The 60,948-nt window shown below is 48.4% G+C and overlaps 1 pseudogene; it reads left to right on the top strand.

Moving 5' to 3' along the window:
* The first annotated feature begins 7,657 nt into the window (after positions 1-7,657).
* Positions 7,658-56,380, top strand: LOC136503518 (uncharacterized; annotated as a pseudogene).
* Positions 56,381-60,948: the final 4,568 nt, after the last annotated feature.

The following is a 60,948-nucleotide window of genomic DNA, read 5'->3' as shown; positions in this document are numbered from 1 at the left end:
TTATAGATATAAGGATCTATATCCCTATGGATCCTTTGAATTGATGGTGCTGTTTTTTGAACCGACGACGGTATATGGCTGATGTGCCAAAATTGATCACCTGGTTCTGACTTTACCCCACCAGCTATTGCACATGCTGTACTGATGGTCCAGGATGGTACTGTGTTTGATTTGCAGTAGTTCCTTGAGTTTGTTCAGATGAACCCTAAACTGTCTAGACATCACCACTACCAGCCGGTGCTGCTTCTTGATGGCTGGTACTAACTTGATTGGTCCCCTGGGTCGACGGATCTAAAATGTTGTAATAAGCCAGTCCGCCTTGACCAGCTGGAAATCCATGAATTACCTCTTTCATGGCATTGTGGAATACATCCACGAAAGCTTCGTTATGGCTTGATATGGCATCACGAATAAATTTATCCACAACTTCTTTAAAGAAACGCCTGTCTTCAGCTTTAGTTGTGTCCGTATGCCTGTGTAACAGAACTCTTGGTAGTGGAAATTTCTGAACAATTGTGTTGTCATGTGTTTTGGTGTAGGACAACAAACATTTGTTCTAAAACTCTTCTGTAGCTTTGCTAATGATACCCTTATCCCCATTAGGTAGATCTTCATAATGCAGCATAAGGATATCGTTGTTGTTGTGAACCGCCATGATGATTGTGGGGTCCCACCAGGCGTGCCAGAAATGTGAGTCGACACAGAATTTTCGTCCCATGCCGAGGACACATGTAGCAAGCCAGAAGGGACCGCTCGATGGAGCAGATCCGCCTAGCTTTAGCACAGGGATGGTCGATCCTGTGCAATCCTCCCAAGACATGCTAGTCAATTTGATCCTACAATTGACAAGGAGATGAAAGCTTATCAGTAATTAAGGGCGAAACTTGCCGGTGTTGCCAGACAGTCCTGAATGTGCGGCTATGAGAGCGATATGAAAGGAGATCGACTAAATAGTCAATTCTAGAATATTCATGACAATAAATCGATTAAAGCTCATGGGATTGTGTAAGAAGAATCGGTTATCATTCAGGATAAATATTGTTATTTGAGCAAATATTAATCAATGGCAATAAGATATCAATGATGATTGGTTTATGCCAAACCAATGATTACAAGTAACCGAACCCCTTTTATATAAAGAAACAATTCAACACCATTTAACCATTTAATAAAGATAAATCTAATGAACATGTTAGATCTCATCTATCACTATGACCAGTGGGGCATGTGGCAGAATTATGCAGGCCGTAGAAATAACGATAAACTCAACGACCCTAACTCATTACTAGTATCAGTGGGGCATGAGGTAGAATCATGCAGGCCGTAATACAATAATAAGATCATGGGGCTAACATATCTTTCAATATATCTTTACTTCAATGGTCTCGTGACGCGAACTATCCGTGAAAGCACTCGATATCGACTAAAACAACAGATTTAGGCATAGCGCACAGTTAAAGTCATGCCTTACCAGGAATAGGTCTACTAAATAAACGCCTGTCTTTAGCTTTAGTTGTGTTCGTATGCCTGTGTAACAGAACTCTTGGTAGTGGAAATTTTTGAACAATTGTGTTGTCATGTGTTTTGGTGTAGGACAACAAACATTTGTTCTAAAACTCTGCTGTAGCTTTGCTGATGATACCCTTATCCTCATCAGGTAGATCTTCATAATGGAGCATAAGGATGTCGTTGTTGTTGTGAACCGCCATGATGATTGTGGGGTCGCACCGGGCATGCCAGAAATGTGAGTCGACATAGAATTTTCGTCTCATGCCGAGGACACATGTAGCAAGCCAGAAGGGTCCGCTCGATGGAGCAGATCCGCCTAGCTTCAGCACAGGGATGGTCGATCCTATGCAATCCTCCCGAGACATGCTAGTCAATTTGATCCTGCAATTGACAAGGAGATGAAAGCTTATCAGTAATTAAGGGCGAAACTTGTCGGTGTTGCCAGACAGTCCTGAATGTGCGGCTATGAGAGCCGATATGAAAGGAGATCGACTAAATAGTCAATTCTAGAATATTCATGACAATAAATCGATTAAAGCTCATGGGGTTGTGTAAGAAGAATCGGTTATCATTCAGGATAAATATTGTTATTTGAGCAAATATTAGTCAATGGCAATAAGATATCAATGATGATTGGTTTATGCCAAACCAATGATTATAAGTAACTGAACCCCTTTTATATAAAGAAACAATTCAACACCATTTAACCATTTAATAAAGATAAATCTAATGAATATGTTAGATCTCATCTATCACTATGACTAGTGGGGCATGAGGCAGAATCATGCAGGCCGTAGAAATAACGATAAACTCGACGACCCTAACTCATTACTAATATCAGTGGGGCATGAGGCAGAATCATGCAGGCAGTAATACAATAATAAGATCATAGGGCTAACATATCTTTCAACCTATCTTTACTTCAACGGTCTCGTGACATGAACTATTCGTGAAAGCACTCGATATCGGCTAAAACAGCAGATTCAGGCATAGCGCATAGTTAAAGTCATGCCTTACTAGGAATACATCTACTAAATAATGATCCCCACTCCATGGTGCTAATAGTGGGGTGTGAGGCAGAATCACACAGGCTGTGATAATGGGCCGTGGAACAGTTTTCGCTAGCCAATAGATCTACTCGAGATGCAACATGCCTTAACCGCACGTTATGCACGATTAAGATTGATATAAAATAGCCGATAAAACATAACTCATCATTTAAGGTGTAGATTAGATCAGTTTTAGTTTAGCAAACGATGGGTTAAATAAGATATAAGGCCGATCTAAATCAATCTCAATCGGGCAGAGTGATATTGCTGTAATTAGATAAATAATGAAAGCAATAAGCAATATCGGAAACTTAATGAATCTACCAAAGACTGTCATTCTAAGGTAGAGCCGATAACTTGACCTTGATCTAATTCAAGCAGTGGGGTGTGAGGCAGAATCACACAGGCCAGACTTGAATTAAATAAGAGTCGATAACTAGCTTATACCAGAGCCACAGTGGGGGTCGACTAGATCGATACAGCCATACGAACAGAGGTATAAACCATGACGGTACTTATAGACAAGCAGTGGAGGTCGACCAGATCGATGCAGCCGTACTCGCTGAAGAACTCGCCGAGATCTACTCTACTCCTACTCCTAAGGGGTGGCCAAAGCCGAAAAAGTAATTGACTTGTATTTGGATTGATTGATGTCTTTTTACAATAGCCAGGGCGTGATATTTATACTCGGGACCTGCGCATGACTCCTGTCTAAGCATGACTCATCACAATTTTTGACCCTAAAGAAAACTTTCCTAATTTAAGATAACTTGGACTCTAATCTTTCCCTTTTTGTAGAGTCCAACATGTTTCGTCCTAGCGCTGAATCATAGCCTTTGTCGTTATCCGCTGGCGCTATCTAAAGAAAGTCGATTCTAGTTTTTTGCATCCGAATCAGCTGGTTTCGATCTGCACGCAATTGATTCTTTGATGATATGATCTTGGGAGCTTTCGAGTCCCTGTGACTCTTTTTCCAAATTTTGGTGTAAACAGCTTCGTGCTCCGCGTTCGCCTATGGTTCACGCCTATCGTGACCCACGTCTCCCCGTACTCTTTTCTGCGCTCTTGTGGGACATTTGCCTTGTAGTCATACTAGTCATTAATGGTCTCGGACATCGCTCGCCTCGAACACGCAAAATTTTTGATCAATTCATTCATAGTGATCCCACATAGGAACCTTGGTGCACTATGCCAGGACCACTGACCGCTCCGCCTTTATAAGCAGGGTCTGGCTTAGCCATTGGTACCACCACTCGGTGCACTTTAGCTCACCTAGCTTTTTTTAGCAAGTTTTTTGCTCAGTCCTTCCTTGCAACCACCGCTAGGGAATGGCAGGAGCCTAGGTTAGTAGTTACTGCCTGAACGTTGAGGGTTTTCCTAGAATCCTGCAAGCCACCCTGCAAAAGCTCGAAGTCAAAGATCATCCCGAGTATGAGGGCCGTGAGTATGAAAAGCATGGCACTGAGCGGTGTGAGATTACCATCTACATTGGGAAGAGTGAAGAGGTCCCTGACATCACTGAAGCCTGGAATGTGACCGCAACTGGGTTTTGCTTCATCAACACCTATCAGGTTGTGGTCCGCAAAGCCTTGCGGTATCTTTGCCAGATCTTTGAAGAGCCCATTGCTCGTACCCCCATGAGGTTCTTTCCACCTTTGGAAAAGAATCGATGGGCATGGAGGCTTTGCAAGGGCAGGATGCACAAGAAGATAGTCCTACCGTGGTGCACTTGACCACGTACCTGCTTGCTTTGGATGAGCAGTATGATCGACAAGCCTCGGAGCTGAGGAAGTGCCTCCGTCAAGCCGAGGAATCCGAGATCTTCTCCAGGATGCTCTAGGTGCAGCTTGCCAAAGCACATGCCAGTGCGGCAGCCGCAGAGAGTCGGGAGACTGCCATGTCGGAAGCTCTAAAGGAGGCTGAAGATCGGCATGTCCATCAGTTGGGGGAGGCCTGCCTTGTCACTAGGGCTAAATGTAGGACGCTGACTGTGGAACGGTAGGATCCCTTGATCATAGAGGGAATCCCTACCCACCCGCCAGAAAGAAGGAGAACCAGTGTTGTAGTATCGCTAGCACCTCCACCCTTGGAAGTGTAAGAAGTAGAACCCTTGATTCCTCTGACTCAACCATTGCCAATAGAGGAGGCAGATCCATAGCCAGGGCGGTAGAAGAATCCACCGAGCCAGGAATGAAGATGTGTGGTCCTGAGAAGATTAGTTGCCTTGGGATGATGTACCCATAGTAGAAGTGCCTTTCATCGCTATCCACCGGTATTGTAATCTTTCCGTTGTATTTTGTCCATAGTGTTGAGGTAGTCCGACCATAGGGAATGATGTGTCAAAAATGGGAGAGTGAGTGTCTGTATGTTGCACCAGCCTAATGGTGTTTGGAATATGCATTTTATTTATTTTGCTGTGTTTATTGCGTCCATCTACCCCTAGGTCTCCGTAGATGTGCTTACGGTTTTCAAGGATGATGTTAAGTGGGTTACCAAAGAAGTTACCATTCAGATGCCAGCAGACCAGCCGTGATTCGAGAACCTAGGACACTGTATCGACAAATTGTGGATATTCTAGCAGAACACTTGAATCTCATTACATCAAATCCGTCCTTGGATTTGAATTCCTTGTCCCTTGTTGCAAAAGGAACCCTTGTTGTTTGAATCTTCCCTTGCAATACTCCTCTGATTCTGTGGTCTATGACCTTACCGCCTTCATTGTGTGTAAGTTGGTAGTGGTTGCCTGGTTAATAGCTTATGGTGCCGCAACGAAATCGAGGGCCCCTGTGGAACAGCTGACACATGGTGACGCTGCTCAGCACGCGCTAGTATCGAGGTTGTTGACCAAGTTACACTACCGTACCATTTTTGCTACAAAATATTCCTCTTGGAAATATTCGGGAGTTCAAACGGGAAATCCACAACGGGTTGATGCAATAGTGTCCCCTCGAGTACACAAGAGAATGTGGTTTTGGAGGAAGAATGTAGGACATGGTCTTAGTCTACATGAAAGACGAATGTGGTCAAGGAAGGGAAAGAAAAAGAAGAGTAGCAAGGAAGTTAGCCTCGAGTAGTAGGGAGTGATTGGAAAAGCCTGAGTGGATATCGTGTCCCAAGCCCTGTGTCTAGCTTGACCGTGCTATGCACACTAGTCACTATTGTCGCATGCCCTGCGAACGCCGTTTGTGTCGGGCCCATTAGCACCTCATTCGCACATGGCCATGACATCGTGCCACACTCGCTGTCCTCGTGCACTGTGCGCTGCTCCTTTTCCTAGCATCCGGTCGACTCTCGACCTCCACGCCCTTGTCCCCGTACCAGACCCCCCTTTTCCCTCCCTTCTTTCTTCTTTTGGGGACACGGCCGCCAGCACGCCTCCCTCATCGAGTGAATCCCCTTCCCTCTTCCTTATCCTCCCACCGTTCGCTCACGCCGGGAGCGCACCATGGCCGACTTTATCCCCACAGCATGAACCGTCGGTGCACCCCGTCCATGTCGTCTCCACTGCTGGTGCACTGCGCCCACCTCTGTTCACCAGTATAAGATACCCTTGGTCCTTGCTCTTCTTCTTCATCCCCATTCCCCTCGCATTCGAAGCAGCGCTACGAGATCTAGTCATCATCCGTGGAACTAGGTTCGTCAGTCAAAGGTGAGGGTGTAATATGAGAAGAAGACGGATTTGCTTCGAAGAAGTTCAAGTCTACCGTTGGTTAGTTGGTCTTTGGGTTCACGATGTTTGAGTTCTCAGTCTCCTGTTTCTGGATCTATTGGATCTACACCATGTTTTGGATAATTATTTTCTTGTTATTTCTCCATTGTACTCATCTATCTTGACTTCTAGATTAAGCTTTGGTTGTATTAGGTTGCTCTTAACCATGTATCCCTAAATTCCATGTGGTTTGGTGTTCGACGTTGTGTAATCTTTCGTGTAATTTTAGATTTACGAAAGGTAATCGCGTTTTCCCCTCTTCTGATTTTTACTTTGAATCTCGGGACGAGATTCTTTTTAAGGGGGTTGGTTGTAACACCTCTGGTGTTACGAGCTTGCTTAGCACCTAGGTTAATGCCAAAGAGAAATTAGCAAAATGAGTTTTTGGGTTTAAAAATTTAAAGCGCACATGGAATTATAAACGAATCTTGTGTGACTCGCTTTCGTGAATAAAACAAACAAATAAGTGTCGCTAGTCAACTTGTCTCGGTGCTTAACAACTTTTAAATAATCTAGTGGACAAAAGTTGTTTAGGGCTTGTTTTGGAAAAGTATGAAGAAAGTGCTTAAAATGCCTGATAGCAAATAAATAGCGAATGGCTTGTTTATTTGATTAAGCATGAAAAATAATTTTTATAGAGCAAAAATAATATAGAACATGTGTTGAGGTTTAAATAAAAATTGAAGTACAAGTTTTGTAGATGAAAATGCAACTGTTGTTTTGGTGAATAAAAGTTGTTCAATAGTATAAATGATAATTCAGAAATCGAATCCGACATTTAAATTAGCCCTTTTCATTGAATCGGCGAAAATTGAGGTTGTGTTGAAGTACACTTTTGGCGATTTATAAAATGTAAAATAGTTAAATAACGCCCTGATGTTTTGGTTCTATTGTTTGGTATAAAGTGTGTGCTATGCCATGAAATGGTTGTGGGTGAAATTTGGTAAAGTTTTGACCATTTAAAAATTCAACCAAAAGTGCATAGGAACATTAGTTCTAACTAAAACCTTGAATTCTTTTAAGTATGAAACGATAGTAGACAATGCCATTTTGGCGTTTGATTTCCCAACGAAAATGGTTAAGCGCTACATCTATGTTTTCGCACAATCGGTTGCATTTAGGTGTATACTAGGACGTGGTGCTGGTCGTGGTTACATTAGAGTTAAAATGCAAAAATTGACCGAACTTCGTTAGAACGCATTGAATCGTGTCGTTGGCGCTCTGTTCGTGAACCGGCACCTGTAGCGAGCGATCTCAGCCGCTCACTTCAACTACCTCGCCCCGCTAGCTCTCGGCCGTTCATCCCACCTACTCACCGAGCTGCTGCTGCCCACGTCCTTGCCATGTTGTCTGTCTGCCACTGCTGCACTGAACGAGCGCAGTATTTCTCGGAGAGTGCCTTAATGAAAGATGGCCGAGCCCTCGCACTGCTTCCTCTCCCTTTTCTTTTTCTCCGTAATCTTGATTGGTTGCACGATTTACAAAGCGGCATGAGTGGTTGCGGATAACAGCGCCAACTTTGGTATGTTCCTCATCGACAACATGGTTAATTGGACGATTTAAGGTAGAATAGGCAGTACCTCCCCTGGCTTCCTACTGCATGCTTCGTTCGTCGTCACCTCTGGCTTCCTACTGCATGCGGCCGCTGTCTTCCTCGCCCGCTCGACTACTAATTGCTGTTGCTCGGTGAGTCAACACGACGTGTATTCTACCTCGCTCGTAGTATTTCGCACGTATCTCCCTCAGCTTTGCAGTCCACGCTGGGCCACTACCGGGTCGGAAGCCAATCGAACTCGCATTCTTGCCGCCTCCACCTCGCCCGACTGACCAGCAAAATTCCTGCATCTTGCTGAAAGTATCTGACTGCCCATCTTGCTGCACATCCTGATTTTGAACAGGGAACCCTCGATCGTTATCTCTCTGTATGCAATTCCTGCAGGTTAGTGAATCAGCGCTTTCATTCTCACTTCAGGGGTTTTCTATTTTTTTTTCCTTTTTTTTTGCAAAATTGGTACAAATTTAATTGCCATGCATTATGCATGCATCATAGTCGTCTGTGTATCATTTGTTTAGAATAGCCTATTACGTTGCAAGCAGGCCATGCATATAGAGTTTAGGCATCCCTCCGATAACTTGTTGGATGAAATAATGACCAATGAGACAGGAACCCAAAAGTCAATAATTGAGTTTAACATAACAATAGTATGGGTTTTTTTTTATCGCTTTTCATCTACTATCTTTTTGTTTCATATTCTCTCTCTTTTTAATTTATATTTATATACTGTAAAACGGAGTTTTACTACCATCTTGAAACTAACAGCTCATATGGGTCATTTGTTTAAGAGGGATGGAAAAATAAGAGACATTTAAGAGACCCTCTTCTTATTAAGTCTTCTAAGTCGTTTTGCATATTTTTCATTTGACCAACAGAGACTCCAATCCTCAAGAGAAGAATAATGGCCCGTCAAAAAAATTCCATCAATGACAAGAGTTGGCCTGAGGTTAAGAAAATCAACAGCTATGCAATATTCATGGGATACAAGTCGATGGGCGTGAGGGGGCTTGGTTTGCTGGTGCTTACATGGACCACGGTTGTCCTCCTCGGTGGCTTCGTCTCCATGCTGCAGAAGAAGGATTTTTGGTGTCTCACAGCTATCACACTAGTTCAAACTGCCGGGTTAGTTTCCTTACTTCCTTAGTAATTAAGTCGTTCATCTTTGTACATTAGATTTATCAGTCCATATTTGATATCAAATCAATCTGAACTATTTAGTGTGATAACATTTGCATGCATGGCTAGAGTGTACTCTACTTTTATTAAAGTGTAGAAACTCGGAAAACATCCGGTACCCATTGGGTCGTATGACCTTTCATGTGTATATAGGCTGGAAACAAAGCATGTGTTACAATACAATACAATTACATCTAATACCCACCCGACTTCTAAGTAGGAGGATCATGGACACAAAGACAAAACCTAAACTCAGTCAACAATTCTATAGGCAAAGACGGAAACTTGGACCCGTGATGTGAGGTCGGGTGCTTCGTTCCCCACCGCTACTCTTGTTTCCTCTCTAGCTGCTTCCATCATAGTACCTATTGCCACCATCATGTTGTCTTCACTGACGCCATCAACTGCCTCCCCTATGGACATGAGATTATGAAAGTAATGCCAAGGATCTATAGTGCAAAGGATGACAACACATATTTTGTTAGCCCCCAATGGAGCCTTCACGATAATCCTCACGAGACGTGTGAGAAATAGATTAATCTTAGGAATTCTTCACAAGAATAACAAAGATCTAGCCACCAATTTTCAAGACTCTAATCACCACGGATAATGATAATCATTAGATCTATATTGTGTTGCCTAAATAATTATCCACCTCTGCCACCATGAAAAACAATATAGAGTAACCTCTTAATCTGCATATAAATTACCTTTATGCCATTATAAAATATACATTAAAGTAACCCCTAAATTTCCATCTAATTATCCACCTACCATTATGATGGACAATCTAAGTTACCCCTTAGATTTGCGTCTAATTACCATTTATGTCAATGCTAAACAAAAACTAAAATTTGCCATCATCTTACCAAGATCTGCTATCATGAAAAATGCTCATAAATTATCCACTTGGGTTTCAGTAATAATGAATTAAAAACTGACAATATCAAATACAGGTTACGCCATCACATAGATCAAGTACACATATGAGTGATAAATATATATGTTATGGTTGAGGTATCATAAAAAACTCTGTTTAATGGCTTACATACGAATGATATTAATATCCATGATATATATAATTGTAGGCACTATTTTTTATAATAAAGCAATAGGTCAATACTACTACATTTTTTTCATGAACATGTGCCGTAGGGCAAGTTTTTCATCAAGAGAAAAGGAATGAGACAAGTTCATACAACGGGAAAGAAGGCATAAACATGGTAGTACAAGACGCAGACCTTGTTTAGCCAAACTCGAACACCACACACAACGTGGGTCACGGTGGGGTTCCGCATTCTTGGAACTTTTGTTCCAGAACGCAGATCGGGGACGGCGCGGTACGGACTCAGGATCGTGGTCGGGACACGATCCAAAGCACACTGGATCAGCAGCATGGGTGCTGGCACAGATCAGCAGCACTGGACGTCCCAATGCAAAGCGAAGCTGCGGAAATCGATGATGCGGCACTGGACGCTGGTGGCGACGCTACTCTTGAACTGGGCAGCTGCGTGGTCCTGGAGCCAGGTGCTGGCGGTGGAGTGGCGCGCCGCGACGCATGTGCCAGGTGCTAGTGGCGGGGAGGCGCTGGTTTTATCCAAGTCCGTCGGACGAGAGCCTGCTGATTGTAGTCGGATGGGAGAAGCTAACTGGTTTCATCCTAACGCTACGGTCAATGTAAATATTCACTATACCACAGCCAATCTGATAAATAAATACATATAGAATCTTAATAGACAAGAATTATTGCTACTTAATACCTCTAACTAAAAAAATTATATTAAGTTGTAATGTTTTCTCTTTGTTCATTTTATAACATATAATAGATACTACTACTCTATAGTGTCTATCTAGTTGCTATAAATAAACTTGCCCAACTCATCACCGATTCGCATTGTCCTCAATAAATCAGTTTGGTAGCTTTCATGCATTGGCACACGGCTTCGCCTTTCTTCCCATAACTAATAATCTCGCTTGCAACACTTTATTAACAGGGTCTTTGATTTCCTTTTAAAGGAAAAGGCAAGTGACGTTGGCAGTTCTTTGAAGGGCTTGATGTATGCTGTAGTTGCCGCGGTCCTGAGACCATTCAAAAAACACACAAACACTTCTATGAATTCATCACATATTATTGAAGAAGACAAAGAACCATCAGTTGCACGCGTCGTGCTAGCATATGTTTTAGTGGTTGTCCAAATGCTGGTGCTTGGTATAGTCTTGTGTCCTCTGGCGGTTCTGTATATGCTTGGGATGTATCTCTCTTCTGGAATTTCTTTATGGCGTCTCATACAACATGACTATGGTAATCCCAATGGAGGCGCCAACCTAAAGCCAGCGCTCAATGTCTTATACTCCTTAGCCGTGGCCCAAGGATGAAACTGTGGCAGGATGTATGAAGGATCCATCATTTGCGAGAGGAAGGAATCTCGTCACATATGCAGTGGAGTTGTTGATGGAATCTAAGTCAAGGTACGACTACGTTTCTGGGATCCTGATTCTTAGCACAGCAACTGATATCTGGAGCAAACGGTCAGGTCCTCTAAAACAACTACTGACTGGATCAGCATCAGGTCTTCTAAAACAACTACTGACTGGATCAGCATCCTTCAGCCATGTGGTTGTAGTCTTCGGCTCGCTGGGGCCCGCCGCCGGAGGCGAGGAAGACGACCCTGAATCGATGAAACGGTTACTGGAACACACGCGAACTCAGTGGATCAACACAGAGGGTTTTGGTGCTGGAACTACGCAGCGTTTTCTGACTCTATGCATTGCAATTTATACAAGAAACGAATGGCTCTCGGCCACCCGGACACAGCGCCATGCGCGCCACTCCTCCCGACTTGATCGCGCCATCCCACGACCAGACAAGTGGAGCGCTAAGCTTCAGCTACGACTCGAGACAAACCCGGAGAGAACACCTACGTGACTGCCTCACCGCGAATGATGCGCGATTCAGGCGTACAAGACGCACCCATGAACCGGGTTCAGTTATTTGCTAAGACTGACAGACTCGCTAACTGAAAACTCTAAAACCACGGACTGAAATGACTGAATGATACTAACAATCTCCCCCTGAATGAAGTCGTTTCAGCCCAGGTTTACAATACCAATCTTCTCACGAAGCTCGCAGAACCTTGATCGCCCAAGCGCCTTCGTCATCAGATCGGCCAGCTGCTCCTGAGAGCTCGCAAACTCCAGCGAGATGCTTCCCTTGTCGTTGCATTCACGAATGAAATGAAATTTAGTATCGATATGCTTACTTCGATCATGCAGCACCGGGTTCTTGCTGAGTGCGATTGCAGACATGTTGTCCATCTTCAGTTTAGGCGTCTGAGGATCATCGCCCATGATATCCTTCAGCAACCTTGTGAGCCACACCGCCTGACACGCTGCTCCAGCGCCGGCGATGTACTCCGCTTCGCAGGATGAGAGCGCCACCACTCTCTGCTTCTGGGACTGCCAGGCCACCGCCTTTTGCCCCAGGAAGAAGATGATGCCTGTAGTGCTCTTCCTGTCATCCATATCTCCCCCCAAATCGCTATCACTGTAGCCGATCAGATTGTTGTCGCTGCCTGACAGCTTGGGGTAGATGAGTCCAAACTCAACTGTGCCGGCGATGTAGCGTAGCAGATGCTTCACCGCCACCATGTGCTCCTGCCTTGGCTTCTCCATGAAGCGACACACGAACCCCACCGCGAACGAGATGTCCGGGCGAGTGTGCACCAAGTACCTGAGACTGCCCACCAGGCTGCGGTACTCAGTTGCATCGACCAAGGCGGTCGTTCCATCCTTCGACAGCTTTAGTCGAACTTCCCTTGGGGTGTGACAGGGGTTGCACCCCGCCATACCTGCCTTCTGCAGCAGCTTGCGCCCATATGCAGCCTGGCCAAGGGTGATTGCAGTTTTGGATTGCCTCACCTCAATGCCCAAGTAGTAGGACAGCAACCCGAGGTCGCTCATCCTAAACAGCCGCTGCATCTCCGCCTTGAAGGCTTCAACTCCACCCTCCTTGGCTCCGGTTATGATCAGATCGTCGACGTAGACGCCTACGATCACCCGAGAAGACCCCTTGCCACGGGTGTACATGCCATGCTCGCTGACACAGCGCGTGAAGCCGAGGTCACTCAGGCTCGCATCAAGCTTCTGGTTCCACGCCCGAGGAGCCTGACGAAGCCCGTAGAGTGCCTTCTTCAGACGAAGCACCTTCTTCTCATGCCCCGCCGCGATGAAGCCCGGCGGCTGCTGCACGTACACTTCCTCCGCGAGATCACCGTTGAGAAACGCTGACTTGACATCCATATGATGGACAAGCCAGCCTTCCTGTGCAGCAACAGCAAGAAGCATTCTCACCGACTCCATTCTCGCCACCGGCGCAAACACCTCGTCAAAGTCGATGCCGGCCTGCTGGACGTAGCCCTTGGCCACCAAGCGCGCCTTGTACTTACTGATCGCCCCCAGTTCGTCGCGCTTGATCTTGAACACCCACTTGAGCCCGATTGCACGGTGCCCTTGTGGGAGACTCACCAGAGTCCAGGTGTTGTTCTGCTCGATCGAGGAGAGTTCCTCGAGCATGGCCTTCCGCCAGTCCTCACTGCCACGTGCTTCATCAAACGTCGTGGGCTCTCCGTCGACAGCGACGAGCAGCTCGCCACCCACCGCGCGATCCGCCTCCCCTGGAACGGGCTCATCACCGAGGACATTATCCATTGTCCTGAACCTCAGCGGCGCGTCGTCGGCATCAGCGTCTAGCATTGGTTCCCCCGAAGGAGGTGAGGCGAATTCCACTCCAACCAGGGTTCCCGGCACAGGTGTAGCCTCTGGTGTCGCCGGAGGGGATGCGGGACCCATAGTCGATGTCGAGGGCCCCGGCGAGACCGGTGGTGTTGGCGCTGGTGACTGCAGCGGTGTCAGCGCTGGTGACTGCGGCGCGTGTCCGCCGCCCAGAGCAGACATGATCACGTACTCCACCATGAACGGCTCCCCCGAAGCCATACTTGGCAGATCCGCCGCAACATCTTCCCACTTCCAAGGCCTCCCTTCTTCGAACACAGCGTCCCGCGAGATGCAGACACGCTCTGTGCTCGGGTTGTAGAATCTGTAGGCCTTCGTCCCCGGCTCATATCCGATGAATGCCATGGGAGTGCTGCGATCATCCAGCTTGCGCTGGTGACCGCCAGCGACCTTCACATGTGCCGTGCAACCAAAAGTGCGGAAGAAATGCATAGCTGGCTTGGAACCATACCAGACTTCGTAGGGCGTCTTCCTGTCCACGCTCCTCGTCGGCGACCAGTTCAATATGAAGACGGTCGTGCACACCGCCTCCCCCCAAAGCCAACCGGGCACGTTCATGCCCTTCATCATGCTCCGTGCCATGCCTAGCACGGTCTGGTTCCGTCTCTCCACCACGCCGTTTTGCTGAGGTGTGTACGGCGCGGTGAAGTGACGTTGCACGCCATGGTCAGCGCAGTGCTCCTCGAACACTCGCGCTGTGAACTCGCCTCCACGGTCCGTGCGCAGGGTCCCCAGCTTGCAGCCGGCTTCCCTCTCCAGCCTCGCCTGCAGCTGGATGATGGTCGCCGAGGCTTGATCCTTGGACGCCAGTAGGATCAACCACATGTACCTGCTTCGATCATCCACAACAAGCAGGAACAAACATTTGCCGCCGGGTGTCGACGGCGTGATCGGACCGCACAAATCCGCGTGAACAAGCTCCAGGGATCTTGATGCGCGGAACTTGCTCGCCACTGGGAATGGTTGCCGACGCTGCTTCCCAGCGAGGCAGCTCTCACACACCTGCTCGACGTGGTCAATTTGAGGTAGACCGCGCACCATCTCCTTCTTGGCCAGCAGCTTCAGTCCATGGAATCCGAGGTGCCCGTACCTCGTATGCCATTTCCAGGATGTGTCATCCGCGTGCGCCGTGAGGCACACCGGAGCACTGATGTGGACGTCGAGGAAGTAGAGGCGGTTCGCCGCTCGCTGCACCTTCACCAGGAGTCGACGCTGCTGATCCCAGACGCGCAGAACGCCGTCCTCGATCAGTACCTTGTACTTGTCCTCATCAAGCTGCCCGAGGCTGATGATGTTGGCGGTGAGCTTGGGGATGTAGTAGGCTCCTCCGAGCCTCTGATGCTCCCCGGTCTTGCAGCTGAAGAGGATGGTGCCGCGCCCTTGAATGTCCACCACGGACCCATCGCCAAACCGTACAGTGCCGCGCACGCCGGTGTCGAGCTCGGAGAAGGCCGAGCGCACGCCGGTCATATGGTTCGTCGCGCCCGTGTCGAGGATCCAGCGCGTCTTGTCATCAGCGCACTTCTCCCCGAGTTGGACGAAGAGCTTGTCCTCCTGGATGTGGACCTGCTCATCGGCGGCGTGCAGGGTCGGTGAAGCCAACGCCACGTGCGCTGTGGTGTCTGCCGTGTACACGTCGGACAAGACCCAGCGCGTCCTTGCGCTCCCGTCGCCCACTGGAACGTGCTCCACGTCCACCTGGGTGTCCGCCGGATCGATGGAGACCTCCGCGATCCCCACCATCAGCGCCGCCTCCGCCTCAGCTTCGGCGACATGGGCTTGCTCATCCCGCTTCTTCTTGCGGCACTCGCGAGCCCAATGCCCCGTCTTGCCACAGTACGCGCACTCATCCCCGGCGAGCTTCTTCTTCTTACCGTTGTCACTCCCACCGGCAGGTGGTTTGGAACCGCCACGGCTTCCTCCGGCTTGGGCAGTACTACCGCCGCGGCCACGCCGTTGGCCGGCGGGTGAGGACCGCTGGCCTCCAGACCCGCCACCGGATCCAGCTCCACCGGAGAGTTGAAGGCGCGACATGACGCGATCCACCAGCTCGTCCTCCGTCAGGTTCAGCCGCGCCGTGGATGACCCGGTGTTGCCACCGAGATCATAGCGTTCCTCGGCCGCCTTGAGCCTCCCAACCAGCTCGTCCACCGAGAGCGTCTCCAGATCAAGCAGAGTTTCAATTGCCATAACAATTTGGGAGTACCTCGCCGGTGTCGCCTGAAGGAACTTGCGGACGATCTCCGGCTCGGTGAACCCAGCCTCCAGGACCTCGAGCTGATTGCCGATGTCGGTGATGCGAATGGCGAATTCGTCCACCGTCTCCACGTCCTTGAACCGCAGGGCCTCGAATTCCCGTCGAAGCGTGTTCGCCTTCGCCTGACGGACGCGATCCACCCCGAGATGGATCTTCTTCAGCGAATCCCACACCGCCTTGGCCGTGGGCTTCCTGGCCACGTTGCCGTGCAGCTCCTCGGGGACGCCCATGGCGATGACCTCCAACGCGTTCCTGTCGTCGTCGAAGTCGTCCGTCCCGACGTTCACCGCCGTCCACAGGCGCCGCGCCTGGAGCTTCAGCTTCATGAGCGCCGCCCATGAGTAGTAGTTCGTCTTGGTGAGAAGGGGGAACTTGTTCTTCCCGGTCTCCTCACGCACGACCCGGCTGATCACCGGATCGCGAGTACCACCCGCACCGCCGCCGCCGGAGCCGCTTCCCCGACGCGGCGACGACGACCGATTCCTCTGCCGATCCATGAATGCCGCAGCGATAGCGCGGTCGCGCGTCCACCGCCGGAACCTCGCTCTGATACCAGATGTAGTCTTCGGCTCGCTGGGGCCCGCCGCCGGAGGCGAGGAAGACGACCCTGAATCGATGAAACGGTTACTGGAACACACGCGAACTCAGTGGATCAACACAGAGGGTTTTGGTGCTGGAACTACGCAGCGTTTTCTGACTCTATGCATTGCAATTTATACAAGAAACGAATAGCTCTCGGCCACCCGGACACAGCGCCATGCGCGCCACTCCTCCCGACTTGATCGCGCCATCCCACGACCGGACAAGTGGAGCGCTAAGCTTCAGCTACGACTCGAGACAAACCCGGAGAGAACACCTACGTGACTGCCTCACCGCGAACGATGCGCGATTCAGGCGTACAAGACGCACCCATGAACCGGGTTCAGTTATTTGCTAAGACTGACAGACTCGCTAACTGAAAACTCTAAAACCACGGACTGAAATGACTGAATGATACTAACAGTGGTCCAGCGACTGCTAGAGACATTTGGTCCGACAAGCCCATATAGCACAGAGATCAGGGTATAGAGTATCTATCTGACTGCCACCTCGCCCGACTGACCACCAAAATTCCTGCATCTGTATCTATCTGACTGCCCATCTTGCTGCACATCCTGATTTTGAACAAGGAACCCTCGATCGTTATCTCTCTGTATGCAATTCCTGCAGGTTAGTGAATCAGCGCTTTCATTCTCACTTCAGGGGTTTTCTATTTTTTTTCCTTTTTTGTTTTGCAAAATTGGTACAAATTTAATTGCCATGCATTATGCATTCATCATAGTCGTCTGTGTATCATTTGTTTAGAATAGCCTATTACGTTGCACACAGGCCATGCATATAGAGTATAGGCATCCCTCCAATAACTTGTTGGATGAAATAATGACCAATGAGACAGGAACCCAAAAGTCAATTGCCCTGTTCGTTTGAGCTTGTTTGGCTAATAAGCCATGGCTGAAAGTACTGTTGGTTGCTTTGGTGTGAGAAAAAAATATTGTTCGTTGGCTGATAAGCCATGGCTTATAAGCCAAATACGACCAAGCAAATTTTTTAGCACTTTTCATCTACTATCTTTTTGTTTCATATTCTCTCTCTTTTTTAATTTATATTTATATACTGTAAAACGGAGTTTTACTACCATCTTGAAACTAACAGCTCATATGGGTCATTTGTTTAAGAGGGATGGGAAAATAAGAGACATTTAAGAGACCCTCTTCTTATTAAGTCTTCTAGGTCGTTTTGCATATTTTTCATTTGACCAAAATAGACTCCAATCCTCAAGAGAAGAACAATGGCCCGTCAAAAAAAATTCCATCAATGACAAGTATTGGCCTGATGTTGAGAAAATCAACAGCTATGCAATATTCATGGGATACATGTCGATGGGCGTGAGGGGGCTTGCTTTGCTGGTGCTTACATGGACCACGGTTGTCTTCCTCGGTGGCTTTGTCTCCATGCTGCAAAAGAAGGATTTTTGGTGTCTCACAGCTACCATGCTGGTCCAAACTGCTGGGTTAGTCTTCTTACTTTCATAGTAATTAAGTCGTTCATCTTTGTTCATTAAATTTTATCGGTCCATATTTCATCTCAAATCAATATGGACTGTTTTGCATGGCTAGAGGGTACTCTGCTTTGTGTAGGAAATTGGAAAACATCCCGTGCCTTTTGGACCGGGTGACCTTTCGTGTATATATAGGCTGGAAGACGAGCATGTGTTACAATACAACACAATTATACATCTAATATCCACCCATAGTGTAAGGAGGATCATGGACGCCGTAATGTGAGGTCAGGAGCATCGTTCTCCACCGCTCTTCTCTCCACTCTAACCAAATCTTCAGCAAATCCAACTCCTTTTCTACCTAATCCAATAAACAAAGAACAGATCCACCTTCTCCTCACACGGGTCTATAAACAAACAACAGAACAACTTCAACTTTAACATTAACATATCAAACATAAATAAAACTATACGTCAATATTTAGACCAGTTGGTCTGGCTGTGCGTTTTACACCCTGCCGCCCAGAGTTCGAACCCCCTCGGGGGCAGATTTGTTGACCGGAGGAGGCACAGTTTATCTGTGCGTTGAAAAAAATCCTCTCGTGTGCCGGCCACAGGTCTAAGGCCAGCCCAGTCTCAGTCTCACGGGAGCTACGGTGCCGCTGTGTATGGGTGGGGCAGAGGTTCGGGGATTTTCTTGACTTGCGTGAGAAGGTCTTCTTCTTAAGCACAATGCCCGGGGCTGTCTTACCTCTGCGGGTCGAGTTTTTTTTAATGTATATAATATTGGTCAAATAAATTAAGATTTAAAAAACGGAAATGAAGGGTGCACATAGAAAAATGAGGAATGACAGGGAAAAGAAGGAAGGGGTCTTACGCTTGCTGTCTTCTAAGGGGATTTGACAATATTTTTTCCTAGGTTAATTAATTAAATAATTCAAAAATATTAAAGACTTAGATTTATTTGAGATATTACCTCCTAGCGAGTAAAGGAAGCACTACTATGCAATGTAAGTTTTAGTCTAGCTACACAATGTCAATCATAAATTCATAATTTTGGGGAACATACAAGTATTGGTAAAACTAACTAAGAGCACCTGCAGCAATGGCCTTTAAATCAGGGCATCTGTTTTGGATTTGAGGGCTCCCCTCATTTTGAGGGTCCTTTTTTCTAGGTTCAACTCCAACAACAGCCCTCAAATTAAAGCCCCTACACCTCTAGAACCCACATGCCAGTCAAATTGTTGTTATTTTTTCATCCTTCCATCTACGTTCCACCCTCTCCTCTCTCTGTCCTGACCCAATGTGCAAACCCGCCCGTGGGAGGGGAGGAACGCCGGACAGAGAGGGCTTCGGTGGCTATGAGCGGGGAGGAGGAACACATGATCTGCCTGCGGGAGGGGAGGAGCCCCGGATGGAGAGGCTATAGGAGCGGAGGAGCAACACGCGAAGGAGGGCTTCTTTTCTAGCAAGGAGCTTTGGTTGCGGGGACTTCTTCACCGACGAGGAGGTGGCCGTGCTCGGGTGGCCGCTATGTCTGGCGGTGGTGGCGGAGGCCACGGGGCTTCTTCTCTGGTGAGGAGGTGGCCATGCCCGGCAGGTGTCGACGAAATATGGTCGGCAGTCTACCTAGGGGTATGCCCAAGGTAGTAGATTATCGGCAGACAGATGCGCAAGCCCCAAACAAGACGGTGACGCAAGACAGACACGAGGTTTTATCCAGGTTCGGCCGCCGAAAAGGCGTAATACCTACGTCCTGCGTCTGATTTGTATTGCTGTATGTCAATGAGAGATGTTTTTTAGAGGGGTCCCCTGCCCGCCTTATATAGTCCGGGGGGCAGGGTTACAGACCCGGAAACTAATCCTAGTCAGTTACAATTGCCATATGTGGCCGGACAAGGATTCCTATTCTAACCGACCAGGATCCTGCTTGGTCGCCAAATCCATCTTGATTCCTTGTGCGGGACTCCGATCAGGTGAACCGAGCCGCACGTCGTTTTTCGGGTGGACTGAACCCATTGATCCGGGCCAGCCCAAGCTTAGCCGTAAGGGTATAGGGGTTAATACCCCCACAGCTAGTCCCCGAGCATCATGTATTATGCTGCGACACGCCATTTTCACCTTCTCCGACAAGAGAGGCTTGGAACCTTGACGCCTCCGACCACCGTCATCACCGGAGAAGTAGGTTGTCCGAAGAATGTATGGTGCTCTTATAAAAAAAAGAAAAGATTTCTGTCCTGAGAAGTGTGCCCACTTGTATTTCTGAAAAGAAATGTAAGTGGTCTTGAAGCATAGCATTCTTGAACATCAGAAGCGTAGGGGTCGAAAAACAAACACATTCACCGCAAGGTGAAGTGTGCCCACTTAGTCCCCGAGCCTGGTAGGAGGTGACGTAGGCACGTGGTGCCAGGGTCTAAAAAGAATTCATAGTTTAGTTGAAAACCGAATTGCCGTACAGGCAAACATGATGCACCGGCAGGTGCATCGTACCGACGTAGTCCCCGAGCTTGCTGGAAGGCAAAGTATGAGCCTTGTAGCAAGGTCTAAAGAAATGTCTCTTAACTGTACGTGAGTACAGATCACATGTAGCCAAGGAGAACCATTATTCAAGCAGTGGTCGGGGCAGTCCCCGAGCATATTAATAATCCTTTTAATCATTCAAAGCACAGGGGTCGATTTAAACAAACACATTCACCGCAAGATGAAGTGTGCCCACTTAGTCCCCGAGCCTGGTAGTAGGTGACACAGGCACGTGGTGCTAGGGTCTAAAAAAGAAACTCCGCTGAAGTTAAGAATCCAATTGCCGTACATGCCAAACAAAACACACCGGCATTTGCATCGTACCGACGTAGTCGCCAAGCTTGCTGGAAGGCGAAGTATGAGCCTTGTAGCAAAGTCCAAATAAATGTCTCTCAACTGTATGTGAGTACAAATCACATGTAGCCGAGGAGAGCAAAACTCCAAGAAGTGGTCGGGAGAGTCCCCGAGCACAGCGGTTGTCATAGCAGCTCCTGAATACGGTAATAGTCGGAGCAGTCCCCGAGCACAACCGTGGTCGGAGCAGTCCCCGAGCACAAAAGTGATCCGGTCAGTGCCCGAGCACGGTAGTGGTCTGGGCAGTCCCCGAGCACAGTAGTGGTCAGGGCAGTCCCCGAGCACAGTAGTGGTCAGGGCAAATCCACGATCGCGTGCGCTGCTTCTACTATTATTTGGTGTATTTATTTTTCTCCACTCTCTGCCAAGTCCAATCTGACCAGTCTGACACGTCTGGTCGAAAAAGTAAATAGGTATAGTACGTCATTCTGTCTTCTTATTTTTATTTTTTATTTTTTTAGCAAACAGTCGGTTGACACCTGTATTGAGGTGTGTCAGTGTGGGCCCTCTTACACCATCAACGAAGAGGCGCGTTCACTGTTAACGAAGGAGCGCGTTTATTGGCGCAGATTTCGAGGTTGTGTGAACAACCGTCTGCGGCGCGTGCGCACGACTCCCAATATTCTCGGGCGAACGAAACGACGGTGCCCTTTTGCTTTATATAATGTAGGTCTGGTAAGTTACCCTCACCATTCCCCATTGTCATCCGCCGCCGCAACCTTCTTCTTCCTCCTGCCGAACCCTATTCCCCCAAAAATCATCACCAATCCCCTCGGTCTCCCGCATCCACCCACTTAGTAAGGACCAACTAATGGCGAAGAGAGACGCCCAGAAGAAAGGCGGGGTCATGGCGAAGGAATGGTGGAAGTCGCGGAGCAACGAGCAGACCATCGAGGACCTCGTCGCCATGGGAGTGCTCCACAACAAGGCACTTGCGGGATGGCGTGCACCCGAAGGAGAAAGCTTCCCCGATCCACAACCAGGTGAAATTGTGGTTTTTGAAGATTTCTTCAAACGGGGTTTTGGGATTCCAGTGCACCCTTTCCTTCAGGGTCTCTGCTTGTACTACGAGATTGGGATTTGCAATCTGCATCCCAACTCGATTCTTCTCGTCTCTACCTTCATCCATCTCTGCGAGGCGTATGGTGGCTTCCAGCCCCATTTCGACCTCTTTCGCCACCTGTTTTGCCTTCGGAAAAAGGGAAGTGGTGGCTCGAAGATCGCCGGAGGCGTCTATCTGAACTTGCGTGACGGCATGAAAGCCCAATACCTGCACTGTCCCTGGAACACCTCATTGGACGAGTGGTACAAGAAATGGTTCTACATCCGTGAAGAGCCGAACACCATCACTTTGTGCGACGTGGGGCTAATTCTAGAGAAGAAGAACAGCTAGTCGGAGAAGCCCGAGAACTTGGAACAGATAGCCGAACTGCTCGGGATGATCCCGTGGGGAAGGCTTGATGGCCCGAGCGTGGTCGGCAACTTCATTAGCCGACGAATTCAGCCATGCCAGAAAAGGATTCATCCTGGCTTCGAATACCAAGGTGGCGCGGATCCGACAAGGACCAGGAAAGAGCCGCTCGATAAGACGGAGATCAAGGCCAGGATTGGAGAGCTGTTCAATCTGGCCGATCCGAATTATGTTGCACTGAACGCCATCGAGCACGCCTTCAAGCTGGCTCGACCTCCCCCAAAGGTAAATGACGTTTCCTTTTAACTGTAGAGTCATGTTGTATCAAGAAAATAACTGTCTTTTCCTTCATTTTATGTCACAGTATAATGGCCGTGACCGGACGGGAGTGTTCGTGTCGCCTCCCCCTGGTGTAGAATGGCCACAAGCTACCGGCCCAGCCGCCTAGACCAGCACCAGGACCGACGACGTTCACTGGGCGGTACTCGAGACCGTAGAAGACGCCTCGACCAGAGCCGCTGGCAAGCGTCCGGCTGCCAGCAAACGGCGCCAAGCCATCTTCCCCCTGTCGGACGATGAAGCAGAGGATGCTGACATCTTCCGGCTCGTCCCCCGAAAGAGGAGAAGGCAGGTGGGACCGACAGAGCAGGGTGGCTCCTCTGGACCAGCAGTGGTCACAGCACCGACCACTGCTGCACAGAGCACCGACGAAGGGAACATGCCGCATCATACTCCGACGCCCGTACCAGAGGTTGATCAAATCCCAGTGGGAACTGCCGAGCAAGCTGAGCAGGGACGGTCGAGGAGACGTTCCTTCGCCACATCCTTCCGCAAATCGAAACTGTAAGTATCCATATTTTTGATGTAAACTTAGCATTTTGTACTGGATGCTATTGTCGTCTAAATTTGTCTCTGAACTCATTAGATCTCAGTCCACCGAAAACCCCGACCAGCTAGCTGGGTGCGAAACGTCCTCACCAACAACGGCGGGACCAACTGCTCAGCAACCAGCCGTGGAGGAGCCCACGGCAGGGACTCCGCCTGGGTCTCAGCAGGCGGACGACCAGACGCCGGTCCCCGAGCAGAATACAAGTGCTCCAAGCACGAACCCTGACGAGGTGGTTACCACGGCGCCAAGGGAGCTGGATCTAGCCGAGGGGCAGCAGCCAGAAGTTGCCCGGAACATGGTTACCGACGCGACGGCTCGTGGGAAAGCCGTGGTGGTCGTGGAGTCTGCAAACGCCGGACCAGTGCCGCCTCCCGAACAGGAGGCTGAAGAGGACGAAGTAGAAGAAGTCCTGGGCCGTCCCCAAGATAGGCGACAACATGTATATGTATCGCGCTATCGGAACGACGAATGGGTCATGCACGAGGAAATCCCAGAGGTCGAAGAGACCTTAAGAGTCGAACGGGCGGCCAAGCGTCTGGTGACTGAAGTCCAGGTATATTTGGCTTTAGTCCTTGACCCTGTTGTGTAGTCGAACTGTCTGACGTGGCTTGTCTGTGTGCAGGACTTGATGAAAACTGCAAGATACCGCAAAAGGTGCTTCGACCAGATAGAAGGAATCGTGATGACCAACAAGGAGCTGACGGCTGAAGTGGAGCGCCTACGGCGCCAACTTGAAGCCGCCGACCAGGAGAAGACAGACCAAGAGGCACAGAACCAAAACCTGGTCGGCCAGCTCCAAAGCAAAGAACAGGAGAACACAGGTAAGTGTTCACCGTATCATAACAAGTGCGGGACTTGTGTTGTTTTGTTTTTGACAATAATAGATGTAATGCAGGTTTAGAAGCTGAAGTGACCCGCCTCCAGGGAGAGAACAGCCGTGCGCTTGCAGAATGTGGTCGCCTGAAGGAGGACAACGAGAAACTGGTACGCCGCCAGTCGGAACTCCAAGACCACACTAACAGGATGAAGGACGACCTGAAAAGTAAGCACTCCAGACCACCTTTCTCATACAATTGCCCACATTGCCTTGGCGTATCATCACGTTTGATGTCTTGTACTGTTTTCAGTTTTGAAAGTCAATGCCAAGAGGCACCTTGAGGCCGTGATCAAGGAGCGTGATGACTGGAAAGCACAATGCCTTAAGGCCACCGAGGAGCGGGACACGTGGAGCAAGCGGTGCCAAGAAATGGCAACTGGCATTGTGCCCGTCCTCGACCTTATCGACCCGGCGCTCACAGAGGAAGAGCTAAGGACGCCTCAGCTCGGACTGGTCGAGAGATGCAAGCAAGCATGGGGATGGTTCCAAGACTTCGTGAAGGAGGCGGGTGAGTACACGGGTGCCCATGTGCTAAGCATGGTGCGTGCTCACTACCCCCTGATCGATCTCAAACGCTTGGAGGCTGGGTACCCAAAGGAGATAGACCCAGACAAGGCCGAAGAACTTCGGACGGCCCAGCTGGACTTGTCGTCAAAGATAATTGGCGATATTAACCTGTGCGGAGGTGGGACAACACCTGTGCAGGGTATGCCATCGACAAGTCAGCCGGAAATGCCGTCGGCTGCAAGCCAACCGACGAAGCCTGCGGTCTCGACCAGCCAGGCATCGGCGGGGCCATCTCCTTCAGCTTGATTAGCTCAAGAGTCCTCAAGACTCGAGTAGGGTATCAGAGGCGACGAGCAGTAAATGCCCTGCTCGCCGACCAGCCAATGTAATAGGCTTAGAGCTGTAGAAGGAGGACATAGTTGTGTTATTGTAAACTTGAGCCTCTTCAGGCAAGCTTGTAATAACGTAACTGTATATCATTACAAGCTTGTTTGCTTTATACAAAACGCGTTTAAGCTTGAAATTTTTTGTTGGTGTAACTAAGTGGGAACGTGTTAACGTTTGGTTTAGTTGTACCGTTTTGCTCGACACATCATCTCGAGGGGTTTGTGCGGCCCTGGTTGGCATGTGGTCGGAGTGTGAGGTAACATGACCTGTGCACACATGGACACAGACAAGTCAAACCAGGGGGACCTGCCAATCACCCGCAACGTAGAGAGCGGATCCCGTGCACGTGTTGGGAGGAACCGGAGACAGGACCTGCTCCGAAAACCATAGAAGGAGTGGTGGTCGGCTTGTACTGGCTAAGTCAGAATATCCATAAAATTCGTAGTGACACATTAGAGTGGTCGGAGAAATCATAATTGCTTTATTAAAATAAATCGAAAATGTAAGTAGAGTACATATCTCAGTAGTTAAGCATAGAATCGTCTAAGCTTGTCGATGTGCCATGAGTTTGGTACGTCCGTGCCGTCTAGATGAGCTAACCTGTAAGACGTTGGACGTGTGACTTCCTTGATCATGTAGGGTCCCTCCCATGGGGTTGCGAGTTTGTGGACACCAGCCTGGTTCGTCTTCCACTTCAGGACTAAGTCCCCGACCACGAAGAAACGCTCTTTAACGTTCTTGTTGTAGTACCTGCGCAAAACAGCAAGGTATTTGGCCGTGCATACGCAGGAATCAAGCCTTTTCTCTTCTGCGCTGTTGACTTCTAGCTCCCGTACTTCGTCGACCTTGCCTTCGTCGAAGTTCTCTACCCGTGCTGATCTGAAAGCTATATCTGGTGGAAGGACTGCCTCAGCGCCATAAACCATAAAGTATGGTGAGACGCCGGTGTTACGACTGGGCTGAGTTCGGAGGCCCCAGACAACGGCTGGTAACTCCTTGAGCCATCTTCCAGGAGCTTTATCATTTTCTCTGTACATCCTCTTCTTCAACGCATCCAAGATCATGCCATTTGCCCGCTCGACTTGTCCATTAGCTCTAGGATGCGCCACCGAGACGTATTTTACAACTATGCTCCTTTCATCGCAGAAGTCCCAAAAAGCGTTCCCAGTGAACTGAGTACCCAGATCAGTAATGATACTGTTGGGCATGCCGAAACGGTGGATGACCTGGTCGAGGAATGTGACAGCTTTCTCTGATGATGCCTGTACCAGAGGCATGTATTCTATCCACTTAGAAAACTTATCAATTAGCACGAAGACGCACGTAAATTTCCCAGGAGCTGGTTTGAAAGGCCCGATCATGTCTAGTCCCCAACATGCGAAGGGCCAAGAGGCTGGAATCGTCTGGATCTCATGTGCTGGTACATGGATTCTCTTGGAGAAGAACTGACAACCCTCACAGCGGTGGACTAGCTTCTCTGCGTCGGCCACTGCTGACGGCCAATAGAACCCTGCTCGGAAAGCCTTACCGACCAGTGTTCTCGAGGCCGCGTGGTTGCCGCAGGAGCCAGAGTGGATTTGGTCTAGGAGGTGCTCGCCTTCCTCCTGGGTTATACATTTCATCAAGATTTCCTCCTTAGCGTTTTTGCGCCATAACTTGCCATCGACGAGCAAATACTGCTTACTATGACGCATCAGGCGCTCATTTTCTGTTCGATTGATATAACCACTACCATCTGTCAAGTACTTGATGAACGGTGTTCTCCAGTCCGGCTCATGAGTGGTCGAAAGCGGCTCGATTATGCTTGGCGCCGGAACCGTAGCCACTAATTGCTGGTCTGAAACTTTGTTGGTCGTTGAATCTTCGTCTTCAATGGAAGGCGTGAGCAGGTCTTGGACGAATACGCCATGTGGGATTTTGGCTCGGGATGATCCTAACTTTGACAACGCATCTGCTGCTTGGTTCTTGTCCCGGACCACGTGTATGTACTCGATGCCATAGAACCTGCCTTCCAGCTTTCTTATCGATTTGCAATATGCGTCCATCTTTTCACTGGTCGTGTCCCAGTCCTTGTTGAGTTGGTTGATGACCAGAGCCGAATCTCCGTAGACATAGAGACGTTTAACTCCAAGCTCGATCGCAATGCGTAGACCATGCAGGCATGCTTCGTACTCGGCGGCATTATTAGATGCTGGGAAATAAATCCTAAGGACGTACCGGAGCTGCTCCTTGGATGGTGACACGAAAAGAACTCCTGCTCCCGCACCGTCAATGTTGAGAGAACCGTCGAAGTACATCGTCCAATATTCGTCGGATCCCGGAGAGGCAGGCGTGCTTAAGTCTGTCCACTCGACGATGAAATCGACGAGTGCCTGAGACTTGATTGTAGTATGGCTTGCAAATTCCAAGGAAAAGGGGCATAGCTCCATTGCCCATTTGACGATGCGCCCGTTCGCATCCTTATTGCGAATGATGTCCCCCAAAGGATACTCGGTCATGACCACCACACGATATCCATCGAAGTAATGTCTCAACTTTCGGGATGTTATCAGTATGGCGTAGAGTAGTTTCTGAATCTGCGGGTACCTGGTCTTGGATTCGTTGAGTACCTCACTAATGAAATAAATTGGCCGCTGTACCTTGTAGGCGTGGCCCGGCACATCGCGCTCGACCACTATTGTAGTGGAAACCACCCGATCGGTTGCCGCGATGTAAAGTAGGAGAGTTTTGTCTTCTCTGGGAGCAGTAAGTACCGGAGGTGAAGTGAGGTATTGTTTCAGCTGCGTGAAGGCAGCGTCTGCCTCCTCCGACCACTCAAACTTCTCGGACGATTTGAGCAGTTTGAAGAACGGTAGTCCTTTTTCTCCTAATCTTGATATGAAACGGCTTAGAGCAGCCATGCAACCGGTGAGCTTCTGGACATCCTTCACCTTTTTTGGGGGCTTCATGTCTAAGACAGCTTTGACTTTCTTCGGGTTAGGGCGTATGCCGTCGTAACTGACGACGTTGCCGAGCAGTATGCCAGAAGGGACACCAAAGATGCACTTCTTTGGGTTTAATTTCCATTGGAACGTATTAAGGGCTGCGAAGGTGCGTTCCAGATTGTCAACAAGGGTATGTGCTTCCTTGGTTTTGACAACTACATCGTCGACGTAAGCCTCGACGAGGCCGTCTTTTATCTCGTCGTTGAGGCAGGCCTGTATAGCGCGTTGGTAGGTAGCACCGGCGTTTTTGAGCCCGAACGACATAGTCGTGTAGCAATAGGCGCCAAAAGGCATGATGAAAGATGTCTTGATCTGGTCGTCCTTTTTGAGAGCGATCTGGTGATAACCAGAGTAGCAATCGAGAAAGGAAAGCAGCTCGCAACCGGCGGTTGAATCTACGACCTCGTCTATGCGAGGTAAGCCAAAGGGGTCCTTAGGGCAGTGTTTGTTGAGATCGGTGTAATCAACGCACATTCTCCATTCATTATTCTTTTTGCGTACAAGAACCGGGTTGGCTAACCATTCCGGATGATACACTTCTTTGATAAATCCAGCTGCCAAAAGCCGTGTAACTTCTACCCTAATCGCCTCCTTTTTGTCGTGAGCGAACCGTCGTAGCTTCTGCTTGATTGGTTTGGCTTTGCTGTTGACATTTAAGGAGTGCTCAATCAAGTCCCGAGGTACACCGGGCATGTCGGAAGGTTTCCATGCAAACACATCCACGTTGCCCCTCAAGAACCTGACGAGCGCGTCTTCCTATTTGGGATCCAGGTCGGCCCCGATGAGGGCCGTTTTGCTGGGATCGCCTTCGACCAGCTGGATCGTCTTGTGCTCCTTGGATCTGATGTTCTTGCGCGGAGCCTTGAGCTCTGGGATCTCCAAGTGGTCGGCCGGGGTCTTCTTAGCGTCGAGCATGGTCTCGGCCATGCGAATAGAGAGGTCGTGGGCCTCTGCTATTTTGAAGCTGTCGTCCTCGCAGGTATAAGCTGCATATACGTTGCCCCTGAGGGTTAAAACTCCTTTCTCAGTGGGCATCTTGAGCACCAGATACCTGTAATGAGGTATGGCCATGAACTTGGTGAGCGACGGTCGACCAAGAATAGCATGGTAGGTGCCATCGAAATCAGCGACCACGAAGTTGACGTAGTCGGTGCGGAAGTGGTCCGGAGTCCCAAACTGCACAGGTAGCGTGATCTGCCCGAGAGGTGTGGAGCTCTGTCCGGGGAGAACGCCCCAGAACTGTGCCTCGTACGGCTTCAGGTCCGCCTAGGCTATTTTCAGAGCGGGCAGGCTGTTCTTGAACAGTATATCAATGGAGCTGCCGCCATCGATCAGTACCCTGTCGAATTGAACCTTGTTGATACAAGGATCGAGGACCAGAGGAAAATGCCCTGGCTCGGGTATGGCGGCCCATTGGTCCTTCCTGCTGAAGCACATTTCACGGTGAGACCACGGAGGAAGCCGCGGATCGGTGAGAAGGTTGTCGGTCTTTGCCACGATCAAGCAAGCGCGGGCGAGCAGCTTGCGTTCTCGTTTGGTCTCAATGGACACCTTGCCGCCGATGATGGTGTGCACGCGATCAGTCGGCTTGACGTATTTATGACGAGGATCTGCATCGTCGTCGTCGTTGTCCTCGTTGCGCTGTTCCCCCGCGTCTTTAAGCTTGTCGGACGTATCCGGAGCCTGTTGACGCGTGTAGATAGTCTTGAGGACGCGGCAATTCTCCATGGTGTGGTTCGACTTGGGATGGAGCTGGCAGGGTCCTTTCAATGCTTTGGCGTAGTCGTCCTCGTAGTTTCGACGTCCGCTGCCCTTTTTCACGGTATTGACCTCGCCGTCGTCTTCCCGAGCGCGCTTGCTTCTGTAATCGTCACGACGGTTGCGCCGCTGATTACGTTGATCACGGTGGTCGCGGGAGTCGTTGCGCTGGTTGCGATGGTCAAAATTGTCGTTCCGACCACGATTGCCGCGGTAATCGTCGCGGTGTGGAGGGTGGTCGGAGCGTGGAACCCTTGCTGCTTCTTCAACGATTATCTTTTTAGCGTCGTCAGCGTCCGCGTATTTCTTAGCGGTGGCCAAAAGCGCTGTGACTGATTCGGGTCTCTTCCGGAGGAGCTTGTCTCTTAGGGCGTCGTGGAAGCGGAGGCCGGTGATGAAAGCCTCGATTGCTTCGTTGTCGGAGATTGATGGGACTTTGATGCGCATCTCCGAGAAACGCCGAACGTACTCGCGCAGTGGTTCATCCTTCCGATCTCGGATCCGCTGCAGATCGTACTTGTTGCCGGGTTGTTCACAAGTAGCGATGAAATTGTCGATGAAGGCCTGCCTGAGCTCCTGCCAAGAGTCAAAATAGTTCGCTGGCAAGCTAACCAGCCATTGGTGACCTGCATGACCAACAGCGACTGGGAAGTAGTTAGACATGACGTGCTCGTCGGCCATGGCTGAGCGGCACGCAGTTTCGTAGAGCATGACCCATAATTCAGGGTTTTCCTTGCCGTCGTACTTCTGAAGCTTCTCGAGCTTGAAATTCTTGGGCCATATGACTTGGCACAGGTGTGGAGTGAACTGCTTCAGACCCGGCGGACCGTGGGCGGTGTCATACTCCATACGGCGATAGCTTTCATGGGATGCACGATCGTCGGCTCTCTGGTTGATGCGAGCGCGCAGATCACGTCCGCCGAGGTAATGGCGGAGATCGTTATTGCCATTGCGGCGATCTCGATTGCCATCTGGATTAGCCCTGCGACCGTGGTTATCACGGCGATTGTCGCGGTTATCTCGGCGGTTGTCGTCTCGAACGTCGTGGCGGTTATCCTCCCGACGGCGGTTGTCGTCCCGACCACCATCATGACCACCGTTTCCGCCTTGACGGTTGTCTGATGGGTCGTTATTGCGCGAGCCACGTTGGTTGAGTGGCTGTGAGCGACTCGAGTATTGGCGGCTGTGGCTTGATTCGACAGAAACGGATGGGGCCCGGGCTTGATTCATCTCCGCGGTTTGAGCCATAGCAGCTGTCAGACAAGCTTGTATGTCATCACGGACTGCTTGGGTCTCGGGAGTGTTGGGCAACCGCTGCATTGTCGCCATGGCGACGGCCACGTTGGCGCTTGGGGTCTTGAAGACCTGTTTGTCCCCCACCCTGTCGAAAGCATCGTTGAGGTCACAAGGTCGGAGTCTTATGCGTCGTGCCTCCTGGTCTGCTTCAGCTTCGATTTGCTGGCGATTAAACCGGTCGATATTGCGTGCTTCGCGTGCAGTCTTTTCTTGTTCTGTTTCGCCAACTGCTGGCGGCTCATCGTTGCTGACAACGTGGATCAAATCCCCTCGTCTTGGCGGGAAAGATGGAAATTGGGGGAAACCCGGGGCGTGGTCTGGTAGATCCAGATCGTATTTGACGCCTTCATCTTCGTGACGCTGAAGCTCGGTGTGGACAGATGCGTTGGATGCGATGCCGGATGAGGAGCTGGAGTCACCCTCTCGGACTGTGTGGACGGATCCTTCTTGATAATCTTCAATCCAGACCATGTTTACGATGTTGCATGGCTTTGGCCGAGATCGGTGGATAGAACATAGGTCCGAGCGGCGTCGTAGGTTGTACGCGTAGCTGGAGGCAGCGTTTCGCAGGCCGTAGGGCTGGACCTGGTGGTTCTCCGTCGGGACTTCGTACTCGCAGAGTCGGAGACCCGTCGCGAAGGCTGGCTGGCGACGAGCGGAGCGCCCCTCAGGAGTAGATACGACCACAAGATCTGTTCCAAGCCGTGCAGGACGACTGGCCCGAGCCGGTCGGATAGATCTGTTGTGGGGAGCTGTTACCTGCTCATTAGGTTGGCTTTGAATCGTACTTACCAGAGCTAGGGTTTCAGCGAGTTTGATGCCGACCCGATCGATGGAGTCGTGCAGGTTGGTGTCGTCGATCTGCTTTCCTCTATAGCGGGGAAGCGGACGACAGGTTGTCGGCGTGGCTGTGGGCGTGGTCGGAGCCAGATGTACCGTGGTCGGAGCCAGATCCATCGTGGTCGGAGCCGTGTTCGTCGTGGTCGGAGCCGTGTTTACCGTGGTCGGAGCCGTGTTCACCGTGGTCGGAGCCGTAGCCGATGCAGGTGAAGTAGTCGTCGACGCGGGTTGGATCCACGCCTCCTCCGCGGTCATGGCGATAGAGACGCCCAGGCCGGTAGTCCAAGTGATCTGGCCGACGGTGAACGTGAGGCCGTTGGGCGTAGCCATGGAGCCGGAGATGATGACCATCTTGTTTGCTTGGAGAGCAGTACGCACACCCCCTACCTGGCGCGCCACTGTCGACGAAATATGGTCGGCAGTCTACCTAGGGGTATGCCCAAGGTAGTAGATTATCGGCAGACAGATGCGCAAGCCCCAAACAAGACGGTGACGCAAGACAGACACGAGGTTTTATCCAGGTTCGGCCGCCGAAAAGGCGTAATACCTACGTCCTGCGTCTGATTTGTATTGCTGTATGTCAATGAGAGATGTTTTTTAGAGGGGTCCCCTGCCCGCCTTATATAGTCCGGGGGGCAGGGTTACAGATCCGGAAACTAATCCTAGTCAGTTACAATTGCCATATGTGGCCGGACAAGGATTCATATTCTAACCGACCAGGATCCTACTTGGTCGCCAAATCCATCTTGATTCCTTGTGCGGGACTCCGATCAGGTGAACCGAGCCGCACGTCGTTTTTCGGGTGGACTGAACCCATTGATCCGGGCTAGCCCAAGCTTAGCCGTAAGGGTATAGGGGTTAATACCCCCACAGCAGGCTGTCCTATCTGGCGGCGGTGACAGCCACGGAGGCTTCTTCTCTGTCGACGGCGGCAACCGCGGGGGCTTCTTCTCCGGTGAGGATCTCAAGCTATGGGGACTTCTTCGCCGTTGGGAAGAGAAGGGCATTGGGGTGCGGCGAGAGGGCCCTAGTAGGGGTCCTGCTGGAGCACATTTTTTAGCTATGGCCGTGAAATTAAGTTTTGAGGGCTCAAGTAGATGACTGTTGGAGTTGCTCGAACTCATCCCCATTAGGGGGTTGTTTGGATCAAAGAAAATTAAAAGGAATTCCGAAGGAATCTGTTATTGTGTAGTATTTTCAAGGCTTGTTGTTTGGATTAAAGGATCGCCAATTTCCTTTCCTAAGGAATGGTCAGCTTTCCTGTACAAAATGCAAGAAAGAAAACATGGGGTTTCAGCTAAAGGAAAATTTCCTGCGGCTTGCTTAGTGCGCTGATAATAGGCAAAATGGCTAGCTGATGCCGGCCAAAGTTACCTGCTTCGGGCAGAGTCATGTCCAGGCAGGGATAAGTTAATTTAGACATTAGATGAGTTATTAAAGGTGCCAGGAGACTGTTGATCTAATTCGAGTGCAATGATTAGTGCTAATCTAGTTACTTTTTTTTTGGCTCTATTCCATCCCTGCTGTTTTCATTCATCTGCTTTTTATTCTTGTGTTCCAAATAGGGCCCTTACTACTAGTAGTGGAAATACACGTGCGGCACGCACGTGGCTATAAAAATATTTTGTAACCAACCGTCTTAGATTTAAAGATTTTCTAATTATTTGATTACCCATCATATAGTATTTAAGAAACTAAAAATAAAGATTCAACACATAACATGTTTGGCTATTATGGGCAAAGGTTAAAATAGTACTCCCTTCATACCAAACTATAAGACTTTTCGGCTTTTCTACATACAGAGCTTTTGTTATGCAATTAGATATACATTATATCTAGATACATAGCAAAAAACAATGTATCTAGAAGAACCAAAAGTGTGATGCAAGCATTTCTTTTTTAGTTCAGTTACATGTTTCAATAATTCCATTGAGTGCAGATGTATTACAGCAAAATGTGTCTTGGTATTTCAGTTATAGCCCTGTTATAGTTGACCAGAACAAGATAAATGATTTAGCAGTACTAAGTCAACTTGTTCAGTTTGTTTCTTTCAGGGTTGCAGCAACACTGAAAGCATTAACTGCTCTTATACATCTAGATTTCACCTTAGACATTAGCATATCCTCTTCTTTGGACCACCCACCTAAATAAAGAAAAAAGAAAATGCAACTGATGATAGTGGCAAAAAAAACAGTAATATCAAAGCTCAGGAAGCATTGATGGCCTGCTCAGGATGAGTGACATTGCTCCTAGGAGCTTTCCTAGCTGACTTTTTTTTTCTCGAACATGCTGGAGAGCTGCGTATCAATATATTAAGAAGAAAAAAGGGTAAAGCACCCAGGTAGTACACTGATTTTTTTTTGAAAGGAGAGAAAACCAGACAAAAAAACTCCAACAAATACACACACGCTAGATCACCTATTACATCCAGGAACTACCCATGACCAGGGAAAAAAAAAGATCAACTAGGAGGCTGCAGGGCGAGGAGTTGAGAAATGCCTCGAGCCCCAGCCATATCCCACATGTATAGATCAACCCTGATAGAACAGAGCAACCCATACAGCTCAGGTTGCTGTCCATCAAACACATAGCGGTTCCTGTGATTCCAGATGGCCCAAGCCACCAGGATAACCAAGGAGTTCAGGCCTTGCTTTACAAGATCAGTCACCCTAGTGTTCACCTGTTCCCACCACTCATCAAATAGCAGGTCCCCAGGTTGTGGGGGCAAGACACTGCAGTCCAAATTGCTGGAAGACAATGAACCAAACCTGGCGCGAGAACACACAGGAAACAAGCAGGTGATTAATCGTCTCCTCCTCTTGATCACATAATGGACATTGCTCTGGATGCGGCAATCCCTTCCTAGCAAGTCTATCAGCCGTCCAGCATTTGTTATGGGCAACCAGCCACATAAAGAACCGGCACTTTCCAGGCGCCCAGCTCATCCAGATTCTTTCCCAGGGTTTGAAATGAGTGGCCCCTATGAACATTGCTTCATAAGCTGACTTAGCTGAGTACTTTCCTGTGGAAGAGAACCTCCAAATGTGAGAATCATCCACTTCCGGCTGTAGCACCACCTTAGCCAGCAAGTCCCAAAGATCGAGAAATTCAGTCAAAACACCCATAGTGAGGGCACCTCTTATGTCTGCAACCCATCTACCATCAGTAAGAGCGTCATACACTGTTCTTTTCTTTGCACGGCTAGAGACAGAGTTGAACAAGAGTGGAGCAAGCATTTCAAGACTCTGTCCATGTAGCCATTTATCAGTCCAAAAAAGTGTATTCTTACCATTGCCGACCTCAGAAGATATGGCTGCTGAGAAAAAGGTTCTGACAGAGTGATGCACTTGAATGGGAAAAAAATTTCATGGTTTGTCAGGCTCAGTTTTGAGCAACCAGAGCCACCTCATTCTGAGTGCCCACCCTAGCTGTTGTAATTGTGAAATACCAAGCCCCCCCAATTCCAGAGGACGGGTTACCTTGGGCCAGGCAACCAAACAGTGACCACCCCTCACATCTTTTCTTCCCTTCCACAAGAAACCCCTTCTGATCTTATCAACTGCTTTCAAAGCCCAGGAAGGAAGATCCAGGGCCATTGCCAGATATATCAACATAGAGGTGAGAACAAATTGTACCAAAATTTTCCTACCAGCTTTAGTGAGCAGGTCAGCTTTCCATCCTGGCAATCTGTCAGCAATTTTATCAATGATAGGGTGGACTTGGGCTCTTGTCAGCTTGTGTGGAGAGAGAGGCACTCCCAGATATTTGCAAGGAAATTCAGAAATCTGGTAGGGGAGATGCGCAAGCAGGACTACACGGTCCTCTTCCGAACACTGAATGGGAAGGACATTACTTTTCTATATATTGGTTCGGAGTCCAGAAGCCTCCCCAAAAAGCTGCAGCAAATCTAGGGTGATTCTGATGTCACTCACCGAGGGTCGAAGGAAAATGACCACGTCATCAGCATATAAGGAGATCCGGTGTTGTATATTCCTTCTAGCCAGGGGTTGGAGAAGTTCTTCTTCAGCTGCTTTCTGAAACAAAAGACAGAGAACATCCATGGCCAATATAAAGAGCATTGGGGAGAGCGGGTCTCCTTGTCTTAAGCCCCGGCGATGTTTAATTCTCTCCCCAGGAGAGCCATTCAACAGGATCTAAGTGGATGAAGAGGCTAACAGCCCACTGATGATGTCACACCAAACAGACCCAAAACCCACGTGCTGCAACACTTCCAAAATAAAAGGCCAGGAAACTGAATCGAAAGCTTTAGTGATGTCCAACTTTAGGAGAATGCGAGCCTGTTTTTGCTGATGTAGATACTTTGTAGTGTGCTGAACCAACATGAAGTTATCCAAGATGAATCTACCCTTGATAAAAGCACTTTGGTTTGGTGTGATCAAGTGATCCAAACGACCAGCAAGCCTATTAGCGAGCAACTTTGTTATGAGTTTGGCAAAGGAATGCACCAAGCTTATTGGTCTGTAGTCCCTGATGCTCGTGACATCATCTTTTTTTGGTAAGAGAGTGATGAAGGCAGAGTTGAGAAGCTCAAAATTGTTGAAATTCCTGCTCCAAACAGCTAAAGCTGCTGCCATAATATCTTGCTTAATTATAGGCCAGCAGACTTTGTAAAACTTTCCGGTGAAACCGTCGGGGCCTGGGGCCTTGTCAGGAGGCAAGGAACTGATAGTTTTCCAAACTTCCTCCTCAGAGAAAGGATCATCTAGCTCGGATAGGTCAAGATTTGGTGCATTTAGTGCTTCCAAGTTTACTGTAACACCCCGATCCAGATTTTCACCCAAGAGAGTACTATAGAAATTGAAGATATTCTGCTCCTTCTCCTCATGTTTTGTGAGAACCAAACCATCATCAGTTGTGAGCTTGTATATGAAATTTTTCCTCATCCGATGCCTAGCATGGGAGTGAAACATGGCTGTGTTGGCATCGCCCTCACAGAGCCATGAGATGCGAGATCGGCAGCGCGCAATGGTGCGCTGCAGTGACGAGAGTGCCAGAGAGTGCAGCTTGAGTTTGTTACGCAACCAGAGCTCTAGGCCAGAGAGGGCTCGATGGTCTTGAGCAATTTCAAGCTGGTGCAAAATCTCTCTGGCCAGCCCCAATTGAGTGTTGACATGCCCCACTTTTTTCTAGCTCCAACTTTGTAATCTTCTGACAGTAGCTCTGAATTTTCTTGCCAGGGTGTCGAATGGGCAGCAGGAGGCGTCCACTAAAGTCCAAGCAGTCTCCACTGCATCCTGAAACCCCTCAAGTTTGCACCAGAAGGATTCGAAATGAAATCTTGCCTTGCGAGGTTGAACATCATGCAAACCTAGAAGGAGGGGGCAATGATCAGAGCCATCGGAGGCGCCGCTCTGCAGAAGACAGTTTGGAAACAGGTTTTCCCACTCTGAGGAACAAAACACTCTATCTAGCTTGACAAGCGTAGGGGATTCTTGCTGATTTGACCATGTAAATTTTCGACCTTGCAAGGGCAGCTCTTTTAACTCCAATTCATTGATTAGATGGCGAAATCTGCCCATCATTGCTCTATTAAGAATCCCATTGTTTTTGTCGTCAGCATTTGTGATGAGATTAAAATCCCCAAGAACAGACCAGGGTCCTTGACAAGCAGATCTCACATTTCTTAATTCTTGTAAAAAGAGTATTTTCCTCTCATCACCTTGAGGCCCATATACACAAGTAAGCCACCAAGGTTGCAGGCCAGCAGGGGAGAACTGCACAGAAATACTGTGTTCATCAGCACGACTAGCAGTGGCCGGGCCTAGATCCTGCCTCCATGCCAGAAGGATTCCTCCACTTGCACCAACAGCCAGCAAAACGACCCAATGAGAAAAAACCAAGCCCAACATTGAAAGAATGACGCCCTGAGAAATTACCAGCATTTTTGTCTCTTGTAAGCAAACAAAGTCAACACAACAGTAATTCACTAGCGTACGCACTGCATCTTGGCGAGCCCTCGAATTGAGGCCGCGAACATTCCAGCAGAGGATGTTTGAAGGATTCATTATGTTATGAAGAAGGGAAATCGACCAGACGAGAGAGAACAAAATCAGATAACAACTGGCAACACAGCCTCCCCACTATCAGGAATGCTCTCTACTTCCCCCACATCCGGGGTTGCCCAACCAAAAAGAGCCGCTAAGGCCTGAACATGAGATTCTGGGAGAGGTTGACCGAACAACTTGCCATAAGCATCCAGAACATCTTGATGAATGCCATCATTTTCATTGACGACATTCAGGACTGTCATAACTCTTTTCCTGTACCTGGTGGGAACAGCTCCGGATGGTGACTCTAGCCCAACACCCGCAATTCTTCTACTTCTTCGTGGTGGGGCAGCAGACGTGTGAGACCGGGCTCTTGGCTTCGGAGCGCGCGGAGTAGGAAGGATTTTTTCAATCCGTTTAGAGATTTTCTTCATGAACCTTGATCTACGCCTCGACGGAGACTCAAGGATGGCCTTGCCGCTGGGAGACCTGCATGTGGCAGCAGGCGGAGTTTCAGCCATGACCTCAACACACCCAGGACCAAGGGCAGAGGTCCGGTGCGGAGTCACGGCCAGCACATCAACGCCCGCCGGCCCGGCCAAGGCTTCCACGCTTGCCAGGAGAGGTTCTAGAAGCGGAGCCGCGGCCACGCCGTCCCCCCCAGCCATACGTCGCCGCCTTCTAGAATAGGTCTTCACAGGAGAAGTGACCCCCCTGCCCGCCAAGACGCCCTGGGCATCTGTAGGCGCTGAGTCAGCAGCGGTAAGATCCAGTGAAGAGCTCATTGCCGCCAGCACCGGAGCCTGGGTTGGAGCTTCATCCAGAGATGGAGAAGCAAGGAGCCTCGCTCCACTGATGACCTGAGACGTCAGGCCCGGCTGGTCAGGACCCCTCGAGGAATGTGGGCCTGATAGCAGTGGGCCGGCAGGCCGGTCCCCTGGAGACTGGGCCGTAGTGCCATCCTTAGCCCACCATGTGTCGTTGCTGAGATTTTCATCCAGCCGAACCGACGAGGCAGGACTAGCCTCCGACAACCAGAACAGAAATCCCGGCGTCTAAGGGATCAAATCTTCGTTCGCCAATCCAGGCAAAATGACCAGTGCCGCCGGATCATCAATGGCCACCGGCAGGGACGAGGTAGGCGAGAGACTTGAAGGCGCCCGCATTGCCTCGGGCTCCACGGGCTGTGAAGCCGCCGCCTACGTCGCCTCGGGCGCAGCAGAGTTAGCGCCATCAATCGGATCCTCGACTTCCGCCCCTTGGTCTACAACCACCGGGCCAGCGCCCAATCGCCGATGCATAGGGACCCGCGGGGCACCACCGGAGGCACCAGACCCAAGGGCGACAGACTCCGGCGAGGCAGGGGCTTGCCGCCGGCATCGACGCCTCCCTTGGTTGGAATCGTCGTGCAGCGGAGGCGAAGGCGGATCGTCTTCCATCCCAAACGAAGTCGACGCAGAAACTGCAATCTTGATTTCATACCTTAACGCACGCTTCACCGGCGGAAATTCTTCAACTTGTATCGGGGGCTCAACAATGTCCAAGTCCAAATTCGCCGGGATGAGTTCCGGCTAAGAACACCAAGCCTTCAAGCGGAAAACCGAATAGTCCTTGTGATCAATCGTAGCAGGATGGAGCTCGTGCACCCAGCCCCACTCGTCCAGAAGATGTTTCGCCGTCTCCAGTTCCCATGCATGTGCAGGTATACCCCTCAGCTCAATGTCAACAAGCGAGGGCAACACCACTGTAGACGCACCCTTGAACCGAGACCAGCGCTGGAAGAACAGGGTGAACAGAGGCAAGTGAAGAGGCCTTCCTTCATTGTAGACTCGGACAGCAGAAGCTTCATTGGGGAGGATCAGCAGACCATCTTCACGGCTCAGGCTGTGAAACTCCAGCGACTCGATCGGGAGTTCATGGCAGCGAGCTAACTCATCAACCAGAACGTCAACCGAAAGAGTCGCGGTGTCTCCAACAATCGAGACCGAGAGCGCATTGCGAAGTTCATCTTCAGCCCTGGACATCTTAGTTGAACGATCAATGACACGATGAGGCCGGGCAGGAGCATCACCGGAGACGGTCGGAGCATGATCGCAAGCAGCAGACACGTTATTCTCTTCATCTTCCTGGCCAGACGGACCGCCCGAGCCAGCAGCCTTCGAACGCCGCCGCTTCCTGACTCGGCGATGACGTCTCGTCCGTGTGCCTGGAACAGCCGCCGCCCCAGAGCCCCCATCGTCAGGCGCAGCTGTTGAGGACACCATCTTCACAGATTTCGAGTCTCCCAGAGTGGACTTAGGACGCCACACGAGGAGAGCCCGAGGAGCCGCCGCGTGCAGAGCCTGGCCACGGCCACCACAGATGGACGCACGATGGCCAATCGCCTGGCACCTGAAGCAGCGAGGCCCCTTCAAGCAAGAGGCCGCACGGTGAGACGGGGAGAAACAATTGAAACACCTCCCCCTGAGGTCCGCCGGCACCGAGCGACGAGGTTCGCGCAGCCGCCGCTTGCGAGCACGACGACCCTCGTACCGATGCCACCCGGCCCCGTCAGGGCCCTCTCTGGCGGACGCCTGAGGGGCCCGTGACCGGAGAACGATTCTCGGAGGCCGGCGAACTTCAGCCACCACCGGCTGCGGCAAGGCTGACGAAGAAGCGCCACCAGAAAGGAGCACCTCCTTGAACGAAGGAACGGGAGAGGAGCCGCCCGCAGATGAGGACGGACTGGCGTCGCGCCACCTTTCACCTTTGGAGCGACCTACCTGGGTTGCCAGGGAGGAGGAGGGCTGAAGGGGCTCGACTGGGAGGGTGGCCGTCGGGCCATGAGCAGGCACCGACGTGGGGCTGCTGTATGGGAGGGCGCCGGGGAGGGGAGGGGCGGGAGCGAGAGAGGCCATCCGGTGGGCTAAGACTGGGAGGTGATGTGAATGCACTTATTGGAAAATAAATGTTCTCCTAGCTGACTTTAGAACGGGGCGCGCGGCTACAGGTGGAGCAGAGAGCTATGGCAGTCTGTAGAATCACCAATCGGGAACAGATCAAGTCAAATGCTTCAGATACAAGATCTTACAAAATGCAGTGGTAGAGGCTCTTCCATTTTGAAGAATCAAATACACCTAACTCTATTACAGAACCTAGTTATGGTTGTCCTCTAATGATGACAATTAATTTACATATCTGAAATGGCACAAATATTTGAGAACCTTGTTTTCTCAGTGACCACCATTGTTCTATGGGAATCAAATACACCTAACTCTATAACACAACCTAGTTATGGTTGTCCTCTAATGATGACAATTAATTTGCATATTCTGAAAATCTGAAATGGCACAGAAATATTTCAGAACCTTGTTTTCTTTGAGTGACCTCCAATGTTCTAAGGGCAACAAAGAAGCAAACTTAACAGCACAATTTAATTAAAACCCTTGAAGCTTTGACTTTTTATTTTTTCCCATTTTTTTAATTTTTGCTCTCCTCGATCCCTCATACTTTTCACTGAGAGCTTTCCTTATTATCACCATTCAAAAAGAGTACTCAGAAGCCTCACTATTTATTAATTTTATATGAAACAAATAGATAAGACAATACATATACTCTGAAGTTTGGATGAAACCTACGAGCACCGTTTACAGATAAGTTGGTGAATAATAATCGAAGACCCTCAAAATATTTTCATACAAAAGCTTACTTGAGTAGAAATTCACAAACACATCGATAGGTCGGTACTCCAGACTTTGTAGTGAACCATCTGGATATATATACAAGAATGAAGTATCTGGAGTCAATAACAATATTGAAATATAATTCTTTCAAACAGAGACCAGAGGTAAAATAAGATTAAATGGCCCCTTAACAAAAAAATGGATAGTGTTTGTAAAATTAAAATAACACAAAAATACATGATTGTCAAAATGTCCATATCTTATGAAGTCTGGACAACCAATGGCTCATAATTAATTGTGCAACATTAGCCATTGCAAAAGTGAATATAAGAGCTGTCTGAAACCTGAAGCATAAGTACCACGACAGAGAAAATGTCCCCCATTGGGGATAGTTTGACAACTTCAGTGCTGACATTGTATTTCTAAAATTAAAATCACATAGAAATACATGATTATCAAAATGTCCATATCTTATGAAGTTTGGACAACCACTGGCTTATAATTAACTGTGCAACATTAGCCATTGCAAAAGTGAATATAAGAGCTGTCTGAAACGCGAAGCACAAGTACCACGACAGAGAAAACATCCCCCATTGGGGGTAGTTTGACAAGTTCAGTGCTGACATTGAACAAATTATGAATGGTCTGTGTTTATTTTGTTTCAAACTATTGCTGAAAAACTATAATAAAAGATCTATTTATTTGGAAAATCATCATTTATTGTAGTTACAAAAGCAAATGGTTTTTAACCAGAGTAATCTATATAAGAACTTTAAATTTGAGGGGTGTCACATCGTGATTACTGTTTCTCCGACACGTCACAAGACCTATATTACTGCACATCAGCAGTACCGGGTACCCGGGCTCGGTGATGAACAGTAACGGATCCGTGATGAATGGTATCCGACCCGATAAGGAACAGTACCAACCTTTTTTTGCCCCATCGTTACTGTTGCCCGTGCTTTACCGTTTACTGTTGCCCGCATGAAGCACGGGGTTACCTGCTGGTGTATTTATATTAAGCACTCAACTGCTGAACAACCAGGAACATATTGAACACCATTCTTTCACGACCTGAATCATCAGGAGAGCACCCCCAAACTAAAGCTATCAAGCAACAATTTCGAAAATATGCGTTGAGGCGTCAGATTCAGGCAGCACAAACACACCCAACTAATCGTGGTTAAGGACATACCAGAAAAAAAGCATTGACGTCGCTCTTGATATCAGGTGGCAGAGTAGTACAACTTAGTGCTATCAAACTGCATCTAGTTAGACCCTTCAAGAACCAAAGCAAAGAGGTAATAGTATCAGATTTTCCATATCGAAAATCATTTTGGTACTGCACAAAGTTGTCTGCTTAATACTCACACAGGACAGGAAAATAGCAGGCAATGCTACTGCCCATTGTGTGAAACTCTGAATACAGAGCTAGTGCAACTTAAAAAATAAACTGAACAATTCTAGATAAGTTCTATACTACCTCGCAGTATGAAGCTGCAGCAAATAAGAATAGAAGATAAAATGCATTGTTTCGCTTACAAGTTCCTGTCTAGGTCTATGAGTCTGTTGAATTCCAGAGTTCTTTTCTTCAGTCAACATGGAAATTCCAGAGACCAATAATATTGTGTTAGAAACATTCACAACATAATATAATATAGACCATGGTGCTATCTTACAATCCAGGAGGTCTGCAAGTAATAATATATAGTGAACATTGCTTTCCACAATCCAAAATAAAAAATTACTGTGTAATTAAATTTTTATTTTACTAATTGTTTAGAGCGACTAAAATTATGCACAGGACATATTGTTGGAACTGGAAGCAAGATATAAATGTATACAGTAGTACAACAAAAGGAATAATTCATGCCCCAGAACATATTGTTTCGAAAATCTGATCCGGACAGAAAAAAAAACGCATGTTGTGTCAAAAGCGCACAGCACAAGCAATCGGGTAATAAAATTTTAGTTCAATTATTATCGCCATTAACAATACCTGAGTAGATAAGTCTTGGACGCAAGATCAGTTGTTGGCGCCAAAAGAACATAGGCTAATTAAATAAAGTTTCTACAGCCTACGCCGCCGGGTTCCCGTGTGCGAGGTCGCCTCCACCCGTCTGAGGAGAATCGGCATATGGGGCATGGGGCGCACGGGAATGAAGAGGAGGAGGACGTTGCAGAGGGGAATAGAGAAGGTGTTGTTGCGGAGGCTACAGGGGGAAATTTTGGCTCAATAAAAACCGGCGCCGGAGCGGAGGCGTTCAGATCCACATACCATGATGGCAGCAGCGAGGACGGCGCTGGGTCAAGCCACGAATCCTCCTCCAACGGCGATAGGGATCCATGTTCCATCGGATAGTAGGCCGAGCGACCGGCATGGGTGAGGAGCGTAGTGAGGAACATTGCAGACACGGCGCGCATCCAGAGGAGAAGCGGTACGGTCACGACAGTGGGCGGAAGCGGCGGCGAAGGAGGGAGGGTTTGGGCGGTTACAGCAGGGAAGGGCGGCACCCGAACGCGAGCGGCGTCGGGGTCCGCGGGTACGTGCGGGCGGGTAAGAAACTTTCCCGGTGAAAAAAAAACTTGGGTCGGAGTCGAGTGTTTCTCTAGGAACACGCGTTTCACATGTATGTCAGGATGCCACGAAACGCTCCGGGCCTACGGCTAACTATCAAATCAGATGAGTTTAATGTAAATCTAAGGGCGAAGACTCTAGATGAGTAAGATGTTTTCTGGTAACAGGTATTTTCTAGTTCCTTCGCTCCTTTATAGTATAGATAGATTTGTCCTTTGTACAGTTTGCTGGCATCTTTGCTAAGGTACAGGGCTTTGACTTTCATAATAATCTCGCTTGAAACACTTTAACAGGGTCTTCGATTTTCTTTTAAAGGAAAAGGCAAGTGATCTTTTGGATTCTTTCAACGGCTTGTTGGCTGCTGTAGTTGCCACGATCTGGAGGCCATTCAAAAAAGACACAAACACCCCGGTTACTTCAAAAATTAATAAAGAAGTCAAAAAACTGCCGACGACTGCACGGATCATGGTAGCATGTGTTTTGTTGTGGGTCCAAGTGCTGGTGCTTGCTATTGTCTTGTGTCCTCTGGCGGTTCTCTATGTGCTCGGGCTGTATATCTCTACTGGAATTTCAATGTGGCGTCTGATACAAGACGACTACGGTGACACTGACGGAGGTACAAACCTGCCAGCGCTCTATGTCTTGTACTCCCTAGTTGTGGTCCAAGGTGTGGTTTATGGCTATAGGACCATCTATGATGTAGCGGCAAGAACTGGACTAGTGGAAGATGTGGCTGATCATTATTCAGTGGAGACAGACCTTGTTTTGGAGTACCTAGATGAAACAGTAGCAGGATGTATGAAGGATCCATCATTTGGGAGACGAAGAAACCTAGTCACATATGGTGTGGACTTTTTTTTTTAAAGAACAGGAGGGCCAAGCAGGCCCTACTGGTATATATTTAAACAAGGTAAAAAAAACAACAGTCCAAGAGTACAAAACATGGTGAGGTAGCTGGAAAAAAAAACATTCTAAGGAATTAAGAAAAGGAAGGTGAAGAAGATCCAAGAGTACACAAGAGGCCTCCATCCTAATTTAAGGGGCTTATCCATTCTTGAATTTTAGGAAAGTACTTCTTTGATCTGCATAGCATCAGCTCTAGCTCAATCCTGAAGATGTTTTTGCACCCTTGGGTAGAAGGAGGGATCTACCTGAAAATGAAGTTGTTCCTGCTCATCCAGATAGCCCAGCAAAAGAGGATGATGATCTCCATAAAGAACTTTTGCTTTATCTGAAGTCTGAGCCATTCCAAGTTCTGGAGAAGGTTTAAATTTTGATTGACCTGCAGGTTGATTAGGCTCCAACATTCAGAAGCAAAAGGGCAAGAGATGAAGAGATGCTCAATTGTTTCTTTCCACTTGTCCATTGCAAAGGACACAGTTATAGTTCTCCAATGCCATGTGTCTTCTTCTAAGCATGCTTCTGGTATTAAGCCTATCTTGCAAGATCAACTAGAAAAAAACTCTGTTCTTATTTTGACATGAGCTCCTCCAAAGCCATTTAAATGTCGCGTGGACAGCGCAATGGCCACTCAGCTGCTTATACACCTTTGAAGAAGAGAAGAAGTTTGATCCCCAAATAAAGCCCCAGGTATCCTTGTCATCAGAAAGTTGTAAAACATCTAGACTCTGTTGCAGGATCAAGTACTGATTGTATGCTTCTTCCGAGAGTGGTAGATGAAAAAGGTCATGGAAGTTCCCTAAACTCTTAGCTTCAGCTACTGAGATTGCCTTGTTTTTTGCGAAGGAGAACAGCTCTAGGTATGCTAGCTGAGGAATGCAGTCTTGCCCCCAAATATCCTGCCAAAGCAGGCAAGTTTTCCCATCGTTCAGATCAGTCTTTGCTATTCCTTTGAACTTGTCAAGTTGCTTCATGATGTCCCTCCACCAAAAAGAGCCCTTGTTATTAGCAGTACCAGGCAGTCTTCCAATACTATAATAAATTTCCCAAACCAAGCTAACCCAAGGCAGGTGTAGGGTTGAGATGGCGGACTAGAGGGGGCGAATAGTCCTTTCTAAAACTTAATCGCGTCGGCTAACCGAAATAAGTGTGGAATTAAAACTATCGGTCTAGCCAAGACTACATCCCTCTATCTATGTTCTCTAGCACCTTGCAAAGATCCTAATTAAGCAACTAAGGTGCCAAGCTAGCTAGAGCTCACCTATTCAATTCTAGGAGCAAGGTCACACAAACCTATGCCACTAGTATTTTGCACACCACAAAGCTCCTACACAATTCTAATAAGCAAAAGCACAAAGCTTCTAAGCTCACTAGCAATGCTCAATAACAAGGCAACCAATGCCAAATTAGAGAGCGTAAATACTTAGCTACACAAACTAAGCAATGTGACTAACAAGGTTACACAAACCAAATTAGTCACGCAAGGAATCTACTTCTATGCTACACAAGCTAGAAGGTAACTAGCAAGCTACATAAGCTAACTAATTACAAGAGCAACTACACAAGCACAATGTAAATGAAGTAAATACAAGCTTGTGTAACGAGGATGCAAACCAATGGGAATACAAGGATGACACGATGATTTTTATCCCGAGGTTCACGTGCTTGCCAACACGCTAGTCCCCATTGAGACAAGCTCCAAGGTTACCATTGGTCCTCTTGCTAGTGGTGACCTGCAAGTCACACTCTCCCACGTGGAGTGCTTACCACAAGCTCTAGCACTTGACCCGGCCGGACCACTTGTCGTCCTTCGCGTCTCGCTCTACTAGAGTTGCTCTTCGTGGCTCCTGCGGGATGAGCACAATCCCCCTCACAATCACTTCTCCGGAGCACTGCATAATCTTCTTTGCGTGCTTCAATGGAGAATCGCTCACTCACTCGGTCGGATGAACACTATCAAGCTCAACTGAGTTAGAGGGCTCCCAAGCACACCTACAAAGCCACCAAGGCTCAAGGGTGCTCAGCTCTGCTCCACTATCGGCCAAAGGCCGACCAACACTTCTATTTATAGCCCCACAGGCCAAAATAGCCATTACCCCTTCACTGGGCAGATTTTGGGATGACAGGACATGTTGGGCGGATCGACCGGACGCACCCTGCCAGTGTCCAGTCAACGGATGGCTGCCATGTCATCCCTGGCTTCAAATGCTGAGCGCCCGATCTCAACGGTTAAGTTACGACCGGACACGCATTGCGAGGATGACCGGACGCTGCTACGCCTGAGTCCGGTCATTTCCAGTAAGGTTCCAGAGAAGCAAAAACATGACTGGACGCGTCCGATCACAGGTGACCGGACACATAGGTGCGTTCGATCCTCTCTGGCCTCTCGCGTCTGCCTGCGTCAGCGTACGTCAGCCTAACCGGATGCGGCCACTATGCGTCAGGTCACCTCTTCGCCCAGTGTCCGGTCACTTGACCAAGACCATGCCCTCTCAGGAACACATGACCGGACTCGCCAGCCAGCGTCCGGTCGTTGCGCTGCGCAGAGTCCGGTCACTTCCAGTGACCTGTTTCACCTCCTTTTCTTCAACGAGTTGATCCACATCAACTCCAACTTCTTCTCCTTTATAAATGTGCCAACACCGCCATGTGTACACCGCCATGTGTATGTGTGTTAGCATTTTCACAATCATTTTCAAGGAGTTAGCTACTCAACTTGCCACGCCACTCAATCCTAACATGTATGCAAAGTTAGATCGCTCAAGTGGCACTAGATGACCGATATGCAAATAAGTTTGCCCCTCTTGATAGTACGGCCATCTATCCTAAACCCGGTCATCAATTTCTCTACACACCTATGACCGGTGAAATAAAATGCCCTAGGTTATACCTTTACCTTGCGCATTCCATTCCATCTCCTCCAATGTTGATCCAACACATGCACCAACACAATCAATAATAATATGATCCACTTCATATCATCATGTGATCATATTGGTTCATCGATTTTGACTTCACTTGCTCTTCACCGTTGCCTCGGTCCATCGGCACCAAGTCATCACTCAACTTGCCCTTCACACTTGCAACTGGTCCGTCGAGTCAAGTCATATCTTGATCTTCTCCACTTTGATCACATGACTCAATGTCATGTCTCATGTGCAATGAGCTCCTTCATCATCACATGTGTGAGCTTTGCAACATCTCCGAGCCATTTCCACCTCCATGGCATATGTTGCTCACACACATGTACTTATGGACAAATCACCTGTGTATCTCACATAAACACAATTAGTCCACCTAGGGTTGTCACTCAATTACCAAAACCAAATAAGGACCTTTCAGCAGGTCATCTTTATTGAAGAATTTGTGAAGGAACTTCATTAGTAGTGCCTCATTTTGAGTCCTCAAATTAAGAGCCCCAAGACCCCCTCTGATTTTGATCTACACACTATGGGCCATGCTGCAGAAGATGTCTTTTTGGAGCATATGTCTGATCCTCTCCAAAGACAATGCCTCCTATACTTGTTAATTTGTTCCAAAACTGTGTCTTGAAGCTTGAAGGTGCACATTGCAAAGGTGGGCATAGTTGTTATTACAGAGTTGGTTAATTGAAACCTGCCAGCCTAATTAAGAAAAGAGGATGCAGCTATGAGTCTTCTCTCATATTTGGTTACCAGAGGTGAGAAGTTAATGATTTTAGGCTTCTGTAATCCCAGGGCAAGGCCAAGATAGGTAAAGGGTAGACCTCCTTTCTGTCAATTGATGATCCTTGCTAAATGATCAAATCTGTCCTCTGAGATGTTAATGGGGACCATCATAGACTTGTTGTAATTCAGTTTTAAGCCAGTTGAGGTACCAAAGGATTGCAATAGGCCTTTGAGGACAAGGAGCTGAGGTGCTAAAGCCTACATGATGATGAGGGTATCATCTGCATATTGAAGTACTAGGAAATCAGATGAGTAATTCAGTTCAATTGGGAGGTTAATAAGCCCTCTTTCTTTGGACTTGTTAAGAATGGACTGAAGAAGGTTAGCTGCCAAGACAAATAGGAGGGGGGAAAGAGGGTCTCCTTGTCTTACACCTCTTCTATAGTGGACTGTTTTGCTAGGTACACCATTAAGTAGAACAGATGAAGTCCCTGAACCAAAGATTGATCTGATCCAATTCTGCTATCTTAGTCCAAAACCTTTCTTTGTCATGATCTGCAGGATAGCTTCATGTTCTACTTTATCGAAGGCCTTCTCAAAGTCTAGTTTTAGAATGACTAACTCTTTCTTTGATTTTGTGACAGATGTGAAGATACTCAAGTGCCCATGCCAAACAGTCCTGTATGGTTCTTTTCTTGATAAAACCATACTGATTCTTGTGAATAAGCTGAGAAATCACAGACTGTAACCAGTTTGCTAGGAGTTTTGTAATGATCTTCATTGAGGAATTGAGAGAAATTGGTCTAAAATCATTTACCCTTGAAGCTCCATCAACCTTGGGGATGAGGGTAATAAAAGAAGTATTGATGCTTCTAGTACAAAGATTGCCATGTTGGAAGGACCTACAAATGTCATAGAAGTCTGGGGCAAGGATAGTCCAACATTTCTATATAAACTCATTATTGAACCCATCTGGTCCAGGTGATTTATTAGATGGCAACTCAGCAATAATTCCATTAATCTCATCAGCAGAAAAGTCATCTTCCAAGGCACTTAGGTCAGGGTGAGAGGTAAGCAAGTCATCCAAGTTGAAAGCCATTCCCATAAATTATGTAACTCCCAATCTCTGTTTAAATGTCTCCTAGATGAGTCCTGCTTTTTTATTATGTTTAGAAATGGGAAGATTGCTGTCATTAAGAAGGGAAGAGATTGTGTTTCTTCTGTGCCTAACAGTGGCATGAGCAGGAAAAAGTTTGGTTCCTGCATCCCCCTCTCTGACCCAAGTTACTTTGCTTCTTTGCTTCCAATAAACTTTTTGCATCATGAGTAGAGAAACCAATTTGTCATACAAGATGTTTCTGAAATTCCATTCCTGGATAGTTAGGTCCCTGAGCAATTCCATAGTCTCCATGAGATAAATAAGAGATTTGACTTGTTTGATAAGTTTACTAAGAGAAGAGAGATTGGAGCTCCAAACTCTCAATACACTTCTGAGATTTTGGAATTTGGCCATTAGCCTTTTAGCATGATCCTGAAGATGGGTGGGGGTTGACCATGCTTGCTGAACAATGTTTTTGAAGTTCTCATGCTGCAACCAATAATTTTCACATCTAAAAATTTTTGCAGTCGGAATTGCGGTACTAATCTCAATGGAGCAGGGCTAGTGATCAAAAGTTTCCATAATGAGCGATTTGACTACTGTATTGGGGTAATTCAATGTCCAGCTTGGTGAAGAAAAGAACCAATCTAGTCTTTCCAGTAACGGCTCAGCCTGCTTGTTTGTCCATGTATAATGTCTGCCTAGCAGGGGGATTTCCACCAGATCAAGAACACTGATGGCTTCATTGAATAAAAACATCTCGTGGACATCAGCTCCCTCCTTGTTTTTGTCTTCAGGTCTTCTGATGAGATTGAAATCTCCAATCACAAGCCAATCCAAGTCATCAGGCAATTGAATGTTTTTGAACCAGTCGAGGAAATCTCTTTTTCCTTGGTAGGTGCAAGGGGCATAAACTGTTGGAGTATCCAGTTAGCTTCATTAAGCTTGGAGGTAAAATTAATGGAAACTGCAAACTCATTTTGGAAAGCAAGGTCCCCTTTGAACAAATTGCCTTGCCAGACTACCAAAATTCCCCTAGATGCACCAGTGGAGGGAAGGAAGTGGAAGCTGTCAAAGTTTTGGGGACAGAATTTTCTGATGAATTGAAGGTCAAAAGATTGCTTTTTAGTTTCTTGGAGACATAGGATGTTGCATATGCTTTCCTGAACTTTATCCCTGATGGAATTCCATTTTTATCAGAGTTTAGGCCTCTGATATTCCAATAGAGAACCTTCCATAAGTGCTTATTATTCATAAAACCAAACGAAGAAAGAAGAAACAAGGCAAGATGAAAACTAGTCTCATCTTAACACAGAAAGCAACAGCAAAGTAACTTAAAACCAACCAGATCCAACTAAAAGGAAGGTAACCAAAGTTTAGTCGGTTACACTGGAACACAGGCCACAGGGCCACAGCATACAAAATGAGAAGAAAATAAACTGAGCCCATCAGGTTCCTAGAGACAAAAGTCCAAGTGCATAGCTCCTCAGTTATCAGCTTCATCTTTGTTGTCTTCATTCTTCTTACTCTTGGTGTTGTCATTCTTCTTGTGCTTGAGGGTGCTAGCAGCCTTCTTCTTGGTGCCGACAGCTCCTAGTGCCTTCTTTTTCATCAGGTTGTCTTCAGAAAGAAGTTTCGGGTCAATCTGAGCAAGTTTACTTCCCAAATTCCTAATTATAGAGGTAGGAATGATTGGAGGCTTACTGGTGCAGCCAAGACAATTTGCTTTCCCACAAGAAGTCTGTTTGAAACCTTTGTTTCTAATCTTCAGCCTGGTACTTCTCTTGACATCAGAATCGACTAAGACTTCCCTAGCCCTGGCCTTCCTGGAGCTGCTTTGCTTCTTTGGGGATTTTGATGATGGACTGTCTAGGTTGAGGTCCCAATAATCATCCTGATCCTCCTGCATAGGGTGATCATCATCTTCAAGATCTTCCTCTTCAACTGAAATAGGCTTCCAAGATGACAGGTGAGAGCAACACTGTTCAAAAGAGGAGGTGCACACTTTTGGAATGGTCAGAGCAGAAGTTGGGCCAGGTTGCTGAAGGAGATTACTCAGGCCCGCTTACAAAAATTCCTTGGCCCAGGAAAAGTGAGATGGGCTCTGAAGGAGGGAGATAAAAAAAGTTGGCCCAAGCTTTTGGGACTTCAACAGTGATAGCAGTCTTCATCTGTTGAACAGGCATGTCTCCTAAAGTAAGCTTTGGGTTCTGGAGAACAAACTGTTGGTGAATAGAGTTATCTTCAAACAACTGCATTCTACCAATCTGTAGATCTTGGCAACCCCAAGGGGTGGGGATCTTGACCTTGCAATTCTTCATCACCCATTAGTTCCACGTCAGCATCCTCCATCAGCAGATCATTAGGGAACCCCTGAGGCATGACTAATTCTAGATTTTCAACAGGGGCCTGCACAGGCACGATAACAGGTTCAAGAGGGTCGGGTAGTGCTATGTCCTGCTCAACTTCAACATTCATGAGGTCCTAGTCAAGCTCTTGATCTTGGATAGGAGCAGCAACAGGAGGTGGGTGAATGATCACTTCCACAGGATCCTCCATGTCAGGCTCCTCATTGAGGTCAGGAAGGGGGTAGGCTGCTGAATATTCATAGCTCCTTCCAACTGTTGTCTGATTGTCGGTAATTCATCAATCCAATTGTTCCAGTCAGAAGCTTGGTCAAGTTCCTGTTGCATTGCTGGAGGTTGCTGTCCTTGTTGTCCATGCTCAGGTGCGTCCTGTGCCTGATTCTGAAAGGGCCCAGGTCCCTGTTGTCCAAGACCAAAGAAGTCGTATGGAACCTGATCAAAGTTCTGGGTGTTTACTGGTACCTGGTCCTCATCCTGTGGTCCTGCCCCCAAAAGTTCTTGCTGCACGACTTCGCATTGGATAGTCCAAGAATCCCCTTCCATGCCTTCAGTTTCAGAAAAGACAATAAAATGAGGAACAGACTCTAGATCAACAACTCTATCCTTTTACCAACAGTCTTGTTTTGTGCTCAGGGTCATTGTGCCATGAAAGCATTCTACCAAAGGGGGCCAAAGCAACATCAATGTACTCTTCTTCAACATAATCAAATGGGAAACTTAAGAGCAACAACCAGACCTCACGGTTAAAGTAGACTCACCTCCAGTTACGCACTTGTTATGTCTAACAAACGAAATTGACACATTCTCAAACTGATGGGGTCTATTCAGAACACGAGTGTCCCTATCATGAACTCTAGCAAACTTAATCAACGCCTGACCCAAGTGGCTACGTTGGATGGAAAGAATCTGCACTGTCGCTTGATCCGCAAAAAAAATCATCTAGCACTGCTCTGACATTCTGGAAGTTAAGAACAATACCCGCAAGAGGCTGGATCGTTGCAATGGCCCAATCTTCGTTTCTTGGAATTGGCCTAGAGCCCGCCATTGCTCGTACCATGAACTTTCGATTGTCCACATGCTGAAGATGCATTCCGTGAGGGATGAATGGTGCAGGATCAGCATGCTAGAAGGCCATCTGTGGAGGTGCCAGTGAGCGGTGGCACTGAGGAGGCAGCGGCAATGGAGGTGGGCAGGTTTTCTTGGCGCATAGTTGAACCTGATGAAATAAGAAGAGGGGAGCCGGAAGCTGAAGGGGCCAGGCTCAGTTGCAAATTGGGTGATCCTTGCTCTAGGTCTTGCTCGTTGACTGTCAAGTGGGTGCCCATGACGACAGGGCCGCTTGTCATAGACTTTTGAGGTAAATTCCATGGCACTGTGACCTGAGTAATAGGGATGCCCGCAAGCTGTAAATGAGAGGCGGCCCAATGCGCGAACGAATAAAAAACGGGCGGCTTGCTCGGGCCAGGCCCATGAGGGGCATTGAAGGTGTTGGGCTGCTCGAGGATAGCTTTTCCATTTGCTGGCATAGTAACTACATCAGGTTTACTGCCGCCCTGCCTTCTAACTGGGCATGCACGACACTTAATGGGAGCCCTGCAGAAGCGCAGCTCATGAGCATTGGTCAGACAACGGGAGCAAATCCTAGAAGATGTCATCAAGGAAGGATACGCTGACTCCGGCCTGGACCTTTGTGCAAAATTTGAAATGAGCGAGTGACTCCTGTCTGGGACAGCCCTGGGAATGGTCCAAGAACCGAAGTTTCCGGATGAAGAACAGACGGAGCTCGGTTAGACATGCTAGGAAACTCCAGTCTCTCAAAAGCAGAGGTACGATTCTGATTGCCAGGGGAAGGAAACTCCAGTCTTTCAAAAGCAGAGGTACGATTCTGATTGTCACGGAAAAATGAAGGGAACTGTACACGCTTGAACACTGAAGATCTGATGGGAACAGCATTGGCCCCAGACAGGGGAGGTTTATTGAGATCAAACTCACTGAATGTGGTTGAAGTTTTGTTCTTCTGAGCTGCCATTTTGGGCACCCATTGTTCCAAAGATGAAAGTGGAGCTTATAAAGCGAGCAAAAGCTTAAAAATAAAATGACCAACCTGGTTGGAAGAAACAGAGAAGCGAAAAACCCGATCACCCAGGGCAAAAACACAGAACTCAGCAGCCGAGCCACCAATGGTGGCTTGAAGAGGCAAACCCACAGAGGCAGTGCAAAGGCGGAACTTGCAACGGCCAAAAGACACAACCAGGAAGAAAGATCGAGGCGAGGAAGAACATGAGACCGGCAGGCTCAGGGCATGCCAGAGCTTGAGTTGAAAAGCCAAACCAGGGCTAAAGTCGAGACCCTGTAGCGCCATGGAGCTTGGAGCTTTGGTGCATGCATGTGAAGATGCCCTGCTCTCTTTGCCCACCGCCTCTGCTGCCTCCTCGTCCTCGCCACAATGGTGGAGAAGCATCAGCAAATGATGTCCACGTATGGTGTGGACTTGTTGATGGAATCTAAGTCAAGGTACGGCTACATCCCGGGGATTATGATTCTTGGCACAATCCTCCATATGAGATTTCCTCGTGGACAGTCAGGTCTGCTAAAACAACTACTGACTGGATCAGCATCCTTTAGCCATGTGGTCCAGCGACTAGTAGAAACATTTGGTCCGACAAGCCCATACAGCACAGAGATCAGGGTGCAAGCTGCCTCGATAGCTGCAAATGTTGCTGGCAGCATCAATTTGTAGCAGTTCCCAGCTCGAGGGATGATGATTCAGTGCATATCGTCCCTGCTCGATACATCTGAGGAGTACAGTTGGCGGCCTGAGAGATATGAGCGACGAGTGCGTCGACTAGGACCCATGGGGTACGGGCAGTTACCCAAGGAGTATGAGCGGGACTGGTTGCTACTAGATAACCAGGAGCTTTGGTACAGTTCTCTCGACGAGATTCCAATTCCAAGCCCAATGGCCGCTGACAGCAAGACACAGGAAAGTGGTAGTGGTAAGCAGCGGATCCAGAGCTACAAAGAGCTGGTGGTGCATGTCCTGCGTATCCTTGAGGGGCTCGCTGTAAATGAGGACAACTGTAGAGTAATAAGCAACACCCAAGGTCTGGTATCCAAGGCCATGGCACCTCTGGTCTTGGACCAGCAACTTCACAGCGGCGACCATCATGATGAATGGTGCAGCATGGCCGAGGAATCACTAGAACTCATCAAACGGCTCATGACTACTCCCGGGAGAGACCGAAACAGCAAAGCCGCCAAGTGAGATCTTAGTCAACAACCAAGAGATTATCAGCACGCTCGAACGTATTGTAGAGTGCCTCAAGTGTCCAGTGCTGCTGAAAAGACAAGCTGTAGAGGTCCTACTAGATCTCTCACCAGCCTCCATTATGCCCAGTGGAAGCAGCAGCACAAGCACAATGTTCGTATGGATACTGCTGCACATTTCTCTTATGCCCGATTATCACTTTGACAGGATGTGCGGCTCCACTCACTTGGCAAAGAAGAGCAGTTACATCGCAGGTTCAGCAGATGAAAAGCTTCAGGCCATGCTATCTTCAGAAACGGAGGTAACTGACACGAGTACGCTGCGATCAGATGGTGGCCTTATTGGCAGCCTTGCTAGATAGAACAGTTGCAGGTGCCGGAAACAATGCATACAGAATACATGCAGCAACAATCCTGGAGCATCTCTGTGTTTATTATACCAATTATGACGATAATCTCAAAGAAATGAAGAAAGCCATGACTGATGTGATGCCAGAGGTACTTAACCTAGCTTACCCGTGCAAACATTAAAAGAAAAAAATTTAAAATGAATTCCCTTTTTTTCCCCTAAATTACATGGGTTGAGGTGGCCCGCCTTATATAGTATTACAGTACTATCATTGTAACTCTGAACTACCATTATGGATTGATGACTCAGGTGCTCAAAGAAATCCATAATAATGCACAGGAAAGCAGCTCTTCTCATCAGCAAGAGGGCGAGCAACACCAGGCAATCCAACTCCAGGAGCAGAAGGCCTTGATACAACTGCGCTTCAAAATACACTACAATTGGCTTTTGGAAGACCAAAATTTGACTTGTGAGTTCGATGAGATCGCAGCCAGAGTATCTTGGGAACAGGACATGCCTGATGTTGTAACACGGCCTCGGCGGGTGGCGAAGGCCTCCGACGGCGAGGTGTCACCAAGGAGTCTTCGACCGTCTTAGGGCGGAGATCTGGCACTGACTAAAGGAACTTTCCTGGCTATGCTTGTAGGGCGCTGTACGAGGCTCAGCGAGCTTGTCGCGGATTCCGCCTGGGCCGAGCACGGGCATCTCCGGCCGCTCAGGCGGACGCCGCCCCACTTCGGCTAACGGGCGTCTCCGGCGCTAAAGGCGGAGGCCGCCCTACCCCCGAACTAATCAAACAAACAACCTTGCCTAAGTGTGTGTAGGTACCTAAGCGCAGGCGCCCGTGGTCCGCGCGTACCAGCATGGCCCTCACACGACCGGGCGGAGACTTACGTATGAGGTCTCCGACCGGACCGGCGGAGACTCGCGTAGGCAGCTGCGCGCCCCTGAGGACGGAGGCCAGCGTCGGGAACCCAGGCCTCTGGGCCGAAGACCGAGGCACGGTGGGTCGGCCGCTTGTGGAGGCCCATTACTTGAAGACAGTGTGGCAAGATTGCCCCGCAAACGAGAGACTGGTGGTGGAATATTCCAGGAATGTACTGTAGCAGTTGAGGGGCATTGCAATAAATTCTGTCAAGAGGTAGTTGAGTCCTATAAATAAGGAGCACCTGTAACAGTAAGGGGGTTGGTGACTGAATTAATAGAACCCAGTTTATACGTATCATCCCACTACTCTCCCACCTGTCGTGCCTATCTCCTGAGCCTCCGCCCAGGAGCAGCGCCTTGCGGGCGGAGGCCCCTACCTCCACTTCACTGTTTGAGACCGCTAGTCTCAACATTGGCGCCCACCGTGTTTTGGCCAAGGCAAACCAACGATGGCAGGGAAAAAGAAAAACCACCACCAGAGAAGCAACGACCACGGGTCAGAGAGGAAGGCCTAGGCGCACCACTCGTAGCACCTACGCAACCTCGCCAGCGGAGGATGACACTAGAGCAGATGCCCAGGGTCAACCACCGGAACCCCAAGATCCAGAGATTCAAGATCCGGAGGCCCAACCAAATTCAGGCACAACACTCGAGCAAGAACTGCAACAGCTGCAAGCACAGTTGCAAAGAGTGCAACAAGAGAGGGGCAGAATGGCAGCAGCATTCACAGCTAATCAGCAAGCTACTCAAGTGTCAGCACAAGCAGCAGAAATAAGGCAGCAGTTGGCAGTCCTACATGCTGAGATGCTAAGTATGCAGCATGCAGTACCAGCATCAACCTCCGCAATCCCAGCCTCCGCAGCAACACCTCCGCCAGTGATCAGCCCGACCATGATGCCATCTCAGGTGATGCGGATGCCTATCGATCCCAAGTCCCCACTCTCTGAAGGCATACAACAGTCGCCATGGCCAACGGCGTACAAGCCAATCACACTACCAAAGTTCAACGGCAAGACAGACCCCATCAGTTTATTATGAGTTACGAGGCAGTAGTAGCCTCCGCCGGCGGAGATGACGCCGTCTTGGCAAAGTCATTTGTCATTGCAGCCGAAGGCAACGCGTTGGCTTGGTATTCTATGCTCAAACCAAGCAGACTATTCTTGGGAAAACCTCCGGGACAAGATATTAGCAAACTTCAAGAGGCTAACAGCACAGTCGCTGACTTCCACAGATCTGTTCCAGTGCAAGCAAATGTAGGGAGAGACACTACATGACTACTTCCAAAAATTCGTGCAACTAAAGGCGAAGGCACCAGACGTCCTAGACGAGATCGCCATCGAAGCAGCGATCAAAGGCCTCTGAATCGGGCCATTCGCAGCACACCTAGCAAGAAAGAAACCAACTTCCATACAGCAATTGTATGACGAGTTCGAGAAATACTGCAGATCAGACAATGACCTCCGGAAAAGGCTGGAGGAGCAGGGTCAAAACAGACAACAAAACAGCAACAAAAACTCCTAGAAAACCTATAATAACCAGAATGCATCAAATCAGAAACTAGGCTAGGGGCAAGTGCTCAGCATCGAGGGTCAACCTCACCCTGAGCAAGGGCAACTGGAAGCGCTAGCACGACCGGAGAACCAGACCAGGAACCAAGGTCGGCAAGGTTACCAAGGCAAAAACTCGAACAAAAACCACAGCCAGAAACAATGCAGGCCATATTGCGTTTTTCACGGCGAAAATGTAGGGCACGGCACCAAAGATTGTCCGGAGACAAAAGAGACACAGGAAAGGATGAAGAACAAGCAGACTGCCCAACCTCCGACACAGCAGAGCGCAAGAGAGGTCAACACCACCTACACAACAGGCCACCAGCAGTACTGCCCAATGTACCCAACGCTAAACGCAACCCAAATACATCCCTCCGCACTGGCCTCTGCCTATTACCGAAACTTCCTACCAGCATGGCGGTCAGCGCCTTCGCAGCAGCCTCCAGCGGGTAACTACAGGTCAGAGGCAAGCCTGACCTACATAAACCCAAAACCTCCCCATATTACCTACCTCGAAACAAACCCACCGGCACAAAACCAAATCAGGTTCGAGCCTCCGCCGCAACAGCACCACATGCAACAACTGCCTCCACCGCCACCTCACAACCAACCACCTGCACCAAAAAATGAGCCAAACCCAGAAAACCAAGTCAACCCCCATGGACCGCTACCAACAATAGGCATGATACTACCAATCGCCGGAGGATCATCAATGGAGTTTCAAACGAAAAAACAGGAAAATGATCACCTCCACCTGGTAAACAACGTAGCAGTCCAAGGCCCAGCGAAATACACAGATTGGTCCAGAGTCCCAATCACCTTCACAGAAGAAGATCTCCAGCTAGAGAGCTACCCTCACGCTGACGCAATGGTAATCAAGACCAACATAGCAGCATGGGAGATAAGCAGAGTACTAATTGACACTGGCAGTTCAGCAGATATCATCTTCGTAAATACCTTCGACCAAATGAAGCTCAGCAGAAATCAACTATAGCCCTCTGAATCCCCTTTGATAGGATTCGGAGGCAAACAGATACAAGCATTAGGAAAAATCTCACTCCCAGTGTCGTTTGGAACCCAAGCAAATGCTAGAACCAAGTACATAACCTTCGACGTCGTCGATCTGTATTACCCATACAATGCTATCTTGGGCAGAGGATTCACAACCAAATTCAACGCAGCCCTGCATATGGCCTACCTGTGCATGAAAATACCAGCACTCCATGGTATTATCACAGTCCAAGGTAGCCAGAAAGAAGCAAGAAACATAGAAAAAGTAATCTACAGAGCCCAAAGAAACATCAATGCAGTCGAGTCGGCACACAAAGAACTAGAGCCTCCGGATATGCCCAGAGGAAAAACAGATATGGCAGGTCAAGAAGAGACAAAGGTGACCCTTCTAGAAAAGGAGTTACTAGACAGAAAAGTAATAATCAGCTCAGAGTTGACCAAAGCAGAGGAGGAAGAGCTCATGGAAACTCTAGTAAAAAACAAAGACATCTTCGCCTGGTCAGCCTCCGACCAAAAGGGAGTCAGCAAGGACATCATATAGCATGAACTGGATATCAATGAAAACATGAGGCCAAGAAAGCAGAAACAGAGAAAAATGTTGGAGGACAGAATCCTGACAGCAAAGGCGGAGGTGCAAAGGTTGCTAGATGCAAAAGTCATCAGAGAAGTCAAGTATTCAGAATGGCTTGCAAACGTAGTACTGGTGCCAAAGAAGAATGGCAAAATGAGAATGTGCATAGATTTCACAGATCTGAATAAAGCTTGCAAAAAAGATTCTTTCCTATTGCCAAGAATAGATGCCTCCGCCGACAAGGCAGCCAGATGCCAGAGGTTCTCTCTCCTCGACTGTTTCTTTGGGTATCACCAAATCTGGATGAAAAAAGAAGATGAAGACAAGACAAGTTTCACCACTCCATTCGGGACATATTGCTACACCAGAATGCCAGAGGGCCTCAAAAATGCCGAAGCAACCTTTGCCAGAATGACAAAGAAAATTTTGGGCTCACAACTAGATAGAAACATCATAGCCTACATCGACGACATAGTGGTCATGAGCAAGAACAAAGATGATCATGTCTCCGACTTACAGGAGACCTTCACCAACCTCAGGACAGCTGGCCTCCGCCTCAACCCAGAAAAATGTATATTTGGAGTCACAAAAGGAAAGATGCTCGGATACATCATAAGCAGCGAAGGCATCAAAGCGAACCCAGACAAAACCAGAGCAATAATGACAATGGCAGAACCCAAAAACAAAAAAGAAGTGCAAAAGCTGACGGGAAGAATAGCAGCGCTCAATAGATTCATCTCAAAATCAACAGAACGCAGCCTCCCCTTCTTCCAAGCACTGAGGGGCGGAGACAACTTTGAGTGGGGGTCCAAGCAGTCGGAGGCATTTCATAACTTGAAAGAGTATCTAGCAAACTCACTGGTGGTCTCCATCCTAGAATCAGTAAGCCACCTATTGCTATATGTGGCGGCCTCCAACCATGCAGTCAGCGCAGTCTTAGTCCATGAGCTGGAAAAAGAATCAGGCAAAACTCAAAAGCTAGTTTATTTTATCTCAGAAGCATTGTCCGGAGCCAAGCTAAACTACACTGAGGCAGAAAAAGTTGCCTACGCAGTACTGATGGCATCAAGAAAACTAAAGCATTATTTCCAAGCCCACGAAATCTC

This window comes from Miscanthus floridulus, chromosome 14 (genome assembly GCF_019320115.1).
Source record: "Miscanthus floridulus cultivar M001 chromosome 14, ASM1932011v1, whole genome shotgun sequence".
Taxonomy (NCBI): Eukaryota; Viridiplantae; Streptophyta; class Magnoliopsida; order Poales; family Poaceae; genus Miscanthus; species Miscanthus floridulus.
The sequence above is the reverse complement of the archived record's forward strand: the minus strand, read 5'-3'. Positions and strand labels throughout refer to the sequence as shown.